We start from the raw sequence: 72089 nt of genomic DNA, 5'->3' as shown, positions 1-72089 counted from the left end.
TAAAAAATAAATTAAATTGATTTACATAAAATAAATTAATAATATATTACTTAATTAAAAAACATAAATATTTTTCATTTTGAAAATAACATTACATATAAAACAATAAAAACTAAAACTAAATAGGATTTTAAGTAAATTTGAGAAAATTAAAAAAAAAAATCAAATCGTTCTCTTTTTCTTCTTCTTCTTTTCTAGGTAGCTTGACCACTGAAATCTTCCCCAGTCCAACACTGTCATCTCAAGTACGTCGCCCCACACTGCCATCCTCACGTAGCCCAAGCCACAAGTATTGTTATCCCCATCCGTTTCAGATCAGGGTTATGAGAAATATGGCAGATCTGGGCAATCTGCCTCATCCTTGAGCCTCCATGCCCAGCTCTTGTGTCATCCATTTCCACTCAGTTGGATCCCTTTCCACCAAGCCATGCTAGTTTGATGTTCAACGCCTCATATCTGAGTGTCCTTAGTACAGTCTTATCTATAAAATTTCTCATTTTTTTCAATGTGTTTTTCAGATCTGGTGTTGTATGTTGATTTCATATCAATATATTTTTTTCATTTATCTGTTGTAGCTAACTGATTTGGATTATATATTATGTCTGCTTCTGGGTTTTTGTTCAAGCAATCACAAGTTAAATTTTATTCAAGCAATCATAAATGCATATTGTATTGATGTTGAATATGGGTTTAAATGATGAACTCAATAATATTTTTGATGAATTTATAGGGTTTGGATTGGTAAATTTCACTTTCTATGCCTAATGGTGTATCATGATTAAAAAAAATACCACCACTATTCACCTTTTCAATTTAATGCTAAAGATTCCCCAGGCAGACTGTACATACTTTCTGTAATAGCCCAGGTGACACATCACCTAACACCAGGCGATGTATGTCCTATGACTAGGCGATGTGTTGCCTGGTCCGTCTCAGCCTAGGGTTTCAAGATTTTGGCGACACGTTGCTTCCTAGGGGGAAACGCATCACCGACGCCTCTGTTTTCACACTCCAAAAATTGTCTCAAAACACCTCCCAATGCTCCCAAACTTCTTGGGTACTCTTATATAATCCAAATAAACATTTTGGACCCAAAAGTTAATTTATAAATGCCTATACTGAAAGTCAACTTTCACATGTTGACTTTTGTGAAATCATTATTGTTTTAGCACCTCTTCGTGCCTAAAAAATTTCCCCATTTATTTAACCAATATCAACATTAAGAAGATTTTCATTACAGAGCCATCTCCCACTCCCAATCCCAGTGTCAGTCCTGTTGATGTTGATATCCCAACTGGAGGCCCTGCTAGTTTCCTGAAGGACATAAACTATGAGTATAACCCCTATGTGAATGACAATCAAGTAGCCGAATTTGATGATGATAATGAGGAGGGGTTGGGGGACGATTCAAAGATATTATAGTGCGCAAGTGTCGATTGACAGGTCAGACAATTTTCAAGTTGAACAAGTACAAAATCAACCAATACCTCCTATTGCACATGCACACCTATAGTGAAGGACGTAAAACACCCGATACAAGTTCTAGTCGTCTTGCTACAAGAGAAGATAATGGTAGAGGGAAAGTTCCAATATTTTCAACAAAAGATCACATTAGATAGAGTGCTCCCATGTTTAGGAAAGACGATATTATGGCCTCTGGCCAATCACAACCTCCTCATTCGGTGCACAAGTGGGAGAAATACACCTTGGGAAGACTTTTGACGACAAGATGGATTTGAAAACAAAAGCATCTCTCTTTGCAATGAAGAATAATTTTGAGTTTGTAGTGAAGAAATATGGTAGTGATGTGTGGTATATCACCTGGAAGGATCCTGACTGTGGCTAGAGTTTAAGGGGGAAAAACTAGTGCGGTCTTCCATGTTTGAGATCATTATTTACAATAGTGTACATTCACGCTCACAAGAAGTACGACAGAAAGACACCATCAAGCAGCAGTGTGAGTCATTGGGCACCTTATCAAGAACAAATATGCTACTGATGGGACTAGCTACATGACAAACAACATAAAGGAGGATATGAAGAAATCTTATGGGATCTATATTAGTTATATGAAGGCATGGAGTTGCAGAGATAATACACTTATGTCTGTTAGGGGGACACCTGAAGACTCCTACACCAAGTTACCTTCTTACTTGTACATGTTACAACAAAATAATCTAGGTACAGTAACCAATTTTGTCACAGAGGATGATCGATTTCTTTATTGCTTCTTCTCACTTGGACTTTGTAAAAGGGGATTTAGATCATGTCTTCCTGTGATATGTGTTGAGATTGGTTAAATATAATGGTTAAGTTGTTTGCACAATGAGGTGCAAAACACGTAACGATTTTAACTTAAGTTGAAATGAAAACATGGGATTGTGTAGTAGGCATCTATAATTGAATTTTATGGGTCTAAAGTGATAAAATGAGGTATCTAAACAATCTTTAAAATTTTGGAGACATTCAGAGACATTTTGGGGTCACGCTCGGGGAATTAAAACAGAGGCATATGTGTTGTGTCGCCTATGAGAGGCGATGCAACGCCTAGAACTGCCTGGGAGACAAGACAAAACCCCCAGCAGGCGATGCATCGCCACCTAGCAGATGACGTATCGCCTGGGATTTCTGTACGATTTCGTACAATTACGTGACTTAACTCCAAATGATGTGTTTAAAAGCTCTAATCCTATTGGTTAGACTTGATGGCGATACCTACACTTCATATAAGGGCTATTAGAGTTGTAAAGCCTTGATCACACTTTTCAACTCTCTATCTAATCTCTCTCTCTCTCTCTCTAGCTCTCAAAGAACATTCATTTTCTCCAAGAAACTCATCAAGCATTGCTTGACTTGAATGAGTTTCAAGAATTGTTTAATCCCACTTCTCATTCCACTTTGGTGAAACTTCAAGCAATAAGGGAAGACATGGAATAGAGATTTTGGACAAAAATATACTTATTGTGTATAAGTCTTAGATGTTCCTCAAGTTTGAAGATTCAACTTTCTCAAAATCAAAGGTTGTTTCTCTCTAAACCCTAACTATATACTGTTAGTATTAATGATTAAATGTTTTAAAGTTCTTCTTAAAATCATTTAATCACTTAATTATTTATTATAAGATTTGCATTCATACCATGAATATGGTTCTTTGATTATCAAGATTTGCATTCATACTTTGGATAAGGTTCTTGCTTAGCATCTAGGGTTTCTAAATATTGAACTATTTCTATTACTCATTGTTGATTTAGAAAGTGCAAAGCCATAAATTCAAAACATTCAAAATCATTATTGTTATTACCAAAATTTTAGTTCGATGATGTGGAAATCAGAAGTGACAAGTGGCAATGCATGGTCAGTAAATGACACATTAATAGTCAATAAATGTATTGGCTCTTCAGAGTTGTAATAAAGTGATCTGATCAACCTGATAGAATTTCTGTCCGACCGATAAAGATTTTTGACTGACCAGTCATCTGTCTTGGCTGGCCAGTGGAGTGCTTGGTTGACCAGTGGAGTGTTTGGCCGACCAGTGAAGTGCTTGGCCGACCAGTGGAGTGCTTGGCCGACCAATGGAATGTTTGGCCAACCAGTGAAGTGTGCGCTCGACCAGTCATCTGTTTTGCCCAACCAGTAAAGTGTTTTGCAAGACCAGAGATGTGTCATGCTAGACCAGAGGTGTGCTAGAGGAGTGCTTTGCCTTTACCGACCAGATGTGTGCTTTGCCGACGAGAGGTGCTTGCCTATGTCCTCAGTAAAAACTTCAACCCGGATCATTCTCAATTGCCGTGGAAATCTCTCAGATCTCCCGAAATGATAGCCATATTATTGTAATTTAGATTTATTTATATTTTATTAATTAAAAGTCAGTTGGAAGAACCAAGGACCCGATCAAAGGGATATATTTATGTACGATCCATGAGCCTATAAATAAATGGCTCATGGCATCATTTTGGGGGCATCTGATTTTTTTAGACTGAGAAAAACTCTCTAGTTTCAAGACTTTGGGATTGTTACTTGGGGCATTATCTGAGAGAGTTTAGAGAGAGAAACTATGTACTTTTCTTCTTACACTTAAGAAACTCAGTTGGCTCAAGTTCATCTGATCTTAAGTGTAGGATATATATATCACAACTCCAAGTGGATTAGGCTATTACCAATAAATTGGGGTTGAACCACTATAAAATTATCAGTGTTGTATTTTTCTCTTGAAGGTTTATTGTAGTTTTGACGTCTACTCGTCGTTGGCCAAAATCATGGTTAACAATTATCTTCTAATTACTTTCTTTTTGTATTGTGCATAATCTACAATGAGGAAAATGTGTTCATCTTCTACAACCTTGAAATCATTGGTTCAGATTTGGTTTGTGTTGAGCACAAAACCATGGGAGATCAAAGAAAATTCTATTTGGATATGCGCAACATGAATGTGGATATAGATCCAAAGTCTTCATCAACAAAGGACGAGACAACTCAATGAGATTACATACTTAAGGAGAATGATATCATCAAATTGCTTACTTCTAAATGTGTAGATTTCAAGAATTTAAATGAAATATGTTTGCAGCCATATTTTTGTGAGTTTGAATTGATTGTTTATGTTAAGAGTACAATGGTGAATGTTAATGAACAGTTCAAGGGCTATTGTTATACTTGCCTTGTTTGTAAAATTATTTATCATCATGTCAGATATGGTAATTGTAAAATTAACCATAATGAGATTAGGGTTAAGGAAATTGATGATGAGATCATTGCTCTTCTAAATGAATTCAATTGGGTTACTCTAATTGATGATGAGATCTTTGTGACCCTAATTAAATCTAATGTATTCTATGAGGAATGCATTGTAACCCTAATAGAGAATAATGCATTCAATGAGGAATGTATGATAACTCTAAAGGATATTAACATTGTTTATGCATATTTAGTGATGTAACTAATGCAACCTTAAGAGAAAGTAAACATGTCAATGAAATTGTTGTTGAGATCATTGCAACCATAAGTGAAGTATATGTAACCCATGGGAAGGTGCAAGGATGGTGGTATGATACTTGTGCCACCATTCATGCAACCTATGATAAAATTATTTTCAAAACCTTTGAAAGTGCAAAGGTGGGACTTGAAATCCAAATGAGAAATGAAAAGAGATCCACGGTACTTGGAAGGGGCTGCATTGATTTTTCTTCACTAATGGAAAGAAAGTGACCCTAATTAATATATTCTATGTCTCCGATATGACCAGAAACATTATAAGTGAAGGTCTATTGAGTAAACCCAGTATCAAAATAGAGTTTGAATCCGGTAAACTTTTTTTTTTATCAAGAAAGGAAATTATATTGATCAAACAAACAAATACAACAGGAGGTCGGAGCGATAACTCCCCCTCAGTTACAAACTAGAGAAGAAATGAATCAATTGTTTCTCTCCGGAAGACAACTTCTTGGTTCTAAGATTAAGACTAGAACTCTAGCTTTAACAGAATATTTAATCAAAGAATCTAGCTGATATACAGTAATGCAGCTACATTCAAAACAATACTTGTTCCTATTAAACCAGAGATAACATAATGTGGCAGCAAGAGCAGCTAACACTACCCGAGCCATGCAACCTTTTCTAGCTTCAGCCAGCCAATTACACCAGTCTTCAAACTTCTCAGGCCAAATAAGCTCTCCCAACCAACCATATACAGACTAAATCACTCTCTTGGAGAATTCACAATCAAAGAAGAGGTGGGAATGACATTCAACCTCAGTTTCACAAACCGGACAAGCCAAACAAGGGATAGACAAATGGCAGGAATGTAACAGATCCCTAGTGATTAACTTCTGGTTTATAGATTGCCACACGATGAACCTATGCTTGGGCACTGAAAACTACACCAAACAGACTTCATGCTGCTAATTGGACCACCAGGAAAACTTATTTTGACTAAATTGGGCACTTTTGTTGGAAATGGTCATTTATGTGATGGGATGATCAAACTATGTACTGTTGATAATGACAACAATTATATTGCATCTAATTCTTGTAACGTGATTAATTCTAGTTCTATTATTTTGTGGCATCATAGACTTGCTCATATAGGTTATAGCACAATTAAAAGAGTTGTTAAATGTGGATTGATTAATTGTGATGTGAATGAGCATGATAAATGTGAATTATGTGTTAAATCTAAAATGGTTAAGAAACATTTTTTAAGTGTTGATAGATGTTCAAACTTGCTAGATTTAATACATAGTTATTTATGTGAACTACATGACATGTTGACTAGAGGATGAAATAGATACTTCATGACTTTTATATATAATTATGTTTAGGTATACTTATGTGTGTTTGCTTAAGAGTAAAGATGAGACATTTAATGTATTTAAAATATATAAAGGTGAAGTAGAAAATCAATTGGAAAGAAAAGTTTAAACTCTTAGAAGTGATAGAGGTGGTGAATACTTTCCAATTGATTTTAATGAGTCTTGTGAACAACATGACATCATACATGAATGCACTACACTATACACTCCACACAAAAAATAGAATAGCTGAAAGAAGGAATAGAACATATCTGGGAATGATTAACTCTATGCTTTTACATGCTAAATTGTGTTATAATTTGAGGTGTGAAGCTTTGCTTGCTGCGTGTAATATATTGAATCGAATTCCTATGAAAAAGATCAATGTATCTCCATATGAGTTATGGAGAGGATAGAAGCTTAGCCTAGGCTATCTTAAAGTGTGGGGGTGTCTTGCTTATTGCAAGAGCATGAAGCCTAACAGGACCAAGTTGGACCCAAGGGTTGTAAAGTGTGCATTTGTTGGCTATGCCTCAAATATCAAGACGTATAGGCTATTAGACTTGGACTCTAATGTGATAATTGAATTAGGATAAGTGGAGTTCTTTGAGAACATTTTATATTGTGATAAAAACTCTCAAGAACCCACAAGTGTTGGAGAATCTTGTCAAGAGAAGGATCCAAAGGTTGATGAGAAACCAATGTTTCCTCGGAGAAGCCAAAAGCTTAAAGATTTGGGAACAATTGAGAAATGTTCTCAAGTAGAAATACTCTACCTAGTAGAGGGTAACCTTGATTAAGTCAAATGGAAATTTTCTATGATTCTCCATGTGATATCCGCTAAACCCTGAATATCACTATTTTTCCCAAAATACGACTCATACTCTAGTGAGTCCCAGTAACCCACCGAATTACCGGAATACCCCTTGGCTCACCCCGAGCTGGGTATAAATCTCCGTTGTGACTAAACCGCTATTTTTCTTGAAAGGACCGACTCCTGCTGAATATCTCAAACATATCCACATAATAATGTGGTCTCAATCACATAATATCAAATAATTACAATTAGACCATCAATAGGTCAAAATTACAAATATGCCCTTTAAATAAAAGTGGACCTGTTTCGCACATTTAACACACTTAAACATGCATAATCAACTATATAATAATATAATCCATGCAATTCACATAATCACATAAATATCCAATTAATTTACATATAAGCACATAATATTCCAATATTTCCGTCCTGAGCCCCTAATCAAGGCACTAAGCCTTATTAGGCATTTTGGGACTTTACAACTATCCCTTATTGAAAATTTTCCCTCGAAATTTACCTGAACAGCTCGGGATACTGATCCCGAATGTCTAAATCTAATTCCCAGGTCTCTTCTTTGATCTTTTTGTTCCTCCATAATATCTTAACCAAAGGTATGGTTTTGTTCCTTAATACTTTTTCCTTTCTATCCAAGAGCTAAACTGGTCGCTCCTCATAGGACAAATTTGTCTGTAGTTCCAGATCTTCATAATTCAACACATGAGTCATATCTGATACATATTTCCAAAACATCAAAATATGGAATACGTTATGAACCCCTTACAGTGATGAGGGTAAGGCCAACTATAAGATACCTAACCAATCCTCTTTAGGATCTCAAAAGGTCCCACGAACCTAGGGCTCAACTTTCCCTTCTTCCCAAATCGCTTCACCCCTCTCAACGGTAAAACACGAAGGAAAACGTAGTCCCCATCCTGGAGCTCTATGTCTCTACGCTTGGAATCAGCGTAGCTCTTCTGTCTACTTTGAGAAGCGAGCATCCAAGCTCTAATCTTCTCAATAGCCTCATTGGTCATCTGAACTGCTTTGGGACTAAGATATTTCCTCTCACCCATTTCTTCCCAACGAATGGGTGATCTCCATTTCCTACTGATAACTCTTCAATAAAGAGTTATTCTATACTTTTAAGCTTATAAATATAGAATTAGGTTGAGTGATCTTTGTGTATTATTGTTATTTTTAGTCAATTCCTTTTTGTTTTGTGTTCTTTGGTGTTCTTGTGTTTGTTTTGGTGTTTTAGAGCTGAAAGTAGAAAAATAAGGAATTTATGAATTAATTTTTTAAAGAAAAATAATGAAAAGTTAATTGGCTCTAAGTTGTTTAATTTGTGCTGAAATGTCATGTTTTGCTGGAGCATTTTTAGTAGGATACAAAGAGGGGCACTTTTGTACTCAGACTACTAAATTGGGTAACCTAGAAGACAAATAAGAAAAAGGGGAAATCATCCGAATATAAAAGGGGGATCTGCCATTTTTGAAGGGAGATAGACAGAGAGAAAGAGGAAAAAGGGAATGAAGAAGAAGAAGAAGAGAATAATCCAAGGAAAAAAAGGAAGAGAAGGAAGATAAGATTATTGATTCATCATCTTTGGCTTGTTTTCTCCTCTTTAATCTCATTTAAGTTTGTAATTTCCTTAACTTTTTCTATTTAAATACCCATGGGGTGTTTTGATTTTGGATTTGTGCTTTTGAATTCAGCTATGAACTAAATCTTTTGAGGCTTGAATTATTGATGAACTCTATGTCTTAATTCTAATTTTCTAGCATTTTATTTTATCAAGTTACCCATTGTTCATTAAAGTGTGTTTAATGATGAATTCTTGTAGTTGTTTGGTCATCAATGGCAAGATATTGAGTTATATTTGTGCTGGGAAGTTCAAATATAATTGATAGATTTGAATGACACAAGTGAATAATCTTGTCAGATTATATTTTGCAAATAGATTTACCTTATGTAACCATTATGAATTGATGCTTAATTATGGGTTCTTAAATATGATTTGCATAGTAATATGTTAAATTAAGTGAAAGAATTAATACAATAGGATTTGGAAAAGTTCTATGAACTAATTTGTAATTATTGTTAACTCTGGGCAAGTTTATTGAGATTTTGTTGCAGCAAAACGTACAGGTCACTTGACATAGATGAATTTAATAATTCAAGCCCATTTCACCAAATTGAATTTCTCTTGCTTTTAGATTGTTATCTTAGTTTATTTTGAAGCATTTTTAATTTATTTTTCACCACTATTAAATTGTATGGTAATTGATTTGTGCACAATTATTTGCTAATTCAGTCCCTGTGGAGACGGTACTCAACTTATCATTATATTACTTGTTGACTCTGTACAATAGCACATAATTGATTAAAAAAATATGACAACACCTACCATACAACATCTCATAAAAGACCACTCCAATAGTCGACTGGTAACTATTGTTGTAGGAAAACTCAATCAATGACAAATATTTAATTCAGGATCCTTGAAAGTCTAGCACACATGCTCGGAGCATGTCCTCTAATATTTGTATCGTCCTCTCAGATTGTCCATCTGTATGAGGATGATAGGCAGTACTGAACTTCAGTAGTGTAACCATAGTCTTCTACAGACTTCCCCAAAACTTGGAAGTAAAGATGGGATCTCAACCTGACACAATGTACCTAGGAGTCTCGTGAAGGTGTATTATCTCTTTCACATAAAGATCAGCATACTGATCTACTGTAAAGTTCATCCTCACTGGCAAGAAATGGGCTGATTCGGTATATCGATCCACAATCACCCAAACTGAATCATGCTGACCTACGGTCTTGGGTAATCCCACTACGAAATCCATATAATGTCCTCCCATTTCCACTCAGGGATACCCAAAGGCTATAATAGCCCTGCTGGTCTCTGGTGTTCATCTTTCACCTACTGACATGTTAAGAACTTAGCCACACATTCAACTACATCTTTTTTCATCCTAGGCTACCAGTATAACGATTTAAAATACTGACACATCTTCGTGGTTCCTAGATGGAGCGAGTACAACATGGTATGAGATTCATCCAGAATCTCTCGTCTGATAGTAGAGTCCATCGGAACACAAATCCGCTCCTTATATCTCAGTAAACCCATCTCTGAGACATTATAATCCCTAGCCACTCTAGCTAGAATGTCTTCTCTATGCCTCATCAACTAAGGATCATTTATCTGCCCTTCTCTAATTCTCTCCAGAAGAGTAGACTGCAAGGTGATGTTAGCTAACTGTCCCACCACCAACTCTATACATGCTCTAGTCATCTCTTTTTCCAACTCCTTTGATATTTGGTTCAAGCTAAATAATTGTCCTGGACCTCTCCGACTCAAGGCATCTGCCACCATGTTGGCTTTCCCTAGGTGGTAAAGAATCTCACAATCATAATCTTTCACCAACTCTACCCAACACCTCTATCCCATATTAAGATCTCTCTGAGTAAAGAAATACTTTAAGCTCTTGTGGTCAGTTTATATCTCACACTTCTCCCCATAAAGGCAGTGTTGTCATACCTTCAAAGCAAAGGCCACCGTTGTTAACTCCAGATCATGTGTAGGGTATCGTTGTTCATACTCCTTTAACTGTCGTGATGCATAGGCAATCACCTTTTCAACCTGCATAAGGACACAATCGAACCCTTGCTTTGATGCATCGCAATAGACCACAAACGTATTCTGAACTGAAGGAAGACTCAAAACCAGAGCAGTGATCTATCATTGCTTCAACTCCTGGAAGTTATTCTCACACCTATCTGACAACACAAACTTCAAGTTCTTGCGTGTCAGCTCCATCAGTGGTATCACTATTTTTGAGAACCCTTCCACAAAATTTCGATAATACCCTACTAATCCAAAGAAACTTCTAATCTCTGAAGCGCTCCTTGGTCTTGGTCAAGTTCTGACTGCCTCAATCTTTGTTGGATCCACCATAATTACATCTCTACTGACTATGTGACCAAGGAACGTCATCTAAGATAACCAGAACTCACACTTTTGGAACTTTGCGTTCAATTTGTGCTCCCTCAACCTCTGTAATACCAACCGAAGGTGCTGCTCATGCTCTACCTCCGACTGGGAATAAACCAGAATGTCATCAATGAACACTATCACAAACCTGTCCAAGTAATCCTTGAACATCCTATTCATCAGATCCATAAAATTTTCCAGGGCATTAGTCAATCCAAATGACATGACTATGAACTCATAATGCTCATACCTGGTACAAAAGTTCATCTTTGGAATATCCTCATCCTTGATCCTAAACTAGTGATAACCAGATCAAATATCAATCTTTGAAAATACAGTCTTTCCTTGAAGCTGATCAAACAAGTCATTGATCCTTGGCAGTGGATACCTGTTCTTAATAGTTAACTTGTTCAGCTCTCTATAATCAATACACATCCTCAAACAACCATCCTTCTTCTTTACAAATAAGAACTGGTGCACCCCATGACAAAAAACTAAGCCTGATAAAACCCAAGTCTGATAACTCCTGTAATTAAACCTCCAGTTCCTTCAACTCTGCTGGAGCTATCCTGTATGGTGCTCTAGATACTGGCTCTGTCCCTGGTGCCAATTCAATGAAAAATTCTATCTCTCTATGGGGAGGCAACCCTGGTAACTGTTCGGGGAATACATCCAAAAACTCACAAACTAACATGGTCTCCTCCGGTCCAACTGGCACTACCCTAGTGGTGTCTACCACACTAGCTAGGAATCCTATGCAACTGCCTCGCAATAGGTCTCTAGGTCTCAATGTTGATATCATAGGAATACGAGGTTTGTGCATAGTTCCCACAAATACAAATGAACCTAACCCTCAGGTTCAAAGGTTACCATATTTTTCTTACAGTCGATGGTTGCCCCATACTTGGCTAGCCAATCCATACCCAGAACCATGTCAAAGTCCTCCATGACTAGCTCAATCAGATTTACTGATAGCTCTTGACTATCCACCTCCACCAGTAATGATATGACCCATATCCTAGAGACTACAAGACACCCAGTAAGCAATAAAGACCTAAATCCCACTACATAATACTCACATGGTCTACACAACCTATCAATCACTCTACTAGATACAAAGGAATGTGTAGCCCCAGAATCAATCAAAACGGAATAAGAAGTGTCAGCACTAGAAAGCTGACTTGTCACTACTGAGGGTCGAGCCTTAACTTCTGACTGTGTTAATGTGAACACTTGAGCTAGGGTCAAGTTGGCTAGCAATTAAGCTAGGGACAGACATGAAAACCCTGATCGGGTAAAAATCTCGGAAAATAAAATGAAAAACAATGGCAAATATATTTTGGGCATAAAATACAATCATAAAAATTAAAGTTTGGTCAAAAATAATAAACCTAAGAGAAAATGGAAATTTTAGGGAATTTTGTGTTAAATGCTTAATTTTACCGAAATGGAGGATTTTATTCCATGAATGGACCTTAGGTTAAATTTTATTGTGTGATTAATTAAATTAAATGTGAGAGACATTTAATTTAATTATTATGTGTTAAGTTTTGTTTTTAAAACTTAATAAGAGTGAAAAAGGTTATAGAAAGTCAATTTGAATTTTTATTCTTAGGAAATATCTATTCACCTTTATAAAAAAAAAATATAAATGTATATATAGGAAGAGGTGGTCGGTCATGTGGGGTTTTAAATGGTGTGAACAAAATTAATTAACTTTTAAATCATATTTTAAATATTAGGGATATCGGCAAGTGGATAAGTGTTTTAGGATATTTTAGAGTAGTCTAAACTCTTCTAACCCCCCCCCCCCCCCCAAAAAAAATAAAAAAATCCGACCCTCTCTCTCTCACACTCACTCTCATATTTTTTGAAAACTCTCTCTCAAGTTTCTCTCTCCATCTTCAACCTCAAGAACACTAAGAAGGCTTGGAAGCCTAAGCTTTGGTCTATGAAGGGTTTCCTTAAGGTAAAGTTTCAAAAAACTTGACTTTGTAAAGTTTTTAACCATAGATCTTTCAATAGCTAATTATCTATGTTGTTGGGGAGAGTTTTTTAAGGTTTTGAAAGAGTTTTGAAGGACTCAAAGCTAGTAGGAACATCAAAAACCTAGAGCAAGAACAACAAGAGGTAAAAAGTTTACTTTTTATGGTTGTTATTGTATGGTTTTTATTTTTAAGCATTATTTTGTATATTTAATGCTTAAATTTTCTTACTGGTGATGTAATAAGGCTATGGTAGTTGCTCAATAATTTTTATGATGCTTGTGTGTTGATTATTGAAAATAGGGACCAAAATCCCTAAGGGTTTTGGTGAGAACCCTAAAACAAAATACAAGTTTTGAGCTGTGACTTCCAATGGGTCAAGCATCCACTGTATATTTATTTTATAAAATTTAATTGTACTGTGATATTGTTGAGATTGAGTACATAAAATTGAGCTTTTGAAACACTCAAAAATATTTAAAATGAGTGAGTTATGCTATTTCAAAGTTTAGGTAAAAAACTTTTTTTTTCGTATTCTTAATTTCAGGACCAAGTTTGGACAGACACTGTATAGGGAAAATGAACCCAGTTTTTTCTAAAATTTGGTGGACATATTATTGGTATAACCTAGTATTCAACTGTAAAATTTTGCAAGAAAATACTAAATGGTTTGAAAGTTATTATGTGTCAAAGTTTGGAAAAATTAAGGACTTGAAAATAAGGTCATTTTTACCTCATTGTTGGAAAATAATTTCACCAATAAAAATGCTCCTTTTGACCTAAGATTTTACAAAGACCTAAAAGGCATACCAAAAATGGAATTGGGAAATTTTGGTAACAACTGAGTAAGTAAATTTTAAGTTATGAACTAACAAAGTGTGTAGTTAAAAATGTGAAAAATAGGGTTTTCGAACTTAGTGTAAAAATGTGATTTTAGAACTTAAGGTAAAAAGTAAAATTTCGCTTATTGCAAGATAAAAACTTGGTAAGTCTTGAAAACATATTTTGACCTAAAATACCACTTTGAGTTTTGTGTGAATTATTTTTATTAAAGAACTTTTTATTCTTTTTAAAAATAAAAGATTTAATTTATTAATAAGTTAATAAATTAAAAAAGGGTTTAAAACCCTATATTTTGATATAATAATTAAGTAAATTATTCTTCTAGTAAGTAAACATGATTAATTGATTTTGAAAAAATTAACTAGTCAAGATGGGAAATTTTTAACGGTTTTCCTAATTAAGATAAATTCGGCAATTTTCTTAAAAAGGTTTTTAGAGATTAAGACCTTAAGAAAAGTAAAAGGAAAATTAAGAGTTTATTTTCTTGAAAATAATTAAGGAGTTTAATTAGTATTTTTGGGATATAATACTGGCTAAAATCTTTTATATATTTTACTGACTATTGAAAGTACGGGTTAATAGCAGAACTTTTAAAGAAAAAGATTTTTAGCAGATTGTGGGAAAGTACTATTGTGATACCTGAGCCTAGGTATTGAGACCATAGGGTAGGTCTCCCCGAGACTTAGAGTCTCAAATATTTTTGTATAAATTTCCTTAATGGGTTTAAAACCAAGTAAGGATCATTTATCCTTACAAATGATTTTTATTAAAATGACCAAACTGCCCACAATGAATGAGGATGCAACCGAATTTGTGAAAAAATGTGACAAGTGCCAATGATTTTCCAAAATACCTCAAGCAATCCCAAATGAGCTGAAGCAGATGCAAAGCCCTTGGCCATTTGTAGTTTGGGGAATAAACCTGATCGAATATTTGACAATGGGAAAAAGGGGTGTAAAATACGCAGTAGTAGATGTCGACTACTTCACCAAATGGGTAGAAGCTGAGCCGCTCACAACAATCACAACCAAAAAAGTTATAGATTTCATCGTCAAAAACATAGTGTGCCGATATGGACTGCCAAATAAAATAATATCAGACAGTGGCACACAATTCGATAGCGACCTATTCACAAATTTCTGTGAACGACACGATATAACTAAAAGCTTCTCATCAGTCTCCCATCTGCAAGGAAATGGACAAGTCAAAGCTTTGAATAAAATGATAAAGGAAACCCTAAAGAAAAGACTCGAACAGGGAAAGGGAGCTTGCCCAGAAGCATTGCCAGAATTTCTCTGGTCGTATAGAACAACACACCAAGCAACTGAAGGTAAACATATGACCAGAAAACTAATCACCAGATGTTGATGGAATCATTTTATTTGATAGAAGAACGAAGAGAGAAGGCTCAACTACGAATAACAGCTCATCAACAAAAGGTCGCTCGATATTTTAATTCTAAAATACGTGAGGGAAAATTTGCTTTAGGAGACTTTATACTTAGAATAGTTTTCCTCAATACTCAAGACTAAGTTGCCAAAGTCCTTGGGCCAAACTGGGAAGGTCTATATCAAATTGAAGAAATACTACAATCAGGAACGTATAAAATTGTTCGCTTAAACAGAGATCTCCCTCCTTGTTATTAAAATGGAGAACACCTAGACAAGTTATCAATGAATATTTCTTCTTAAATAATGGCTTGTATTAATTAGGTTTTATTCTTACAATTTTTTTAACAGGGGCTAGTCAGTTATTTGGTTGGTCGCTTATAAGTGTAAGATCGTTTGATCACTCATACAGACACGAATTTGTCCATCTTTTTACGATAAATAAAAGGAATTGCGCGCAGCCAGCTATTTTTTCCAATTATTATATCTTTTACAAGTATTTTCTCATTACGCATGTTGTTTTTCTATATTTTCATAATTACTTATAAGTATGCTAGTTGTAAGGTTTGAACAGGTATTGGTTTATGGCAAGTGACCGAGCACCTTAAGCTACTCAATCACTTGGGGGAATAGAAGATACTAAGAAGCAAAGCATATGAAAATATGTAAACACACAAGCAAAATAAGGGACAACATGCAACAACACTTAGAATATTTTTCAAATTTCTTTAGATTTTGCACAAAAATATAAAGTGTTATGCTATGCGAGCAGATGTTATAGTAACAAGTATAATATCAAAAATGAAATGTTTTTATACCGTGAGCAATACTGCTCAGATGTAGTTGAAAAACTAGCATAAAAGTAACACTTCTTTGAGCAATAAATCGTTCGACACACAAAACAGGTTGATCGGGTGTTATAATTACAAAATAGAAGGAAATAAATAAATTCACTGAGCGGGAGGGTCTTGATGGGCGTGCTGGTCGGCAGTCGCTCCAGCCTCCTCTTCTCCATCAATCCCCGTGGCCAAAGAAATCTCAGGAGATGCAGTGGCATTTTTCTCCTCCTTCAGTTGAGCAGCACATCGAGCAAGCTCAAACACCCTTTTTTGTTAGGGAAGATAATCGAAGTTTCCACCTCGATTGTTCTTCTAGAACATATAAAAGTAGGTGAAGGTTGCACCATGAAATCTCTCTAAGTTGCTCGCATTAATCTCCTTGAGTTGTTTCACCTTTTCCTCCAACTCATTGGCCTCCTTCTGACTCGCTACCAGGTCATCCTAAAGCTTGACTGCCTCATCATGGTTAGCCTTGGATGCAACCTTGTATTTTTCTTTTAAAGTTGTGGCCTTGTCCAAGTCCTCCTTGGTTTTTCTTAGCTCCTCATTGAGGGCCTTAATCTGGTCCTCTGCTGCTTTTCGCTCCTCGACAAATTTGGAGCCATCTTCTTCAACACGGCGCCACCCATTATTTATGGTCAGGATGGCATGTGAGCACATAAAAGTGATGTTAGTAAAAGAAAAAATATTAACCAGAAATACAATAATTAGAAAAGACTTACGGTGAGCATTCATTGAAACTACGACCAATGACCTGGTCAGTTTTCAACAAAGGAAGAAAGGAAAAGGCCTCTTTACTGAGTCGATGTTTGGTCACTTTTTGCAACTTATATATTGTGGAGTTGGAGGCGTTGGTCAGCATCTCATTCACATAAGGATCTCCCACCTAGTCATTGGAAGATTCAAGTTGAGAAGAGGGAGGAGGAGTAGTGGACTTTGTAGGAAGATGAGTCTCCATTAATCAAGACTTCTTACTCTGACGTGCCCCGCTGGTGCCTCCAGCCTCTCTCTTGCTCGATTTCTTTGAGCCAGTGGTTCTACCTCCCAAGGCGTAGATGTTAAAAGAGTTGTTCGCCTGCATGACTGAAAAATTGGGCGAACATATTAGTTAAAGTGTCCACAAGAATTTAGAAAGATCGACAAGGAAAAATTCTAAGTATTATACCTGAACTAAAGTTACTGGTCGCTACGTTGACTAAGTTATTAATTCTACAAACATTATCCTCCTCAAAGAAATCTGAATTAAAGTTACTTGTTTGAAAAATAAAGTTTCCATTATGGTCGAACATACTACTAGGAATGGGTGACGTATTTAAAAGAGTTGAAAAATCCATACCATTTTCATCCTCGGACGAGTCATATACCCGACCAGGATAATCAGGTAGTTTTTGTTTTCCCTTCCCGTGGGAAGGAGGAATAGGTTATGGTCAAAAATTGGAGATTGGTTTCCTAATGGTGACCCCCATCGAATGACGCCTGTGGGGTTGGGAATATCCTGTGGCTGGGAGACATCATTTGTACCTTCTCTTGTGGCATCCCAGCAGTTGTTTCTTTCACATCTTGATGAGGCTCCAAAAGGTCGACCAGCCTTAAATTATTTTCGGTTACCAGTTTCTTAACACTCTTCTCTACAGAGGTCATGCTAGTCAAGGAAATGACCCTCTCTACCATGCCTTGGGTAGGCTCTGGTTGGAACCATGGGCCTATATTTAACTAAATAAACTAAGATAAAGATGAAAGAAACGACCAAAATTTTGAGTAGATTCAGGAAGAAAAATTACCTTCCCAAGTGAAGGACAAGCTGTATGCTACGAGATCGGTGGTAAGGAAATATCTTGGAAGAATTTACCCACATTGAACTTATAAGTTATATCGATCAAGAATGTACGAGAAGATTCTTGATGGCAGAAATAGAAAAACCCCGTATTATTTTGGTTGGGGTTGGATTTAAGATCGAACAAGTGGTTAATTTCATGGGGAGTGGGTACATGCCATTTCTTGTGATGGTAAAGAATATAGAGCGTCAATAACACTCTATACCCATTCGGTGTAATTTTGAATGGAGAAATGTCGAAATAGTTCACCAATCCTCGAAAAAAGTCGTGTAGAGGCAAGGTTGCCCCTGCCTCGATGTGATACCTCATCAACCAAGCACTGCAAGTGCCACCAGGCACATTTCCTCTCTGGTCAAGGATTGGCTTGAATAAAGCAATCCTAGGGAAGCCATATTTCTTAAGATGCTTGGCCACCATCCTGGTCGATATAACTCTAGGAAGGGCGATGTGCCAAGGTAGATCCTTTTTTTATGAATTATCTTGCAAGAGCATGGGAAAGGAGAAGCTCAGGAGGATACTCGGTTGTTACAAGTTGGTTGGTAGTCGAAGGACCCTCAACATTGGCCACATGATGACCAATGTGAGGATTGGGAATCTTTTTCTTTCTCTGAACAACATGCTTTACCCAGGCCATAGAAACATTTGAACAAAGATAGTTGGTTGATGGTATTAGTTGTGTTGGATTTTTTGGAATAGGCAAAGTAGGCTGCTCGGAGTCTACGAACAGAAAATTTAGAAGATTTTTGTCTATTGGCCTCTCAACTCCCGATGGATCGTGCATGAATATCTGAGAAGGAGAAGGGGAAGTGAGAATCTACAACTAGTAGGGGGAGAACTAAGAAAATAACTACTGTTCGTGGAAACTAATTTAGTTGTTAGCCAACCAGCAAGTATTTAGCAACAAACATACTTTAATATATGAGCAGGTGAACGTAGCATATCAAAAAGCAAAAATAAAAAGTTTTTTCAAAAACTTTTCGATTTTGCACAGGCGGGAAAAACCCCAGATTTTTTTTTATACCTAAAGATCAAAGTTTTACTTCGATTTTAGACCCAAAATCAGTAGTTATACCCAGATAAAGCCTTCCTAAATACCTTTACATTTCTAAATATTACCTCAACACTTATTTAAGCCCATAATAATACACATTCCTGCCTATAACCGACTATTGTCAAGAACACATCAAAAAACATCATAGTAACAATTACGAAAAGAGGAAAATCCTCACAGAAGCATAGAAAAATTGACGAAAAATGGGTGGGGTTGTTCGAAAACCTACTTGAAGAAAATATTACATAAGAAATCGATTGAAAATCTTCTCGGAATTCCTAAGATGTGTCTCAAATTTCTTGAAGAAAGTTTGAGGAAGTTTTAGTTCTTAAAGAAGGATAGTGTAAAGGTAAAAAGTGAAAAACAAGGAAGAGTTTATTTATACTGCTCAGGGTAGTTGAAAGGTCATAAGTGAAAAGAGGGTTTTGGAACATTGGAAAATGTAAAGTCATCAAATCTTTCCTTAGAAACTGTAAAATCATGATTATTTACCTTTTCGAGGAAGTAAAAGTATAGTTGGACGTGACAAATCGGTGAATGTTGGTCGAGCAAGTTTATTTATGTTGATCTCATCATAATAAACTTTGGGAGAAAATGTTTCCCAAAAATTTAGCATGATGACGTGGAACAAACATAAGGCACGTGAAGGACACATGAAGAGACATTTATAGAGGACTAGTTGACTCACGACCAGACAGAAGAACAAAACATGATATCAGGTAAATTCATAATTTATGCGGAGCAGGGGGAAAATAAATTGACAAAAGACATGCGATCAGAGTTGCTCGATTAAATGAAATTAAAGCTCAAAGTTAGTTTTGTATTAGATATTTGTGAGATGTTTGTTATTTCAAATATAAAGTGTATTATTTACATATTATTTTATATTTACTTGTTGCACAAGTTACGCAAGGCCCTTGGCCCATCTATGTACATTCTTGAGTCTATAAATAGAGTGCTCAAGAATTCATTATTTTTTACGTTGTAATTCTTTACTTTAAGATAATTATAAAAAACTAGTGTTAATATACATGTTTTTATATCTTCTCTTAGCTTGTGAAACTTGGTTGACTCTACTCATCTGATCGCAGGTTTTTGAGAATTTGCATAAATAAGAGTATTAAGTGGACGTAGGTCATTACCGACCAGCAGGGCCGAACCACTATAAATTTGTGTGTTTTTTTTTTATTCTTAAGTTCAGTTCTTATTTTATATCGTTATTTTGACTCATTTTCGCTTACCAAATCTCTAGTCAACACGGTGCATAGGTATCAAAATAATTTATGCCCTCCTCTTGTCTAAACCCATTGGACACCAATCTTGCCTTATAGGCTTGAATGGTCCCATTAGTGTTGTATTTTCTTAGAAATACACACTTGCAACCTATGTGCTTTGATCCTTGTGGTAGACATAATTGATTCCATCTCATCATTTATTGCCTCTTTCCAAAAGTTAAATTCTCTTGAGGACAAAGTTTCTTGGAAAGTTTTAGGATCATCCTCCACTTGAAGTACCATAGGATACTTCCAAGTGACTCCCTTGTGGTTTCCCTCTACTAGGTAAAGAGCCTCCACTTGAGAGGTTTCATTTTGTAATCCACTCTCTTTAAGCCTTTGGCTTCTTCTAGGAAATATTGATTGCTCTACAACCCTTGAAGGTAACTCTTCTTGAGTTTCTTCTAATGTGATCGATTCTTGAGGCTTATTGTCAATATACAACAAACTCTCAAAGAATTCAACTTTTCTTGATTCGATTACCACATTAGACTTCAAGTCTAATAACCTATAGGTCATGCTATTTGAGGCATAGCCTACAAATACACATTTGATGGCCCTTGGACCTAACTTGGTCCTTTTAGGCTTCGTGCTCTTGCAATAAGCAAGGCACCCCCACACTTTGAGATACCATAGGTTGGTCCTCTTTCCTTTCCATATCTCTTATACTGAAATTTGATTCTTCTTTAGAGGAATCCAGTTTAGAACATGACAAGCGGTAAGCAAGGCTTCTCCCCATAACTCAAAACTCAAATTTGCATGTAATAGCATAGCATTTATCATTTCAACATATTATTTGTTCTTTCTTTCCGTGATACCAATTTGTTAGGGTGTATAAGGGGATGTACATTCATGTATTATACCATGCATCTCACCAAACACATTGAATTCTTTGGAAAAGTATTCACTGCCCCTATCACTTCTAATCACTTTTATTTTCTTTTCCAATTGATTTTCAACTTCAGCTTTATAGATTTTAAACATGCTAAATGCCTCATCCTTATTCTTAAGCAAGTACATATATGTGAATCCATAACAATCATCAATAAAGGCAATAAAATACCTATCTCCACCTCTAGTAGTTATTCCATTTAATGTACATAAATCACTATATATCAAATCTAACAAGTTAGTCTTCCTTTCAACACTTGGAAAATGGTTCTTTACCATCTTAGATTTAACAAAAAATTCATATTTATCATGCTCAACATCATTGCATACCATTAAACCACATTTGATAACTCTTTTAATTGTACTATATCCTATATAAGCAAGTCTATTATGACACAAAGTAATAAAATCAAAACCAAGCACATACGAGGAAGATGAGCATGCATTATTATCATAACCATTGTCTTTGGTACACAATATAATCATCCCATCAAACACATACCCTTTCCCCACAAAGTAGTTGCCCTTGGATAGAATTATCTTGCCAAACTCAAACACCGCTTTGATGCCCAGTTCATTCAACAAATGCTCATTCACAAGATTCCAACTCATATCCAGAATATACAACACATTGGTCAATAAACCCTTCTTTCTAGATCTAAAGTAAAGATAAACATTCCCCTTGCCAAACACCTTGGACCTATGCTCATTCCTCATTTGGATCTCATGCCCATCCTTTGACTCTTCAAAAGTAATGAAGATCTCTCTATCATACGTAACATGAATGGTGGCACAAGTGCCATACCACCACTCTTGCATTTTCCCTTGGATGGCACTTAACTTACCTAAAGTTGTAACCAACTCCTTTTTTGTTGTGTTGACCTTGGATCCATGGTCATGGGGCTTTCGATACTTGCATTCTCTAGTCATGTGGCCACTCTTGCCACAAACAAAACAAGGGACTCTCACACCCTTGAATCGCCCTTCATTCTTTCTTGGAGTTATATGAATATCCTTCTTTTATTGGGGCTTCTTGTGAGTCTTCCCTTTGGATTAAAAGGGTTACTCTATGGCATTTGCCTTGGATGTCCCAACATTGGACTCTTCCATTGTAACGCCCTAATTTCTCATAGATTACCGAGAACACAGTGTTGGGTCATAATCGTAAATATTGCTCTTTTATTTAATAAAAACTTAAAAATAAATACATGGATCCATGGTTTTATAAAAATAAAATACTTGTCTTTAACATAAAAATGAGCAACATTTAAATAAAACAAACTTTAAAATAAACTTCAAAAATAAATAAATAAATAATTTGGCTCGCTTGATCTTGCTCGACTATATGGTCCCCAACGAATACATCACGAAGCTCTTAGGTCCCACTCGCCACCGGCCTTTCTATCCTTAATTTCCTGAAATAACAACATCATAAGGAGTGAGCTTCTAAGCCCAGTAAGGAAAATACAAACAAGGGTTAGTCATATAATCAAACATAACATATATTCACCAAAGTCATACTAACACAACATCTAGATCATATCATATCTTAAGTCATAATTCTAAATCATAATCTAAGCCATAAATCATAAATCATACTCTAAGTCATAAGTCATAGGTCATAAGTCATAAGTCATAGATCATAAATCATAAGTCATAGATCATAAATCATAACTATAGGTCATATATCATAATCATAACTAAAAATAACAAATCAGATAAAATAAAAAGATAAGTGCTTATACAGGGGTGGCAATTAAGCCCCAGACAAAAGTCCGTCATACACCAGACATAGGTCTGTCATAAAGTTTTGGCAACCGAGCCTACCGGACATTGTCCGTCATACATCATTGGACACCTTAGGTCCAGACACACTTACCCCTTTGTTGTACCCGAAATGTTAGGTCATACAAACATAAACTATATCATACATTACATAAACTAGATCATAATACTAAACTATCTAATTTTCCTTACCAACACCGGGATAATTGAGAACAAATGCGGAACTTGGAACACTCCTAAAACCAGCAATAAACATAGTGAGTATTTCTAAAGGACAGAGATGAAAGGAATAGAACTAAACCACCAAGAGGAAACTTACCGAAAAGACACCTTAAGTTCAAAGAACTTAAAATCCTAACCACAAAACCATAACAAAAGTTAGAACCTGAATGAAAACTAAAGAAACTAAGGAATCAAGCAGGATGAAACTTAAGAATAAGGGTACCTCAGTTGACCTTATGGATTAGTATAACTCCAATACCGAAACACTCTAACCTCACTTCCCCAAGTGTTTTATAAAGCTTAAGAATAGTAAAGCTTTTTCCCAACCCAAGTGTTTATCACTCTTATGGTCTCACTAGCACCTTGGAGTTTGATCACAGCTGAAGAGTAAGTGAAAGGGTTGGGCCCTAAGTCCTATTTATAGAGTTCTATGAATAAAAATCTTCTTTTTGGCTTGAATAAAAATAATGAATTTTATTGAAGATATTTGAATATTCGTCAGTCAAAGGCTTTGGACTTGGTCAAATTGTTCGGAGAGAGGTTTAAGGAGTCAAAGCTTGATTTTTTAAAATTAAAAACAAAAATAATAAAAACAAATAAAATCTTAACTTCTAACTCCCTAAATCTCGTAACTCTAAACTCACCTACAGTAAAATCAACATAACTTGAGTTGTAGGACTCCGATTTAGACCATCTTTATACCGTTAGAAAGATAATTCATAACATAACTGGGTAAAAAATAGGTCGAAAGTTACAGTACCCTAAAGTTACGGAAAATCTATTTAATTATCTAAATAACAACCTAATCCACAAATAAGTAAAATTGTGACAAATGTCATACTCCTAATAGATTCTGGTGAAGACTAAGTCTTATATTTCCCTTATTTAATCATTAATATATTAATTCCTTAATAATCATGCGTATGAAAAGTGTCATAATCCTATTGGCTCTATCTAAACCTTAGGAATAACCATGCTCATGACAAGTGTCATATTCTTATTGGCTCTATCTAAACCTTAGGTTATAATAATTATCATATTAATAACTAGCAATATTTTCAAACCTTATGTTATAATTAATATTCTTAAACTATAGCTTAAACTTATAAAATTCATAACTATTGCTATGAGTTTCCAACTAAGTCCCAGTTTGAACCAAAATCCACGGAATCTAAAATACTACAACTACTACTATCTAGCTAACTAAGTAAAATTTCAGGCCGCTACATCCATACACTTGTCTCTAGAACAAGACTCCTCTTCAATCCTTAGGTGATTTAAGATCTCTTGCAAATATATCTCTTCATTCTCATAGAGGATCTTCTTTCTATAACTTCTCCAAGATGGAGGTAGTTTAGCTATAATCTCTCTCACATTGAAGGGTTTTGAAAATGTTATCTTAAGAGTATATAATTTATTCACAATAACTTGAAGATCATGTACTTGGGGGAGTAAGGGTTTAGCATCAAAGAATTTAAATTCCATGTATTGAGTGATAAGGAGTTTCTTGGTACTTTCTTCTTCTATTTTGTACTTCTTCTCAAGAGCTTCCTATTGACTGCCTTTTTTGTTATCAACTAATTAAAACAAGCTCAACAAAAATGCGAGAAGAAGACACAGGTTATACATGGTTCAGGTTATTAATTAACCATAGTACACGAGTTTATTATATTAGGATTTGAGGAAGCTTGAGGGTTTCAAGCTTCAATGGAGTTTAGACAGCTCTTGGTAATGCTCTGAATATAAAAAGTTTGGATCCCCTTACAATGTGTGCCCTAGCCCTATTTCTAGAGAATAACGACAATTAATTCCCTTAATGGGGATTTATTACAAACATTCCCACTTAATTGGGGCATAAAAGCTAAAAAAAAATACACATTCCTATAATTAAGGAGGTGGTGGGCCCATGCGTATCACACGGGGCCCATTTAAGAGGTTACAACCCATAAGCTTTTGGCGTAACACACCCCTGACAGTGTTAGGGCATAGTCGCACGTTTTCCAATGTCAAGCCGCTTCATGGGACATGCCGCATGGATTCTAATTAGTCTCTAATGATTGCCATGTCTCAGATGGTGAAAATATGGACAACACTTCCCATATCTCCTTTGTCGATGTAGTGTTTGTGTAGAGATCGTACAAATGGTCCGACAAAGCATTGAGTATGTGGCATCTACAAATGAGTTCATCCTCTTCCCTTTTCTTCGTTTCTTTGATCACATCTTGAGAAGTATCATCCTTTAGGGGATCAAAAGTCTTAAAATCTTTGTCAAGGATGTAGTGCACTTTCAAAGTTGTGAGGAGGAACTTAATCTTGTCTTGTCATCTTACAAAGTTTGAGTCATCAAACCTATCTAGTCTTACTAGATCTTGAGACATGAACTTGAGGGATAAGATTGAGGAGCTTTCTTCCATAGCTTTGGTTAGTAGAAAAATCTTAGAGATAGAATAACTTTGATACAAAACAAAGGTTTTGAAATAGAGATTTTTTATTGTTGGAGGTTATGCTTAATCAACCTAGGTTTTGTGTCACAACTCAAAGCATAAAGAACAAGTAATCTAACTCTAATGGAAGATAATCACAAATTACATAAACACAAAGACAAAGAGTAGAGTGGACCTTTCTTGAAGAACAACATTCAAACACAAAAATCACAAGTCTATGATTTTATGTGAAATAGAAAAGTAATAAGGCTTGACACAAATGTAGATTTGTTGTCCAAAAATATTTAATCCTAGCCTTCTCCTGGGAATTTCTTGAAGCTACTACAATGGAATAAGATTGGGATTCACAAGCCTTGGGTCTTCATACAAGCCAAGTTTTCTTGATGAAGATCTTGGAGAAAACTAGTAATATTGAAAGCTAGAGAGAGAGAGAGAGAGGTGAGTGATCAAGTCACAAATTAACTTAAACGAACCATTTAAATAGTATAGGAACCTCATTAGACTCAACCAATGAGATTAGAGCATTTTAGTTTGAACTTTTGAGCCAAAAACACGTCGATGCGTCGCCTAGCACCGGGCGACGTGTCACCTGGTCTACCATTTTTTGGCAGGGCGACATCGTTGATGTCTCTATTACTTAGCTAGATCATAGTAGTAATAGCTTAGTAAGTTAGTTTTCGTGGGAATAGATTCAAGCCAGAATTTAGTTGGAAACTCAGAAATAGTTATGGATTTTACAAGTTTAACCTATAGTTTAGAAATATTAATTTTAACATAACGTTTGATTAATATAGCTGGTCCTAGAAATATTATTTATTATAACCTAAGGTTTAGATAGAATGATAAAGAACGTGACACTTGTCACATGCATGTTTATTAAGGACTTAAGTATTTTGGATGAATAAATTAATAAAGGATAGATCTAGAAGGTTTAAAACCTTCCAGCAGCTATTTGGATCATGTTTTACTTAGTCAAAGTTGTTTAAACAAACTTCAAGTGTGCTGAAAGTGTGCAAAAATGTGTTTAAAATATCAGCGTATGTCGATATATCGCAACTATAGGGGCCGATATTCGCCTAAGGTTGATACGAAAAATAGGTCGACTTCACACGAACGAAACCACGAAGGCTCGGGACATAGGGGTAGGCAATATATCAGCCCTTTATGGTATTTTTGAAACTTTGTGGAAACCGAATTAGAAATAGCCCTTAACAACTTAGAATTGCTCCTTAATGTTTTTGACTGACTTCTAGGAAACTGTTGAACAGAAAATTCAAATTTATTCAATTATTATTCATTTATTTATTCTTTTTAAAAGGGGCTAGTTTCACTCCTTGATCTCTATAAATAAGACCTTTCTGTGTAACGCCCTGTGTTTCAGGTACCTTTAAACGTCTCGAGTCGAGATTATTTTCCCTGAGTTAAGAATATTATTTTAAATAATATTATATTTTTTTGGAATTTATTTCTATGAGTTATTGCTATCCAAATTATGAAGTTTGTGATTAAAATTCAAGATAAGACTTTCGGTCTTGGACCGACACAAAAGCCCTAATCAAGTAAAAATCCCGAAAAAATAAAATGAAAAACTATGGCAAATATATTTTGGACATAAAATACATTCATAGAAATTAAAGTTTGGTCAAAAATAATAAACCTAAGAGGAAATATAAATTTTAGGCCATTTTGTGTTAAATGCTTAATATAATCGAATTTGGAGAATTTTATCTCATAAATGGACCTTAGGTTAAATTGTATTGTGTGATTAATTAAATTAAATGTCAGAGAAATTTAATTTAAATATTATGTTTATTTAAAAAAAAAAAAAAGCTTTATAAGTGTTAAAAAGGTTATAGAAAGTCATTTTTGGATTTTTGGAAAAAAAGACAAATTCTTAGGAAATGTTTATTAACCTTTATATAAAAAAATATTAAATAATATAAATGCATGAATAGAAACATGTGAGGATATTAATTGTATGGACCAAATTAATTAAGCTTTAAATCACATTTAAATTAGGGCTAATGCCAAAAAGTGTTTTAGATATTTTAGAGTTGTCTATGTTCTTCCAACCACCCCAAAACCGACCCCCCTTCTCTCATATCACTCTCATTATGTTCAAAAAATTCTCTCTCAAGTTTTCTCATCATTTTCAACTACCAAGAACACTAAGAAAGCTTGGAATCTTAAGCTTTGGTCTTGGAAGAGTTTTTCCCTAAGGTAAAAGTTTCAAAAACTTGACTTTTATAGAGTTTTTAACCATAGATCCTTCAATAACTAACTATATATACTGTTGGGAGAGTTGGTTTAAGGTTTTTAAAGAGTCTTGAATGATCTAAAGCTAGTAGAAACATCAAAACCTAAAGCAAGAACAACAAGAGGTAAAAAGTTTACTTTTTATGGTTGTTTTTGTATGGTTTTTATTTTAAGAATTATTTTCTGTATTTAATGATTGAAGTTTCTTATTGGTGGTGTAATAAGGCTATGGTAGTTGCTTGAAAAATGTTATGATGCTTGTATGTTGATCTTTTAAAATAGGGACCCAAAATCCCTAAGGGTTTTGTTGAAAACTCTAAAACAAAAAATACAAGTTTTGGACCGTGACTTCCAAGGTGTCAAGCACCCACTGTATACTGATTTTGTAAAAATAAATTGTGATGTGATGTTTTTGAGATGGATTACATGAATTTTAGATTTTGAAACACTCAAAAACGTTTAGAAATGAGTGAGTTATGCTATTTCAAAGTTTAGGTAAAAACTGTTTTTTTTCGTATTCTTAAATTCGAAACCAAGTTTGGACAGCCACTGTATAGGGAAAATGAATCCAGTTTTTGCTAAACTTTGGTGAAAATGTTCTTGGCATAACCTAGTATTCCAATTTACAATTTTGTAACAAAATATTGAACACTCTGAGAGTAATTAGGTGCCAAATTTTGGAAAAAAAATAAGGACTTGAAAATAAGGACATTTTTACCTCAATGTTTGGAAAATATTTTTACCAATAAAAAATGCTCCTTTTGACATAAGATTTTACAAAGACCTAAATGGCATACCAAAGATTGAATTGGGAAATTTTGGTAATAATTGGGTAAGTAAATTTCAAGTTATGACCTAACAAAGTATGTAGTTAAAAATGTGAAAAATGAGGCTTTCACACTTAGTGCAAAAAATAAGATTTTGGAACTTAAGAAAAATAAATACATTTTTGTGCATACTGAAAGATAAAGACTTGGTAAGTCTTAAAAGCAATTATTAACATTTTTTCCTAATTAAGTTAGAATTAGGCTATTTTCTTAAAACAGTTTTTGATATTAAAACCTTAAGAAAAATAAAAGGAAAATTAAGAGATTATTTTCTTGAAAAATAATTGAGGAATTTAATTAGTATTTTATGGACATAATACCAGCTAAAATATTTTATATATATTTAACCGAATTTTTGAAAGTACGGGTTAATAGTGGAATTTTTAAAGAATAAGATTTTTAGCGGATTATGGGAAAATACTATTGCGATACCTAAGCCTAGATATCGAGACCATGGGATAGGCCTCCCAGAAACTTAGGGTTTAGTCTCAAATTTTTGTGAGTATGAATTTCTTGAATTGGTTTAAAACCAAATAAGGATCTTTAATCCTTACAAATGATTTTTGAAAATAACCAAACTGCCCAAAATAATAATAATGAATTATGAGTGCCTTAATTAATCAGAGTATATTGTCTAGATAATTACAGTATTGGCTAAGCATAACTGGATTGTACGTTGGAGGGTGAAATCCTGCTGAGAGCTAAGGACTCAGAGTAAGTCAACTTCTATTGTGTGGCAACAACATGAAACGATTAGTGTATTGTAAGTTAATAGAGAGACACATGCACATATATACACTGTCATAGAAATTTTGCATAGAGACATTAGTCTAGCAGGTGTTGATTCAGAAAATATGAACGATAGATATCTTTCATATCTGAGACGACTGATCCCCATCACACTGCTTGTTTGATTTTATTATGTCTGGTTCACTACCGCGACGAGTGGCCAAGAGGTGAGGATTGCTGGTTTAAACCTATGGGCGCCAAAATGAATGGGACCTAGGGTCCTTATGCTTACTTAATCATTGAACAGTTAGAACCCGAGCAAGTGCTCTGATAAGTTATTCCCGAATAGTAGTCATGAATATTGGCCATTCGGTGAGAGTGCCTAGAGATACTAGGGGTTGCCAAGTTTGAGTGAGGCTAAACACCCTAGGGCAACTGCTCACCAGCACCACTTATTAACATAGAAGTCTCTGTAAACCCGTGTAACTTCGATTACACTCTTAAATAGTTGCAATTCCCTAGGTAACTTGATGGTTACCCTTGTGAGGGATATACTCTTTGATAAGTAGCGACGCCCTACGTAACTTGATGGTTACCCCTATGATGGATTTACTCTTGGATAAGTAGCGATGGCCTATGTAACTCGATAGTTATCCTTGATGGGGATATTTATTGGTTAGATCTTAGTGTTGAGACTCGATTCTCCCCTACTGTTTAGCAAAATTTTTGGAAGGTGTGATACGGCCAAATTGTGAGAAATTTTCGAGCGTTGTTCTCGATTTATATTGTGATATATTATATCTACTTGCTTTGGGATTTTCTGAGTGCAGGGATTTATCTGTTTATATGAAATAGTTTGCCATTGGTTATCAAGCATAACCATAAGTTTTCCAGGACGCTTTTACATTCTTGAAATTGATTGCGTAGGGTCTGGATGGATCCAGAACCCTAATTTTGTGAGCTATTATTATCAGTGGACAGTAACTTGGTCAGTGACCATCTATCTTCTCTGCATGCTTTTGTTTTAAAGTTGAACTTACTAAGCGTTTCCGCTTACCTTGTTGTTTCCTGTTGTAGGTAAGAGATAGGGCAAAGGAGAGTAGTGAACGTTGGAGTGTACTTTGTGGATGTACATGTGGACCGACCTTTTGGGAAGATTTTCGTTTTTGGAAATGTTGTTTTATTTTCTTAAACTAGGCTCAGTTTACTCTTCACAAACTATGTTTGTATTAAATAATAAGTATGGCCATAGGACTTTTAAAAAGTTTTTTTATACGGGTTTTTGAGACATTTTGTTACATGAAAATGTTTACATTTCTGCATTATCGAGTCTTAAAAATCTAGGACGTTACAATTTGCATCATCATTCAAGCATTGTTAAGAGCCTTCAAGCTGCTATGTTCATTATAAAGAGAAACACTAGGGTTTTGTGGTTAAAAGCTTTCCAATCTAAGCTTTTATAAACACTTGGGAAGTATGATAGAGTGACAATTTTGTATTGAGGTGTAGATCGAAGTTCTAATCTATCCAAGGTATTCTTATCCTCAAGTTTAGTTCATTATAGTTCTTTTTATTCTTTCATTTTCTTTCAGATCCTAACTTGTTATTATGGCTTTTGGTTAGGTGTTTGAGTTTCTTGAAACTTAAGGTTTTTGGTAAGTTACTATCTTGATAGTTTAGATCTTTTTTTTTTCATCTCCATTTCTTTAGAAAACTTATGGATCATATTGTTTGATTTTAGGAGTTTTCCATCCCGTTCTTGTCTCCAATATTCCAGTTTTTTGTAAGGAAAATAGGTTAGATTGTATGTGTTATGATATGTTTATATGTTATGTTATGTTTATGTGCTATGTATATATGTATGTATATGTTTTATGTTGTAGTCACTTGAGAAATATAGTTGCTTAGATAACAAATAAATCCCAAGATTTTTATCATTATTGTAAATTAGAATTATGATTTAACCTACCTCGAATAGTAGCAAGAGGACCTAGATGATTTCTATCACATACTACGGTAATGAGTTAATAGCCATTAATATTGTAGTCCTATGTTTTTTATGATTTACGTTTTTACGACATATGTTTTATGATATATGTTTTTAGTCTTATGATTTATGATATGTTTTAGTAGATTTTCCTTGCTGGGCATTAGGTTCATTCTTTTTTATTTTAGATGGTGTAGGAAAATAAGCTTGGAAGGTGGGATGGATTCATGTCAGTTTTGGCATGTGTATTGGGAGAGGACTAAGTGAATGGACTGATGGGAAAGATCGAGAATGACGTTTTGTTTCAAGTCTTTTAATTTATGTATTTATGTTTTCCGCATTTAGTATTTGAACAATTTACTGAAGGTTTAAGTTTTCTTTATGTTTTTATGTAATAACAATGGGATCCCCTATTTTGGATTTTCTAATAAAGTTCTATTATTTTATGTATGTATTCAAAAATAATAGTTATGTCTTAGTAGTTTAATTGTCTGAGGTCTTTAAGTTAGTCGGGTCATTACACTCATATACTCCAAAGAAACACTTTAGACCAAAAACGATGATTTATAAATGAGTCAACTCTCACATGTTGACTTTTGTGAAATCATTACAGATTATGCACCTCTTCGTGCCTAACCAATTTCACCATGTATTTAACCAATCATAACAAACCCAACTATATACTTGTATACATCAAGGGCAAGAGTTCAATGGGTAAGAACAAGTCATTGAGTGAATAGTTTCAACGGTACATAATCGTGAGTTCCATCCAAGGATGATTAGTGTTGGTTGAGGCAACAGAGTGAGGGTTAAGCCTAGGGATTTTAATGAAGTTCAGTTGTGTGCAACAAGCATCTCTAAAGGTGGCAGAGATGTTGTAAGAACTTCACCTATATGAACTTAGAGGTGGTGCCCCCTCTCTAGGAGTTGGAGTTTCTCACTCTTCATTCCACTTTGGTAAAGCTTCAAGCAATAAGGGAAGGCCTGGAATATATATTTTGGACAACAATATACTTATTGTGTATAAGCCTTAGATGTTCCTCAAGGTTGAAGATTCAAGTTGCTCAAAATAAAATGTTGTGTCTCTCTAATCCCTAACTTTGTATTTGTGTTATTCTATTATTTTAATATTGTTAGTATTGATGATTAAATATTTCTAAGTTCATCTTATAATCATTTAATCACTTAATTCTTTATTATCAAGATTTGCATTTATAGCATGAATATGGTTATTTTATTATCAAGATTTGCGTTCATACTTTGAATAAGGTTCTTGATTAGCATCTAGGGTTTATAAATATTGAAATATTATTATTACTCATTGTTGATTTAGAAAGTGTAAAGCCATAAATTCCCAACAATATGTGTGGATGGCACATTCTTGAAGACGAAGTATGGTGGCCACATTCTATGTGCTATTACATTGGATGTGAATAGTCATTTGTATCCAATTATGTTCTGGTTGGTGGACAGTGCGAATCACAACTCTTGGAAGTATTTCATGATGAAATTGAAGGAAGCCATTGGAGACATCGATAATCTGGCTTTTGTATTCAACAGGCATGCTAGCATTACTCATGCTCTTGAGGTCATCTTCCATGATGCCTACCATGGTGCATGCTACCATCTAACAAGTGTGAATGTAGTCGCTAAGTTCAAGATTGATCACTGTTATGCTAAATGTGGTATGCAACCTATGCATTTCGAAAGACGCATTTTTACAAGTACTTTAAAAATACAAAGCAAATGGATCCTTCCATAGGTGAATATCTCAAGGGTATTAGTTTCGATAAGTGGTCTAGTGCTTACTTTCTTGGGAATCGATATAATATAATGAAAAGCAACTACACTGAAAGCTTCAAAAACAAAATACTTTTGTGGAATTCATTCGTTTCACACTTCAGTCATGGTTTTGTGAACATCGTGATGATGCCGATAAGAGCACAACCAAATTATCACCACTAATGGAGAAGGATTTGTTAGGAATTGTAGCCAAAGCAAGGTTCTTGTATGTCCACGCTCTTGGACAGTTCAAATTTCATGTGGTGGACCCAGATGGTGAAGGTAAGGTGAATTTGATGACCAAATCATGCTCCCGTGCCAAGTTTAAAATTATAGGGATACCTTGTGTTCATGCAGTGGTTGCAGCTCTCAATCGTAGTGTCAAAATTTACTCACTGTGTTTCCCATTCTACACTATTGAGTCATGGAGGGAGTTGTATAAAGAAACAATTTACCCATGTGGCAATGAGGACGAGTGGACAGTTCCTGATGACATAAACAATATGCAATTTGGGGTACCTGTTGAGAAACAACCAGTGGGTCATCCAAAGAAGAAAAAATTAGGAAGACCGAAGAGAAAACGTTTTTCATCGAATGGCAAAATTCTAGTGATATATCGTAAGTATAGTAGGTGTGGTGGTCTTGGCCACAACAAAACATCGTGTAAAGCTAGATAATAAATTCAATCTATCAATTTGGACTCCAATGTATTTTATTCACTCTATTTTTTATTCATTTTCTAGCTGGGTTTTCCTTGTTTTTTTTTTATTCTTTTCAATTTTCCAAGATGTTTATTGCTCGATGCATGCTCGATATGTGCTTGATAATAGATCTACTAAATATAAAAAAAAAATTGAATCGGTCATAGCTCGATAATAGTCCAATAATAGCTCAATACATGCTCGTTGCATGATATTGATATATGCTCGATATGTGTTCGACAATAGATCTATTAAATATAAAAAAAAATTAAATCAGTAATAGCTCAATAATAGTCTGATAATAGTTTAATACATGCTCGATGCATGCTTGATACATGCTCAATGCGTCTTTTCCTATATTGTTGGGGATGTCTCCGAGCAGCTACTTGCAAAGTGTCCTATATTGTTTGCTTGTTGGCTTCTTGAGAGAGTCAGGGACTAATGGCTCCTTTGTAGCAGCATCACCATGAGACCTCTCTCTCGTTGGATCATTGTAGTCTTTGTACCAATCAGGGTGACATCTTTTCCTCTTAAATTCAATCCCAACCACCTCCTCATGGTTGACAATAGCTACGCTGGGAGTTTTAGGATCTTGTGTGACAATAATAGTCGAAGGAGTGGATGACTCATCAAGATCTAAATCATTAGGTATATCTAGTGACTTAGAGTCTGAATCTTATTCATCGCCCCCAGGGCCTCTCGGTCGATCTTATATAAATTTCATAATCTTACTGACTATGTCCATGATCATAGACTGATTCTTCAGGATGGTCTCTTGCCAACCTTCAACTCTCTCTAGCCTCTGTACAAACTCACTGATATCAGCTACGAGCCCGGCAGGGACTGAGGCTGGGCCTGGAACAAAGGCTGCAACAGGGGCTGAGGCAGAGGTGGGGCCTACAACCTGATAACTCTATGATATAGAATTATTTATTCTACTTTTAAACATGATTTGTTAAGAAAAGAGTGATGAATTGAGTGATTAGTTGTTTAATTTTTAGTTTATTTCATCTTTGTGCCTTGTGTAGCCTAACTTTAGAGTTGAATGTTGTATATAGCTAATTTGAAATTAAATAATTAAGTTTCTTTTATTTTTTGTGAAAAGGAGATCAAACTAGCAATGAAAGAAAATATAATTAAAAGATGGCAAGAAGAAGTTGGGAAAAACTGAAATATGCAGATTTGCTAAAAAAAAACTTACTGCAACATTCTGGAGCTGCGTGGACTATTACAGCCCAGCTGAAAAATAGTCATTTTAAGGTAACTTTGACAGCTAGTGTGGGCAGAGAAAAGTGCCACATGTGTGTACGTTTGTCAGGGAAGTAGTGGAACAAAAATGAGTGGACCTAAAAAGTGGAAGAAAGGATTTGGGCCTTCTAATTTTAAAAAAGTTGTACCCTAGAGTGAGTAAAAAGATGGACCAACTATGTATTGTGGAGGGAGCAGTCATTTTTAGAGAGAATCATTATCCAAGAGTTGCCATTTTAGAGAGAGAAATACCCAAAAATAGAATGAAGAAGAAGAAAAGAAGGACAACGTGGAGAAATTCAACATCACTTCTAGAATTTGCTCTTATTCTTTTTTCTCTCCAACTCTTGTATTTTCTATTTTTCAATAGTTATTTAGTAGCCCATGGATTATAGATTTGAATTTGGGTTTGTGTTTACTAAATTAGTTATGAGCTAAACTATTTAAGACTTGGATTACTAATGAACCCTAAATCATAGTTATGAAAGTTTAATGAATTATTAAGTGAAATCTCTCTTTGTTCATCCAAGTGTGTTTAATGCCTATATCTTGTTGTTGTTTGGCCATCAATGGCAAGATGATTAACTAGATTTAATGTTGGAAAGATTAAATTTAGTGGAAATTACTTGGATGATGCAAGATATTAGCCTTTGTTAGGTTGTATTTAGTGAATAATATAGGGATATATTATTTGTCTTGCATAACTCATGAGAATTGGTGCTTATAATTGTGTTCTTAAATGAGAATTGGCATGGGAATACGTTTAATTAGGTGGAGGAACTTTTATCATATGATTTGGAAAAATCCTATGAATAAATTGGGAATTTTTCGTACTATGGGAAGTTTTGCTAAAATTGATGCTCTAGCATATCATCCAGTATATTGATTTAGGGGAATTGAGTAATTCAAGTCTGATTTTCATTATTCAATCTACTTTGCTGTTATTTTTTGCTTATTGATGGTTATTCTAAGCATTTTTAAATTTCATTTATTTAGTTTTATCATTCCAATTAATTTTTTTTTAAATTGCTAAGTATTAATTTACACAATCAAATACTAATTCAATCCTTGTGGAGACGATACTTAGTTAACACTGTATTACTTGTGTTTGTGACTGTGTACACTTGCGCAATAACATTTGTTTTTCACAACAAGTTTTTGGCATTGTTGCTGGGGATTGAATTTAGGGAAATTTTGTGTGTTTAAAATCAATTGTTTTTAATTTGGTCTTTTATTTTTTTTACTTGTTCTATTTAACGCTTTTGTTTGTTTGGTCCTTTTGCGAGGTACTTGAGATGTCACATCAACAAGTACTCTTAAATTTTGTTCAACATGACTTGGAGCCTTTACATAAAGCATGGTGGAGATGCAAAAATCTGTTCATGAAGTTCCCTTACCATGGTTTGTCTAGAGAGTGTTTACTTGAAGTCTTTCTCAATGGATTGCATGCTACCACAAGAGAATGGGTAGAAAGAGGAGAAGGTACAACTAATTTCTAGCAAATATCTGTTGATGAAGTCTATTGAATGTTGGAAGACATGGTGGAATACTATTAGTGGTATTGTTTGAATTCTTCAATAACCAACCAAGTTTGGGAGAACAATTTTAGCCATATGGAGCCTACTTTTGAAGATTGCACTCAAGAACCATGGGGGGGGGGGGGGGGGGGGAGACATTGGAAGATTTTCAAGACTTCATCATAGAAGAACCTCAATGAGTGGATCAATCGAATTCATTGGAGGAGTTGGTGATGGAGTATATGGCATAAAAACGATGCCTTGATTCAAAGCCAATCTGCATCCTTGAAGATTTTAGAGAATCAAACTGGACTATTGGCCAATGAGCTGTGTAATAGACCCCATGGTGTAATGCTCAGCGATATGGAAAATTAAAGGGGGAAAGAACAAAGTGAGGGGGTCATTTTGAGAAGTGCTAAAGAGTTGGAGGTGCTTTGGGAAAATTTTGATTGGAAAAATGAGCCCACTTCATTCCAAAGTAGCAAAGAAAAGGGAGAGAAAATAGTAAATTCAAGTTTGTTAAATTCTCTCTCTGTCCAGAATCCTGCAACATCATTTCAGCAAAATGATGTAGAAAAGTTAAATGTCAATCCTCCATCACCCTTGTTGCAACACCACCAAGATCAACAAGAAGAAGACTTTGTTTTTCAACATAAAGAGTCATTGGTCATGGAAAGGGTACATATATGAAGATCTTTATTGGCCACCACCCTCTCCACCACCATTAGCATTGTTCATTGGCATCCATCATGCACATTCTTCATAAAAACAAGTCAAGTTGATCATTTAGGCTCACTAATTCTAGATCTCGCCAAGCTTGAGGGCGTCCACAATGAAGAACCATATGTGAGGGCATATGCCACTCTCTATAGGCGAAAGGCGCTCTTTGACAAGTGCATTTCCGAAAGTCAAGTCGATGACTTTCATTCAAGCGCTTCTTGGGAGGCAACCCAAGTTTCTGAACTTTGCCCTTATTTTTTTTATTATTCTACTCAATTGCATTTTATTTATTTTCTTGGATATTTTTATGTGTGGCTGGTGGATTTCGGGTAAAAAAAAGGAAGAAGCAATAAAAATTGGGCATAGGCGTGATATGTTTGTAAAAGTTTCCCAGTATGCTACAACATAGATTTTAGCAAACTGGGTGGAAAAAAAAATGAAATGGTGATTCTTATCACAATGTTCCCATGGGGTTGATTTGGAATCAAGGAGAGTCATCTTGAAGAAGCTTCAAAGTAGTCAAAAGAGGAGTTTTCTTCACTTAGTTTCTTGTTTTCATTTTGTTTTGTTACTTTATTAATTATGTTTTTGTCTTTGTTAATTTTTTTTGTGTTTGTTATATTTTGTTGTTGTTGTTGTCTTTGAGAGGATTATGTTTTCTTTTAGTGGTGCTTAACTTGGGGCTCGATGATGAACTCCATTAATAATAATAATAGTAATAATAATAATAATAATAATAATAATAATAAAATTATCACTTTGCCTTTTATTGATGTTCTTGACTAATATTACTCAAATGTTAATGGAGTTTGAAAAAATCTTGATGATAGTGTTGACCCACATTTTGTGTGCATAACTTAGCCAATAATTTCTTGAACCCTTAAAGCTAGCTAGATTTTTGGGAGAGCTTAAGTGTATAGAATTGCTTAGTGGTTTCCTTGAGGCGAAATCCTAAACAATGCTATGGTGGTAACTGGTTTACCATATGTGAAGCGGAAAGCACAGGGTGGTGGGCATAGAGATTTCAAGATTTTATTATTTAAACAATCTTTACATAACAGATCCATTAATCATAGTGAAAGAAAAAAGAAATGAGTTATAGAACAATCAAGAATCCTCGCTATCTTTTAATACCTCCAACGAACATCTAATCTAAAGCAGCATCTTGAGAACTTAGACCAAGATCATCCAAGATGTATCTCTACACCTCAAGACGTGTGTGGGCACATAGAGTAATTCTGAGAAAATTTCTGATTCATAAGATGTACTCAACTAATGAGATCTCTGAATATTAGGTATGAGATAGGCTTTAGGGATAGAGAAAAATGATAAGATATATTTTTCTCTCTACGAAAAAGGCTTAGAATTCTTTAGAATCTTGTAGAAACTAATTTCTATCAGATAGATTTATAAAAGAATTAATTAAATTCAAAATTCAAAATTATAAATCAATAATTAAATAAATAAAATAAATATCGAAGACCTAGTATTTGACCTAGTCACACGCCAATCACATTGCTTGCACTGTGATTGGCGTGTAGCATATCCCAATTTCAAGGATATGTTTCTTAACTACTTTTATTTAATTATTATTTAATAATCATTTATTCAAAAATATCTAACTTTTCTTATAAGATTAAATAACAAATAAATATCATTTCAAATTCAATTCTAATTTGAATTATGAGAATTATCTTTTCACATTATTAAATAAATAAAACTAAGCAATTCAAAATTAATTATCTTAATTATTTTAATGCTATTTTCGAAAATGCCATTTTATTTAAAATAAATAAATTTTGAAAATTATATTAATTAATTTATTAATTTCAAAAATTAATATATTAATTAATTAATTTGTCTCAATTAAATATTTGATCCTGAATAACAAATTTCTTCCAAATATGTAATTTTCGTGATTTTTTCCAATTTCAACTCTTACCTTGAATAGTGTTGATAGAGCCATCTCGGAGACCTATAGACCTATAATTTTAAGCTCCAATAAATTTAGATTATTATTAAAACTCTTTAATATAATAGGCTTAATTTATTATTCCACTAAAAATATAAGACTGTACTCTTGTAATTATAAACATTTATTTATTGAGTAATTTTAAGTATAAAAAGTATCTATCAATTTAATCATCTATTAATGGTTCATGATTAAAGTATGAATTAATTATCATTTAACCTCTTTAATTATGTCTAGTTGCCATAAGTACCATTAACTTTACTTGTGAAGGTTAATTCGTAAACTGATTTATGAATTTGAGCTCAATAACCTTTCAGTTTCAAAAGTCAACCCTTAAGAGAAACATTATTCAATTCCTCTTGGAAAGGTATAGATTCCATATCTGCATATTATGTCCCCAACCACTTACATCAATGAGTTCCTAAAATAAAAGTTTTCAGCCTGATTATTTTGACAAACCATAACGAGTGAATCAATGAACTCATATGACATAAACAAGAGTCTATAATAACTTCAAGATTACGATCAATTTGTATATGATCATCTTATTGATATGCTTAATTAATACTTATAAAGTAAAAAGTATTATTAAGTATTAATATCATATTGGGTCTCGTTCATGTATAACCATTTTATACAAAGTACATCCACTAAGATGTCCTACTACATCAGTAATCCAGATCTAGATTACATTTATTCATAATACTAGTGAACCGTACTTACAGTATTTAATCCAAAGATTTCATATAACTTTATTTTACTGCGAACTATTTAAATTTGTTCCCTGCAATCTTAATCCTCTTGTACCAATACATGATTGTAGTCACAATAATAAATTTGGGAATTTTCTGATATTCATATAATATTATTCTATCAATAATAATAAAAATCAATATATGCTAAAAATTCATTTATATTATTTATTTCATAAAATATTGTTTAGCACATACACTTGAAAGGGCACTAATCCCAACATGCTAAAACAAGGACATGATTTAGGCCATCTTAGGACAGTTTGAGCCTTTCAAGCCAACCGTTATATACTCTTTATCCTTAGTCACCCCCATTGATCCTAATAGACGCCATTTCTTTCTTTTCCACACATGCTAGCCTAGCTATATACACATCCTTTCACCATCCATATGAGCACCTTGGTCTGTCTAGGATATATATTGATTGTTGTATCATTAGGGAGGATGAGAGGAGAGTATTCTTTTTAGTGGCATTTTGGTGAGTGCTTGCTTTTTTTTTTTTTTTTTTTGTCTTTTCTTGTTTTCACCATTGAGGAAAATGTTGATTTTAAGTTTGGGGGAGAGTGTGCCTTATCTTGTGTCGCTTGCCATTGTTATATTTTCATTTATATTTATATTTATATAAAAAAATGAAGAAAAAAAAAAGTGTATGTGCAAAGGAAAGAATGCATCCCTAGAAATGAGAAAAAAAAAACAAAATAAATGCAAGGAGTTTGCAAATTATATACATATAGTTAAAAGCAAGTTTGGGGGTGTAGCATCTTATAAAAAAATATATGTCTCATTTTCTTTGTTTCATTGTTTCTTTCTTACTTTCTTTCTTTCTATGTTAGCAATAAAAGATAATGGCAAGAGTAACATTGATTTTTGTGAGGTAATCTTTTGGGGAAGTGTTGGTGAGCGCTTACTTGGTCTTAGGAAAATTAAGGTGCTTTTAGGGTGACTTGAGCAAAAAAAATTACTTATTTTAACCACCCTCACCTAAGTCTTACATTACAAGCTTGATAAAATCATTTTGATCTTTTGTTTAGTGTTTGTCTACATTAGTGGAGAATGAATAATTAAGTCAACCTATGGAGAAAATTATTAGGCTTTAGAATTGAGGTCTAGTTTGCTTTGGGGAAGAATTGAGAATGTTTGGGAAGAGCTATGTCCACACTTTAGGGAGAAACACTTGATTCTTGGTTTGATAGCATCATTAACATTTTAAGAATTTTGTTGAAAGCACTTACAAGAGGCATCATCATCATCATCATCATTATCACCATCATCATCATCATCATCATCATCATTTTCAATAAAATTCTGAGAGAATTTCCCTTGTTAGGCCAAATACTAAGTAAGCATCTCCTCTTTGTAGTGGTGTCTTTTGTTTTGTTTTGTTTGTGTGTGGTGTCTTGTAGTGAGTTAGTTTTTCTTGTGTTTCTTTTTTTCATTTTAGATTCATCACTCGAGGACGAGCAGTGACATATGTTTGGGGGTGTGATAACTCTATGATATAGAGTTATTTATTCTACTTTTAAACATGATTTTATAAGAAAAAAGTGATGAATTGAATATTTAGTTGTTGAATTTTTAGTTAATTTCATCTTTGTGTCTTATGAAGTCTATCTTTAGAGTTGAATGTTGTATATAGCTATTTTCAAATAAAATAATTAATTTCCTTCTATTTTCTGTGAAAAAGGAGCTTAAGCTAGCAATGAAAGCAATGGAATTAAAAGATGGCAACAAGAAGTTGGGAAAAGCTAAAATATGCAGATTTGCTAAAAAACTTGCCGCAACATTTTGGAGTTGCGTGGACTATTACAGCCCAGCTGGAAAAAGTATTTTAAGGTGACTTTGATAGCTGCCGTGGGTAGAGAAAAGTTCCACATGTGCATACTTTTGTCAAGGAAGTAGTGGAACAAATAGGAGTGGACTTACAAAGTGGAAGAAAAGATTTGGGCCTTCCAATTTGGAAAAGTTGTACCCTAGATGCAGTAAAAGGAAGGACCAGTCGTGTATTGTGGAGGGGGCAGCCATTTTTAGAGAGAATCATTATCCAAGAGCTGTCATTGTAGAGAGAGAAATACCCAAAAAGAGAATGAAGAAGAAGAAAAGAAGGACAATGTGTCGAAATTCAACATCACTTCTAGAATTTGTTCTTATTCTTTTCTCTCTCTCTCTCTCTCTCTAATTCTTTTATTTTCTATTTTTGAATAGCTATTTTAGTAACCCATAGATTATAGATTTGAATTTGGGCTTGTGTTTACTAAATTAGTTATGAGCTAAACTATTTGAGACTTGGATTACTAATGAACCCTAAATCATAGTTATGAAAGTTTAATGCATTATTAAGTGAAATCTCTCTTTGTTCATCAAAGTGTGTTTAATGCCTATTTCTTGTTGTTGTTTGGCCATCAATGGAAAATTGATTAACTAGATTTAATGCTGGAAATATTAGATTTAGTGGAGATGATGCAAGATATTAGCCTTTGTTAGGTTGTATTTAGTGAATAATAATGGAATATATTATTTACCTTGCATAACTCATGAGAATTGATGCTTATAATTGTGTTCTTAAATCTGAATTGGCATAGGAATACGTTTAATTAGGTGGAGAAATTTCATCTTAAGATTTGGAAAAATCCTATGAATAAATTGGGAATTTTCATTAATCTGAGAGGTTTTGCTAAAATTGATGTTGTAGCATATCGTCCAGTATATTGATTTAGGGGAATTTAGTAATTCAAGGGTGATTTTAATTATTGAATCTACCTTGTTGTTATTTATTGCTTATTGGTGGTTATTCTAAGAATTTTTAAATTTCTTTTATTTAGTTTTATCATCCAAAAATTAATTATTCCAATTAATTTTGTTTTAAATTGCTAAGTATTGATTTACACAATCTAATATTAATTCAATCCATGTGGAGACGATACTCACTTATCATGGTATTACTTGTTTTGTGACTATGTACACTTGTGCAGTAACATTTAATTTTCACAACACAACCTCCTCCACCTCAAGGCCAGCATCATCAATGATATGTGCTGCCTTGGCTACCTCAGCCACCTTCTTGACCACTTTCTCAAAATCAGGGTTGTCTCGTCGTCCCCATCAGTCTTTTCAGGGTCCTCACCCAACCCGGGATAAAGTGGAGCATCACCCTCTTTTAGGGAATTGTAATAATCCATCTCTACAGGTCGGGGTTTGAACAAGGGTAACACGATCAACTATAACTAACAAAAAACATTGATTAAAGTCAAATTATTATAAAATATTTTCATTCAAGTGAGCATAACTGCTTATTGTGAATAAAAAATAACTTACAACGCTCTTCGAAAACATTTGGACTATGTTAGCCTTGGTGTTTCCTTATTCTTCTGATGCAACCAACTAAGCTTCCTCAGAACCATATTTCTAGAGCTCAAAGCATACTCTTGCGCAACCTATTGAATGGCCTCGTACACCCAATACTATAATGTTGGAGCAAAATCGTACAAACTGTACTTCGACTCTTGTTGTTGCCTCTCACTTTCCTTCTTCTTATCATACAATGCCTTTTGGTGATGCATGTCCATCTTACAAGCATTAATGAGCTTCTTGAAAGATAACTTCCCTCATGGATAACTGAAGAAGTATTCAATGTCCTAAACCAAATTCATCATATCTAACCATATATTTAACTTGCCCTCCGGGGCATATTGAACCTTCTCAACCAAGAAATAGAGGCCCAACCAATAAAACATCTTCAAAAACTTGGCAAGTTTCGAAAGCATTCTCCAGCTGAGAAAGCTTTAATTTCTGAGTATCATTAAAATACTCATTTATCAAACGTCGACTAGTCAGACGCTCCTCCAACTCTACCTTTGACGGTCTAGAACTGAAATTCAACCCTGTCACCAGAGCAAACTCACCTCTACTGAATCTACAGGTATTTGAGCCCAAAAAGAAATGCATCTCATCTTATTTTTTACTTGCTATCTTGCTCAATAATAGCTGATGCAACGAAACTCCAAAGAATTACAATTCTGGAACCAAGAAGAATTGTTTGAAAGGGGATTCATTCGCCCTTTCTATCAACCCAAGTTTCACAAACTTTTTTTAGTTGTACTCAAATGATTACTACCTCTATATATCACTCGGCTGGGAAAGTGATATTGAAACGGAATAAGCAACGTCGGCATATGCATTGACAGATGAAAATAGTTAGAGAGAAAATAGAAAATTAAACAAAATCGGGAAAAAAATGTCAAAAATTTCATAGAAAAACTGAGTTAGACAATGTTATTGAGCCACCATCGAGCTCTATCGAGCAGCCATCGAATTATCGTAGAAAACTATTGAGCCACCATTGAGCTTATATCGAGCTACCATCGAGTAAAAACTAATATGCCTTAATAAAGAACCATTGAGCATGCATTCAGCTCCTATCGAGCCCAATTATATCTACACTATCGAGAAGCTATTGAGCCTATCAAGTCTATTATTTTGAAAAAAAATGAGAAATATTTTATTCATCTTATCGAGCTCATATCGAGCTTCTATCAAACCCTATCGATCTCATCTTACCGAGCTAACATCGAGCTTACATCAAGCCCTATCAAGTTCTAATGCATCAATCCTATCAAGCTTCTATCGAAGTCAATGTATTCATCTTATCGAGCTTATATCAAGCTTCCATCGAACCTATTTAGCAACTTCAGCAAACCTAGAAAAAAAAAAACCTAGAAGCTTGTTTCGACATACCCATTCCACAAATCACAGATCACTTACACAAATATCACTCAAACATGCATTTAGGTTAAAAAAATGACTTGGGTTCAAGATCTTACCTTTCCTCCGTCGTGAAGTGGTTCTCAAAGGTCCTTGGTTTCGATTCACCAGAGTGGGTCTCAATTTCGATTCAAATCCGTTGCGAAGGAGCACTCTTAGGTCCTGTTGGAAGAAGATATTCACCGAGAGAGAGGGAAACAATAGAGATATGGGTGAGAATGAGATGGATTTGGGGTGGTTTTGGGTTTTCCCTTTCTGGGCTAGGTAAGAGAGAGAGAGAGAGGAAGCGACAGAGACAAATAGGGTTCAATTTTTTTTTTGGGGGGGGGGGGGGGGGAGGGGTATTTTTGGTAGATGGGGAATCTTTAGCATCAAATTGAAAAGGTAAATAGTGGTGGCAATTTTTTTAATTATGAAATACACTTTATGCATAGAAAGTGAAATTTCCCTCTGAATATGAGTTTCTTTTTTAAATTTCATGTTAATTTTTTATTTATTAATTTATAAACTAGGGTTATTTTAATCATATTAAAAACTATTTGACTAGAATCGAACTCAGGATATTATTTTGATCCATTTTTCAAAACACATGATCTGAAATTGTAACGCCCTACTACCCTAGAGTCGTTACCATGTGGTTTTAAAATGTGTATTTGACTCGCTAATCGAGGTGTTAGACCCAAGAGTGTGATTAAATTAAAGTAAAGACTCATTTAATAAAATTTCCATAAAAAGGTTTAAGCATTCATTAAGAGCATATAAATGTTACAGTGGGATCCCAAAACATTGTTTAAGACATATTCACAACTCAAAATTCATTATGGAGTCAACCTAGGCAACGAAATAACACATTTACATTGCGTTTCTCAAAACTACCCAAGTCGTGGCAAACAGGTGGGCCAAACATGTACGCACCACTCCATTCCCCCCAACTCATGCTTGGTCGGCCTTTCCCCTACCCTTACATGCACCATAGAGCACCCATGAGCCAAGGCCCAGCAAGAAAACTTCACCAACATAGCATATAACAATTTATTTCAATAAGTGCATAACTAAACAAACACAACAGACTGTACAGATGCATTCACAACAGCGGCCTAAGTCGGTTACCCGATCAACCCTGAATACGCACTACGTTCCCAAAATAACCCTAGGCTCACCCCGAGCCGAATATTTGACCTCATTGTGACTATTCCGCTGATTCACTCACTAGAATCGTCTCGAGCCCAATATCGCAAATACATCCACATAATAATGTGATCTTAGTCATAACACACATAATTACATTTATGCCATTAACTGGCCAAAATTACAAATATGTCATTATTAACCAGAACGAGCCCACATGCATATTTAATATACATAAACATGCATATTTAGTCATATTATAATATAACTCAAGCAAACAAATAATGATAAACATATATCATAATTAAATCACACAATAATGCAAGTAAATCATTTATTGCCCTCCCGGCACACTAATCAAGATATCAACTCTTATTAACAAATTTGGGACATTACAAAAATGTTATTTAGCAAAAGAGGAACCAAGGCACCAAGCTTTATTAGCAAATTTTAACCGACATTTACTCTTTAACAAAATACGAGAGTCGATTGCATATAACGAAAAAACACAGGCCAAACTAGTATTTTCCCTTTTAAAAATTATTTCTAAATATTGTATCAAATGAGCCAATTAATTTTTGCAACGTGTCACTAACAATGGTAGAAAAAACTAGGACTTAAGTGCAACAATAATAGTTCCCCAAATAATAATAATTAAAGCTCATATGCAAGTCATCACAAGTATTTTGACCAAAAAGTTTGTGAAGAAAAACTAATAACGCAAATCGTTGACACACGCCATGTTTAGACAAGTCAAACCTAAACTACATTTTTCAACTTAAAAACAACAAAAGTCCATAACATCGAACTAAACTAAAAGTTTAGTTTTTATTTCAAGCTCATTCTAAAGAACCAAAAGCTATGATCATCAAGTGCAAAGTAAAGACAAAAAAAGTAGTGCAGAAAAAGCTCCACATGATTTTATATAACTAAAAAAAATTCTTCTTCTTCTTCATTTTTCTTTGATCTAAATATTTAAAATGAAGAAACACGTGGCGTTAACTTGTTCACTTCTTGCAACCCAGAACGGGGAGCAAGCATATATACATATATATATAAAAAAAAAAACTAAAAAGAATTACAAAACAGACAAGTGATTAACATCCAGCAGTAAGGTTTCTGATGCTGCAGGTGCAGCCACTTCTTCTAACCCTAAAAATTTCAAGAAAAAAAAACACTATTTAAAACAATTCCAATAATCTCTGTTGGTTGATTCTTTCCTGCATCATCTACCTATGCCGTCTTCGATTTGGGAGACTTCTTCTTGATTTGCCTCTTTGGAAGTGAGTTCTTGATCCCAAGGAAGAACAGCAGTGCACCGAAAAGTGCCACATTCTTTCAAAGCATACCAAAAAATAGCACACTCAATACGATATATAGATCCCAAGGCGCAATCATATACGTATGTATTTACACAGACCTGAAGGAAGTCACTCAGAAGTACACCATGTAATATCCGTTTTCTCAACAGGGTCATTTTGTAATTTTGCCACTGAGAGTATTTTGTCATTTTACATATTTGTGAGTTTAAATATGGATAAATTCCAATAATAACAAATATTCTCGATTTCTTATATTTGAGAACTGGAATGAGATTTAAATCTCGACATGTGCATAATGCCTAATAAATAATTAATTACGTAGGTTAATTTAATTATTTATTTATGTTGTGAATGTTATTATTATAATGAGCATAATAATATTAATAACATGATATGAATTTATTTTATTTTATTATACGGTTTATTGCATTATTATTTAAATGGATTAAATAATGGTAATAGCATGTAATTATGAAATGACCCTAATGTCCCTATGTTTGAATTTAGTTGAGGGGCATTTAAATGACATTAGAATATGATTTCAAATGCAATTAACTGATTAAATTCGAAATTTAAATCAGTTATAATAATATCACAATTTTTTTTTAGAAGAAATACAAGAAACTCCTTAACTATAGGCTTAAAATTGGTCAACAATAACTAAGAGGTTAAGCATTCGTTTCTTTTTGTTTAAGCATGATTTAGAGGGCCTCTCAACAATTCAAAACCGTGGGAAGAGAGGGAGAGTCGCAATAATGGAAGAAAAGAGATGTTCTTGAATTTTCTAGAGAGAGAAAGAGAGATTTCGGGTTTGAGAGCTCTAGGAAATTTCTAGGTGGTTTTGAATGTTTGAAATATATTTCCTATGATCTAAGGAACGTTTTTGACGTGACAAAAAGGGGCTAGAAAGGTCGTTTTCAAATATCACAAAATTTCACCATTAAAGTGGGTGTTCTTGAATAATTTCGGATCTAAGAGAACATGGGAGGTTCCAGGTTTGTTTGAAGTATTTAGAAAGCTTAGAGAGACCCTAAGAAGTGTTTTGGACGTGAAGAAACAGATCAAAAAGCTCTAAAACAAAATTTTGTATTTTGACCACCATTTTTTGGCGGTACACCGGCGACGAAGAAGACAACCATGATCCGGCCATTATGGATCGATTTTCTTGAGCTTCAAGGGTTATTTGAGGTGCTGAGATATTTGGGAACAAATTCCAACCGGTTGGGAGTGTAAAAAACAAGTGGAAAGAGGAGTTAGAATCTCGTCGGCGACGGAGAAGAAGAAGATTTCGGCGAGGCTCCGGCGAACCCGATCTGGGTATTTATGGAGGTTTTTTCTTTTATTTTTTAATCCTATAAATTATTACATTAAGTTTAGAGCATTTTCCAACTGGTTTGGTATTTTTCTGATTTTTCTTTGAATTACTATGATTTATTTAAGTTTAGATAGAGATTAATTATGTAAAATATTTTTATTGCTCAGAAAAATATGATTTTATGTTTGAATGATTTCTGTATGACTTAGAATTGTTTTTATGTTTAGGTTTAAGTTTTTATCGTATTTGATAATTTTCTTCAATTATTTTCTTTTAAATATGTGATTTAAGAAAATAAATGTGGAAAAATTATTTAAATTATTCTAAAAATTCTGAGAATTTTTATATATGTTTAAAATGAGATTCTAAGACTCTGTGTATTTTTATTTCTAATTTTTATCGTTTATGTAATTTTCATGATTTATTTGGCTTATTCTATATTTTAAATATGAAAAATATTAATGTTATTGTTTTGAACCCTAGATAATTTGTGTGTGTTACTGTAGGGTATAGAAACCAATTTTTACAGTTATATTTTATTTTTAAATCTTTTATCTATTTTTTGTTGAATTAATTGGTTTTTCTATTAAATCAATTAATAAAAATAGTTAGTTTGCCCAGAAAATTATAAAATAATTTTTATAAGTTAATTTTAGCTTTTTGAACAGTTATGTATGATTAGTTTAAATTTTGGGTTGGCTGTATAATTATTTTGAATTATTTAAATTATTTGGGAAATTGAGGAAAAATAATTTATAAATGTTAAAAATTATTTTTCTGGTCTTATATGAGCATTTGCTGATTATTTAGGGTTTTGGAAAAGTTTTTTATTAAATTTTGTTGTCATATGATAATTTTTATAAAAATTATTGAGTCTTTAATGTAATTACGATATTAAAGGGTATTTTGGTAATTTTCACATAAAAAGTATTTATATGAATTCATGCGATACGTTAGAAACAACATTGTTTGTGCATGTGACATGATAGTTTGACCTTTGTGGAAAATGATTTTAATTTACGTATCATGCATGTTAAAATGGCATAGTTAAATTATTTCGATAATTAGGGTTTCGAAATAAAACCCTAATGCCTATTTTTATTTTCCCTGAATTTTCGCTGTGTAATTGGACGTCTAGGAGCCAATGGTCGTCGATGTGACACAGCAAGTGGTTCGGGGCACATCAGCGGACAATTCACTGCTTAAGGTAAGAAGAGTGGACATCTGCGCACAAGGTGTATGTTATGTGTACAACCTTGTTTTCTTATTTGTTAGTTATGTAATTATATTTGTGACCTGAATTATTGCATTAGGTTGACTAGCATTAGGATAGTGCTAGGAATTTTAGTTAGTAGACGTGCTTAGATGATAGAGTAGGCGTGCTACTAGATTCTAGCTGCTTGTGTGAGTATAGCACTTGCAGGAATTATCTTGGGTGTGTATAACTCAGGATAATAGGATGTCACCACGGAACTGTCGAGTGTGAGTACAACCTAGGCAGGGCAACGATGTCTCGAGGGAACGGCCAAGTGTGAGTACAACGCATGCTAGACTAGGTGTCACCGTGGGAATGCCGAGTGTGAGTACAACGCAGGCAAGGCAGATTACATTTCATGTCCGATCAACATGACTTGTTAGTATTCATGTGTGTGAGTGTAACACACATTATGTTAGTGTGATATGGTGTTTATTATCGCATGATGATTATTATGCTTATGATGTTTATTTATATTTAGTTGAAGGTTTATGTTTTCTGGTTTGGGGAATTATGTCCTACATAGCTCTTCTTGCTGGGCATTAGCTCACGAGTACTCTGTGTGTAGGTAAAGGCAAAGCAAAGCAGTGAGTGGTGGGGGCTCGAGGCATGGATAGGACATGTTAGAGGCTGGGCTCCAGTTATTTTATATTTTTATTATAAATGAATGTCATGTTTTAAATTTTTAGACTTGAACGATTATTTTCTTTATGTTGTTGTTGTTAAACCTAGCGTCCAACATTTTTATTTTTAAATAATGAGATCTCATTGTCTATTTAAATTTTAAATAAATATTTTTTTTTAGTGTCTTAAAGTATTTATTGTTTATTATTTTTAAACGGACTCCCTAAGTACCGTCTCAGGAAATCGAGGCGTTACACACCAAACTGGAGATTCTCAGGGCTGTAGTTGTAGAAATTGTAAAGAATTGGAGTGACCAAGGCTAAGTAGAAAAGCTACAGCAGAAAACAATGATATCAGAACATAAGATTCACTAGTTGTGACACCTTTATATTCAAAAGTAATCGATAGAAATTCTAACCAAAATGTAAGCTCCAAAGGAACTTCCAACTACGAATAGGATGCCTCCAATAGCTTTTGAGGTTATGATAATTGCCACTAAATGCCTAGCCTGCAAATAATATCAAGAGTCACAAGCAAATTCAGAATTGAATGTTGAGACCATAACAGAAAGAGAGGAAAGCAAAAGGGTTTTACATCAATATTTGGTAGTGCAACACCAAGCTTGGCCGAGAGATTTTCTTTGAAGGTGGTGAATTTAGGAACCAACTCCTTGGCCGTAGGCCCACCATCATCACCAAATTCATTGAACCTAAGCAAATAGAGATAACATGTCAAAACAAAGGTACATATTTTTTCACATGTTGGAATAGACACCAAAATATGTAGTGTATTATAATAATTGCATCTCTTTCATCATATCACATTGTAGCTGCAAAATCCAAAGTTTTCTTCTTTATAAAAAAAATATAAAAACCCCTAAATAACATATTGATAAACTATGATAAAGTCAGAGAAAGTATGCAGATCTAAAGTGTTCCAAAATAAGGTACAACTTCCACATCTTCTTCTAACTAATATCTTTTAATTTAAGTGACTTAGGATTTGATTTAAGTTGGTAACACAAACATTTTTCTTTTGGGAGTGGTTAAAAAACAGAAATTTAAGGTTGAAATCTTCTCCATTCTTAATACTTTAATGTTTGTTGGAACTTTTTTTTGTTAAAAGTTAAAAGTGAATTGTTAAAATTGAAAAAGTACATTTGTGTGTGAAATGTAAAAAGTCACACATGGATTTGGAACACTCCTCCAAGAGTGTATATAAGATGCAAGTGTCATGCATTGAGATGTGCCCCAAGGGGTACCTAGTTTTGTGCGCATGGGTGATGACTCACACACTTGACAACCACACGTGTGTTGCCATCCGAACTGAGCTAGCGGGTGGTGTCGTGTCATACTTTATTTTTGTTGAAAAATTATTTAATAAAATAAATATTTTTATTTATTAATTAATTTTAAAACGAATTATTAGAAGCAGTAAACGTGATCCGTTTTAACTGCATATGACCACAAATTAATATACGCGACAACTCCTCTCACGATTTAATATATGTTCCTTACTGTTTTATTGGTGATCGACTTCTCTACATAAGTTGGATCATAATAACAGGAGAATACATCTTTTTTACATAAAACATTCTCTTCTGAAAAAATAAAATTTTCTCTGAGCTTTTGAGGGTGTACGAGAGCGAATCCTTTCGGTGCAGAAAGGTATCGTATACAGTGGCTGTTTTATCCTGGGGATGGCGTGGTTGCTAGACTTTCATGCACACTTAGGGAAGAGTCGCGAAATGACTTAAAGAGCGACATTGTCCGTGACTCAGCCAGAAATTTTCTATCAGTAATCCGTTCCAATTATTATTTCTTTTTAGATTAACAATTTTAAGACGTTTTCTGTTATGCTATGGCTACTACCGATGATTTTTCTGGTTCCGCTGTTACTGATATTAACAAGCCCTTTCGTTTTGAGGGTTTTCACTTTAAGCTTTGGAAACAAAAGATGCTTTTTTATCTGACCATGAAGACTGTTGTGTTTGTCCTCACTACTCTGAAGTCGGTTGTCTCTGAACCTTCGACCGACAAGGACAAAGAGACTGAACGCGAGAAGCAATAAAAGGAATTGGACTTCTGGGTTGAAAATGACTTCCTCTGTAAGAATTTTATTCTTAACGGTTTATATGACGACCTCTATGATTATTATAATTCAGATAAATCTGCAAGTGAAATTTGGGAGGCGTTGCAAATGAAATATGATACAGAGGAGGCAGGAACCAAAAAATATGTTGTCAGCCGCTACCTGAAATATCAAATGGTGGACGATAAATCTGTGGAAGCCAAATCTCACGAACTTCAGAAAATCGCGCATGAGATTATCTCAGAAGGTATGACTCTTGACGAACAATTTCTAGTTGATGTTTTAATTGACAAATTACCTCCTTAGAAGGATTTCAAAAGTGTACTCAGGCATAAGACTAAGAAATTTTCCTTAGAGAGTTTGATCACCCGCCTTCATATCGAGGAGGAAGCAAGGAAACGAGACCAGAAAAGAGATGTGCTTGTTGTCTCTAACAACAACCCCAAGAAGTCCACACCTACAGTTCTGAAGCCTAATGGCAAAAAATTTAAGAATCAGAACCGCAACTCCAATTCAAATTCCAACCGCAACAACCAGAACACTCCTCGAAACAACAATCAGAGTCAGAACCATAAAAGGAACCAACCTGGAAGGCAGCAGCCTCCACCTAAACAGAATGACTCTGGACAATTCCTTTGTTACAATTGTAACAAGCCAGGTCATATGGCACGCAAGTGTAGGAACAAGCCAAGCACTGCTCCGCAGGCTAACTTGACTGATGAAGCTTTTACAGATATGATTTATGAGATAAACCTAATTGATGGATCAGATGGGTGGTGGGTAGACACTGGCACTTCTCACCATGTCTGCTATGATCATGTTATGTTTAAGACATACACTGTTGATGATGATAAGAAAGTGTTGTTGGGAGATTCCCACACCACTATTGTTGCTAGGATTGGGAATGTGGAGCTTAAGTTTACCTCGGGAAAGACTTTATTACTGAAAGATGTAATGCAAACTCCTGAGATGAGAAAGAATCTAGTTTTTGGTTTTCTTCTTAATAAGGCTGGGTTTACTCAAACTATTGGGGCTGATTTATACACCATCACTAAGAATGGTATTTTTGTTGGGAAGGGTTATGCTACTGATGGCATGTTTAAGTTAAATGTTGAATTTAATAAAGTTTCTCCTTCTGCTTATATGTTGTGTGATTTTAATGTGTTGTCATGCTAGACTTTGTCATGTTAATAAGTGAATTATTAAGAACATGAGTAACATTGGTTTAATTCCTAAAATGTCAGATAATGATTTTGAAAAATGTGATTTTTGTAGTCAAGCAAAAATAACTAAGACACCACATAAATTAGTTACTAGAGAATCTGAGCCTTTAGATTTAATTCATTCAGATATTTGTGAACTTGATGGAACGTTAACTAGGAATGGTAAACATTATTTCATTACTTTTATTGATGATTGTTCTGACTATACTTATGTGTACTTAATGAAAAATAATAGTGATGCGCTTGACATGTTCAAATTATTTGTGACTGAAATTGAGAATCAATTCAATAAGAAAATTAAAAGTTTCATAGTGATAGAGGAATTGAATATGATTCAAGCGTGTTTATTGAGTTTTATAATTTACATGGTATTGTACACGAAACCACTGCACCATATTCACCTGAAATGAACGGTAAAGCTGAAAGAAAGAATCGAACTTTTACTGAATCTGTTGTGGCTATTTTATTGAATTCTGGTGCTGCATCTCATTTGTGGGGTGAAATTCTTTCGACTGTTTGTTATGTGTTGAATAGAGTTCCTATGTCTAAGAGCAAAGTTTCACCATATGAGATGTTGAAAAATAGGCAACCTAACCTGTCTTATTTTAGATCGTGGGGTTGTTTGGCTTATGTTCGTATTCCTGATCTTAAGAGAATTAAGCTAGCAAGTAGAGCCTATGAATGTGTATTTATCAGATATGCAATTAATAGGAAAGCATATAGGTTCTATGATTTAAATGTGCATGTTATTGTGGAATCAAATGATGCTGGTTTTTTATGAACATAGATTCCCTTTTAAATTGAGAAATAATGGAGGCACATCTACTAGCAACATTCCTACGATTAGGAGTAATGAGCATATTGAGGATAGAGAATCATAACCTAGGAGAAGTAAGAGAGCTAGAGTTGCTAAAGATTATGGTTCTGATTTCCGTGTCTATACATTAGAGGAGGATCCTGCTAACCTCCATGAAGCTTTGTCTTCTTTAGATGCTGACCTCTGGCAAGAAGCCATAAATGATGAAATGGACTCTCTTGAGTCTAACAATACGTGGCACTTAGTTGATTTATCTCCTGGTTGTAAGCCTATAGGTTGTAAGTGGATTTTGAAAAAGAAATTGAAACCCAACGATGTTGTTGATAAGTACAAGGCTCATCTTGTAGCCAAGGGTTTTAGGGAAAGAGAGAATGTAGATTTCTTTGACACTTATTCACTTGTTACTAGAATTACATCCATTAGAGTATTGATTTCTTTAGTTTCTATTCATAACTTAGTTGTGCACCAAATGGATGTTAAGACTGCTTTTTTGAATGGTGAATTAGAAGAGGAGATTTACATGGACCAACCTTAAGGGTTTGTAATTCCTGGTCAGGAACAAAAGGTTTGTGTTGACTGTGTTTTTAGCCAACGACGTGAGAACGTCAAAAACGATAAACCTTCAAGAGAATTTAAAACGACACAGACAGTTTTATCAAGAAAAGTAAATAACACACAAGATTTTTATAGTGGTTCAGCCCCGATCAGTCGGTAATAGCCTAATCCACTTAGAGTTGTGATTATAGATCTGTACTCAAGATCAAATGGACAGAGCCAACTGAGTTTCTTCAGTACAGATTGCAAAAATACAAGAATCCTTTCAAATACCAGCACTTTCTCTCTCTAGAATACTCAGACCCAAATTTTCCCAAAAGTCTAGAAAAAAGGAGAAGAAGCCCCTTTCTAATCCCATAAGCCCTCTATTTATAGGCTTAGGGTCATACATACGGTATCCCCTAGAATCGAGATATTTTATTATATTTATTACATTTAAATTACAAAAAACATTCAAAATGTAACAAAACCCCCCATTTGTGGGAAGAATGAGAGATTCCCGCGTATCTTGTTGAAGCTGTTTCTGGGAATCTTGACTTAGTCCTCACCTCACCTCCACTCTGGTCGATCATACACATGCTGGTCCGACATACATTTGCTGGTAGGACATGCAAGTGCTGGTAGGACATGCAAGTGCTGGTCGGACATGTGCATGGTGGTAGGACATGCACTCCTCTCCTCTAGCATGCCATTTCTTTATTTGGACAACCATGCACTGGTTGGACATATGCATAAAGACCAAATTCTTGGGCTCTCCTCGGACCACATCCTTGGGGTCTCCTAGGACCATTCTCTTGGGGTCTCCTAGGACCACTCTCTTGGGTTCTCCTCGGACCAAAGTCCCTTGGGCTCTCCTCAAACCACATCCTTGGGATCTCCTAGGATGCACTCTCCTTAGTTCTCCTAGGATGCACTCTCCTTAGCTCTCCTAGGACCACCCCCTTGGGGTCTCCTCGGACCACACCCTTGGGATCTCCTAGGATGCACTTGGCTTGGTTATGACATCTTTCAAGCAGTCCAAACTCTTCACCAGTCTACCGGGTCACTTTATCACAACTCTGAGGAGTCAATGTATTTATTGAATATTAATATGTCTTTTACAGACCATGCACTGCAACTTGTCACATTTATTGCCACGTCATTGATTTCCATTTGGGGATAACAGTTTGTAAACTGGATAAGTCTCTATATGGTCTTAAGCAAACACCTAAGCAATGGCATGTGAAATTTGACAATTGAGTCATCTCACATGGTTTCAAAGTGAATGAAAATGACAAATGCATTTACTATAAATCTGAGAATGACATTTGCACTATTGTATGTTTATATGTGGATGACTTGCTCATATTTGGTTCGAATATCCATGATGTGAATGCTGTGAAATCTCTGTTATGTGTTAACTTTGATATGAAATACCTTCGAGACGCGAATGTAATCCTTGGTATTGATATTACTAGGTCTGAAAAGGAAATTTCTTTGGATCAATCTCACTATATTGATAAGATTCTAAAGAAATACAATTACTTTGACTGTAAACCTGCTTGCACACCATATGATCCAAGTGTTAAGTTATTTAAGAACACTGGTGATGGTGTGAGACAATCTGACTATGCGAGCATCATTGGTAATCTTCGATATGCCACTGATTGTACGAGACCCGACATTGCTTATGTTGTGGGATTATTGTGCAGGTTTACTAGTAGACCTAGTATAGAGCATTGGCATGCTATTGAAAGGGTCATGAGATACCTAAAGAGAACCATGAACCTTCGAATACATTATAAGAAGTTTCCAGCTGTTATTGAAGGATATAGTTATGCAGACTGGAACACTCTGTCTAATAACTCCAAAGCTACAAGTGGCTACATTTTTAGTATAGCTGGTGGAGTTGTTTCTTGTAAGTCTAAGAAACAAACTATTTTGGCTCACTCCACCAAGGAGTCTGAAATTATAGCACTAGCTACAGCTAGTGAAGAAGCAGGTTGGCTGAGAAACCTGCTAGCTGAGATCCTTTTTATGGGAAAAACCGATACCAACTGTGTTGATCCACTGCGATAGTACCGTGGCTATTGCAAAAACTCATAACCGTTATTACAACGGTAAGAGACGACAGATACGTCGTAAGCATAGTACTGTTAGAGAGTTTCTCTCAACAGGAGCTATTAGAGTGGACCATGTACGCACTGATGATAACTTAGCAGATCCTTTGACGAAAGGATTAGCTAGAGAGAAAGTTCATAAAACATCGAAAGGAATGAGACTATTGCCCTTAGAATGATGAATCACTTATGATGGTAACCCAACCTAAAGACTGGAAATCCCAAGAACTAGGTTCAATGGGTAATAACAAGTTGTGACGTGATATGAGTTGGATCATGCTATTTCCATTAAAGCATATAAAAGCATGAATTCCTGAAGCGATGAGAGGATGAGTTAATAGAAACTCTTAATGAGATCTATACTCTACATGGAGTGGAGTACCGAGCTACAAGAGTACTCTTGATAGACTCACCTATATGAATGTGGAAGTGGGGTCGTTTCCTATGGAATTTTGGGCAAAATTTCTAGAGCATTCTCTATATTGGGATAGATGTGCATGGACATTAACACACATGCTTTTTGACTACACCCTTGAAAGGTTGGTGCGTGACGCGATGTTAAAAATAGAGTTCAAAATTACGTGTCACTCCAGTATAATCTAAATCATATTCACTACGCAAATGTTCAAATCGAAAGATACATTTGTTTATGCACAATCTTATTGATTCTGATATTGCTCGAGAAATTTTTTCAAAAATTCAAGTAGGGGATTGTTGAAACTTTTTTTGTTAAAAGTTAAAAGCCAATTATTAAAATTGAAAAAGTAGATTTTTGTGTGAAATGGGAAAAGTCCCACATGGATTTGGAACACTCCTTCAAGAGTGTATATAAGATGCAAGTGCCATGCATTGAGGTGTGCCCCAAGGTGTACCCAGTTTTGTGTGCATGGGAGAGGACTCACACATTTGACCAACACACACGCGCGCCGCCGCATCCGACCGAGCTGAGCTGGCGGGTGGTGTGGTGTCATACTTTATTTTTTGATGAAAAATTATTTAGTAAAATAAATATTTTTATTTATTAATTAATTTTAAAACGACTTATTAGAAGCAGTAAACGTGATCCGTTTTAACTGCATATGACCACGAATTAATTTACGTGACAATTCCTCCCACGATTTAATAAACGTTTCTTACCGTTTTATTGGTGATCAACTTCTCTACATAAGTTGGATCAGAATAACGGGATAATACATCTTTTTTACAGATAACATTCTCTTCTAAAAAAATCGAATTTTCTCTGAGCTTTTGAGGGTGTACGAGAGTGATTCCTTTCGGTGCAGAGATGTATCATATACAATGATTGTTTTATCTTGGGGACGGCGTGGTTACTAGATTGTCGTGCACACTTAGGGCAGAGCCGCGAAACTGCTTAAAGAGAGCGACATTGTCCACGACTTAGCTAGAAATCTTCTATTGGTACTCCATTCTAATCATTATTTTATTTAGAATAACAATGTAAAAACAAAATATACCAAGGATAACCTTCAATGAAAATGACTAAACAAGAAGTTATCAACCAACCATTCATGGCACATATTACCTTGCCATACGCCACTCAATCAAGACCTTGTTAATATCACATCATTAAGAGTCCATCCCCACAACAAACGCAAAATCTTTTTATTTATTTCTCCTCGAAGTCCCAACAAACCAAATTTAAAACGACCAAAAAGAACCGAAGTTGGAATATTCTATATTTTAAGATATATTACTGATCCAATTCATTAAAACGACACAGATTTCCATAGGCAGCCAAATAACTTGACATATAACCAGATCCATTAACACTATAGATCCAAAATCCAAGATAGTAACGTAAATTTGACCAAACCTTAAGTCAACATTTCAAATAACTACAGCATAGTCAATATTATTTTGCACAGAAAACAACAAATAAAATTCCTAGAAAAATAAACTTTTAAACAACGAAAACAAACCCCAGTGTCATTGCATAAAATCATAACGAGAAACTTATACACATAATTTGAATACACAAATCACATTCAGACAACCCCAAGAATGAACAGATCTTAGAGAACTTACGCTTGCAAGGCAGAGAGGATGAAAAGGGAGGCGAACAGAACCCTTCCGAGAAAAGAGAAGAATCCCATTATTCTTCTTTCTTGTTGCGGAAAAGCTTTTCTTTGTATGGCCAAACTGGAAGCTCCTCGCTCCCTTTAATGGCTTATTAGAGAGAGAGAGAGTTGTTAAGAGATTTATGGGTTGAATTTATAAGAGCAGAGACGAAGCAATTAGAGAGAGAGAAGAAGTACTAAGAGAGATTAGAAAATAATTAAAAACATGCAAATGGAAAATCAGAAAAGGGTTGGGAGATTTCAAAATTTTCTTAATTTCCAGCAGAAAATTAATATAAACATTCCTCAAAGACTTAATAATAAATCTTGTCAAAAATAAATAAGTCAATCTTCTAAAAACAACAGTAAATAAACAATAGAAAACGTCTTAACCACTCATATGGTAAATTCCTTGCGTGTGATACGGTGAAAACGTCTTTCTCATCCCTAAATAATCACCATTTTTTTAGCAACTAAATAATCATCATTTATTATTTATTTTTCAATTTTTAAAAATTAATTTGTATATTTAAATATAACTTTTATACATATAAACACCAAAACTAATACAAGTATCTACGTCTCCCAAATCGATTTTTTTTTATATAAAATTAAAAAATATAATCATAAAAATAAATTATATATGTATTCAAAATGTTAAAAATTCTTTATAAAAAATAAATTATATATAATATATCTTTTGTGTAAGGGTTCACATCATTTTAAATCTTCTATTTTAGCCGATCACCAATTTTGACCATTTATTTTTAAAAACTTAACTTTTGGACATCATGTTTTGTCGAAATGTTAAAAATTGGTATATATAAATAGATTATTTGAATCATGTGTATTTGATTACGTGCTTAGACCATTTTTTTATTAATTTTAAATTTTTTTACATCGTGTGTTTATGTATTTGATTACATGTTTAGACCTTTAGTTTTAAAAAATTAATTTTTGAATCTCGTGTCTACTTATTTAGACCTTTTATTTTTAAAATGGTATAATAAATTATTAAAAATTTGTCAAACAAAGAGCTAGTATTGAATTTTCAAAAATAATATTTTACTTAAATAAAATGGATCAAAATATATTTTATTTTATATAATTGTTATGTACTTTTATTTTTAAGTAAATTTAAATATATATTTATATATGACTTTTTTTATATATAGATAGATATTTAGAAACTAAAATAAAATAGAATAGAAAAGTAGAATAAAAATATTTTTTTTAGAAATGTTGAATAAAAAATGAGAAAAAAATAAGAAAATAGATAGAGTGATTTAGAAAAAATTTAGAGTGACACATCATTTCCTTGATGCTCTCTTTTATATAAATATATAGTTTTATTTTATATAATTGTGTTGTACTTTTATTTTTAAGTAAATTAAAATATATATATATATTTATTTATATATGTCTATTATTATATATAGATAGATATTTAGAAAGTTGTTACATCCAGATTTCGAGACCTGAGGGTGTGACCTCGAAAGCTGGACTCTTCAGGTGTGAGCTCGTGATGTCTAAAGTGCATGATCGTAATCCAGGTGTCAAACCCTCGAAGCAAGGTGGCAACCTCAAAGATATGTAACCTTGGAATGATATCTAAGCTCGAAAGACGTAGCGTCGGAGTATATCCGTTGTCATGTGTCTTCGGATCAAGTAGCCCGAGCTCGGCAAGGGTATAAGCTCGGAGTATAATGGTCTCAGTGGTATTCACCCGCTCCGAGCTGGTCTTGGGGTAAAGTGACTAGCTCATAATTTACCTAAAGACCCAGTTTGACAAGATACTGATTACCAATCTCGAACAACGTAATGGGTCATCTGATGAGACGCGGTCCATGCGTTTAAAAGATATTTATTGTTGTAACTCCCCTACATTAAAGGGATATTAACTAGTCTGTTATATGCCCCTGGTTTTCAGGGGACGTTTCCTTGTATATGGGAGTTACAAACTTTAAAGTAATTAAATTTATTAATTTACCGAATAACTTCCCGAAACGTGTGGGATTGGATTCTGAGATCTCCTCTATAAATAGAGATGTCATGTACCTTTGTAAAGGACCGAATTTTTGTAATCTGGAGAGAAATTCTGGAGAATTCATCCCTGAAGGATTTCTAGAAAATCCCAAAGTCTTAATAAAATTGACTCGTGGACTAGGCAGAGTTAACTGCTGAACCACGTAAAAAACTCTCATTTTTCTACTATATTATTCTTCTTTGCCATAGTTATTACTGTTTACGTGCTCTACATTTTAAGTTGACGAAAAACGGCGTCAACAGTTTGGTGCTTTCATTGAGAGCCTTAAGCGGTACAATTCCTGAACAGCTATGGCCGCGAATGATCAGAATATTCCTAAAGAAAACTATCCACGACGCCCTGGGAAGCAGCCAATGGTAAATCCAGAAACTGAAGAGAGAAGCGAGTCCTCCGATTCTCGGGGACCTCCAGCACCTCCGGCCCCAAGGGATGATGAGGACATGTACTATAATCCTGAATGGTACGTCCCCACTGTGGAACTCGAAAACCGACAGTTGAGAAAACAGTTGGCTGACGCTAATAAGAGGAATGAGGAATTGGCTAGGTTAGCCGCGGAGGCCCAGGCGGCTCAGCCCCCACCTCCGCGTGAGAACCAAGCCCCACTTCCGTGGGACGTGCATGTTCCTCCCCGCAGGCCTCATGGGCGACCTCGGAAAAACACTGCCACAAGGAGACCGGAGCAACCTCCGCCACCGGCGAAGCAACCTGCTCCCTCGATACCCTAGAGAAGTACTCGAGCTAGGGCTTCGGTTAACTCAACTGCAGAGGTACCAGTGGAAACTGGGAATAACCGAACCCCTGCAGAGGCTCGGACTCAAATTCCGGGTAACACACAGAATGTTACCGAGCCAACACGGGCGATTTCAGGACCGTCCAGACCCCGAAATGGGTGGCAGCCACAATCACCCATACGATTCCCTTCGTCACCTATACGATACCCTTCACTGCCTCGCAGAAACGCTCAACCAGCGCGAGATGGTGAGGAAAGGCGTGCAGGAAGGAAACAAGGAAATAGAGAAGCCTTCAGGGAGCGGAGAGGCGCCCAACCTACAAGAAGTCAAATGTCTCGGTCTCGCACTGCAGAGATGAGGCAGCATGAAAGAGATCCATCTCGGAATAATCATGCCACAAGCCTCGCCAGTGACGACTCAGGAGACACTAGATCAGTCAGCATGTATGATCGAGGTCAAAGAAATACTGGAAACCATAGGAACCGCTCCGACCTGCGGGAACACCTGAATCAGAATCGAGGTAGTGGTAATCCACCGAACCCGGACCTGAGAGATCACCTAAATGGGCGCAAAGATCCCCTGCGAAGGCGCGAGCCTAGAATTGTGATCAATGATAGCTAATTTCAGGCAAGACCCCCTGCGGACCCAGTTCAGGAAAGAATTGATCAACTGGAAAGGGCCTTTAGGCTCTTGCAAAATGAGCGAGGTCGGAGTCGGGATGAGGATTCTGATGAGGAGCTCGAACCATTCGCTCCCCATATTTCCAACACTCCATTTCCTCAAGGGTTTCAGATTCCTCATGTCCCGCATTTTGAAGGGAAGTTCGACCCGTACGGTCATCTGAGTACATTTAACACCATAATGAGAGCAAGTAATGTGGGTTACGAGCTCAGATGCATGTTATTTCCAGCATCGCTTACAGGACCAAGAAAAATTTGGTTCGAGAAATATAAAAGACATTCAATCACTTCTTGGGATTATCTATCAAAGGATTTCAAGAAACAGTTTAGAGCCATGATCGGGGTAAGACCCGAGGCATCAACTCTGACCAACGTTCGGCAACAGCCAGGCGAAACGTTGAAAAGCTACCTTACGAGGTTTAATCTGGAGGTTGCCCGAGCTCGAAATGTGGATGACAGCGGTCATCTAATGGCTGTCCAAGCTGGGGTAATGCCAGGAAGTCCTCTCTGGGATGATATGCAGAGAAAACTTGTGAGGTCCTTAACCGAGTTTAATAGGCGAGCTCAGAGGTTTGTCAATGTAGAGGAGGCGAGGTCAACACTGAATATGACTTCTCAGCCCGTAACTACAATGATAAACGTAAACTCTGCCTCGACCTCGGCGGACCCACCAGCTGCAAAACCTCCTGTGGAAAACCCTTCCAAAAGGAAGAAGAACGAAGGAAGTAACCCCAAGGCAGAAGGGGGAAAGAAGAAGAAGGGGGAAAGGTATTTCTCCGTGTACAAAGTGTACACCGAGCTCAAAGAGTCTCGGGAGAATATATACCTGGCTAATGAAAACTAGGTCCCTTTCAGGCGTCCAGATCCCATGAGAAATCAGAAGTCCAAGAGGGACTCCAGCAAGTACTGTCGATTTCACAGAGACACTGGGCACACTACTGATGAATGCAGGCAGTTGAAGGACGAGATCGAAGGACTGATCTCGAGAGGATATTTCAGACAGTATGTCAAAAACCAGAGTAACAATCAGGCTTCTACTAGCCAGAGGGCAACTGTGCCATAACTTGCTCAAAACAATAATTCCCGAGCAAGAGAAGAAGATAGGCCCCCTCCAATTGATGGAGAAGACGTGATAACCATCTCGGGCTGGCCTCATCTCACAGGGACGGGCAGGAATGCCCAAAATCGGTATGTGAACGAGCTAAAAACTGGGGACGAGCCCCCCTATGAACCCAAACCTAGAGCTCCAAAGTGCCAAAAAATTGAATCTCAGTCGATAACCTTTACCGAGGACGATGCGTCCCATGTTCAGTTTCCCCACAATGACCTACTGGTCATCACTCTCCAGCTCATGAATAAGAGAGTTCACCGAGTTCTCATAGACAATGGGAGCTCAGTGAACATTCTCTATAAGGCCACCTTAGAAAAGATGGGACTCGCGCTTCGAGACCTAAAAGCCTGTGCAACGACCTTGTACGATTTTTCAGGAGAGGGGATTGCACGTATGGGGTCCATTGAACTCCCGGTAACCTTGGGAGACTACCCAGTCTTAGCAACCAAGATGATGGAGTTTGTAGTAGTGGACCTGCCATCGGCCTACAACGTGCTGCTCGGGAGACCCGCCCTAGGGCTGGGGGAAGTCTCGTCTGTAAGGCATTTGGCCATCAAGTTCCCAACTTCTAGTGGCATCGGGACGCTGAAGGGAGACCAGTTAGCCGAAAGAGAATGCTATAGCATTTCCGTAAGAGGAAAGAGGCAGGCGAGAGCACAAGCACTCGTCGTTATTCAGACTAAGGACGGGACGGTCTTAGAGATAGATGAAGAGATCGATCCAAGAGTGGAGGAAAAAGCTTATCTCGAACCATTGGAAGAGCTCGAAGAAATCAAGCTCGAAGAGTCAGATCCCTCGAAAACGGTAAAGGTCCGGAAAAATCTCCATGAAGAAACTAAATAGCAATTAATTTGCTTTTTGAAGGAAAACTAGGATGTCTTCGCGTGGTCACATTCGAACATGGTAGGAATAAGTCCAAATATAGTGAGCCACGTGCTGAATATCGATAATAGCTTTTCGCCGAAGCAACAAAAGCGAAGACAACTGGACGACGATAGGAAAAAGGTCTTAAAAGAGGAAGTCGACAGGTTAAAGGAAAACCGATTCATTAGGGATGCTTTTTACCTCGATTGGGTAGCCAATCCGGTACTGGTCCCGAAACCCAATGGGACATGGCGATCCTGCATTGACTACTTGGACCTCAACAAGGCCTGTCCTAAGGACTGCTTTCCTTTACCACGAATTGATCAGCTCGTGGATGCCACGACAAGGCATGGACTATTGTCATTCATGGATGCCTATTCTGGATATAACCAGATTACCACGCATGCCCCCGACCAGGAACATACGGGCTTCATAACAGATAAAGGGTTATATTGTTATAACGTCATGCCATTCGGGCTCAAAAATGTTGGGGCCACATACCAGCGGCTTGTGAACATGATGTTCTCTGAGCAAATAGGGAGCAACATGGAAGTTTATGTTGACAATATGTTTGTCAAGTCTCAACTTAACGATAACCATGTTGATGATCTCGAAGAATGCTTTGCCGTGCTCCAGAAATATAACATGAAGCTTAACCCTCAGAAATGCTCCTTTGGAGAATCTTCAGGAAAATTCCTGGGTTTCATTGTAAATGCTAGAGGAATAGAAGCTAATCCAGACAAGATCCAGGCCCTAATCGATATGCCCTCACCTTGAAAACACAAAGATGTCCAGAGTTTGACTGGCAGGATGGCAGCACTAAGTAGGTTTATCTCGAAATCTACAGACTGTTGTCTTCCGTTTTTCAACCTGTTGAGGGGAGGCAAGAAATTTGAATGGACAGAGGAGTGTGAGTTGGCTTTTTAGGAACTCAAGAAACATCTTGCAGAACCCCCTATACTGTCAAAACCTATTACGGGAGAAGTTCTGTACTTATATCTTGCCACGACCGAGCACGCCATAAGTGCAGTACTCGTACGAGAGGAAGAAAAGGTGCAAAGGCCCGTATATTATGTCAGTAAAAGGTTACTGGGGGCAAAATCGAGATATCCCTTGATGGAAAAGCTAGCTCTCAGCTTAATTCACTCATCTCAGAAACTTCGAACCTACTTTCAAGCGCATCCCATCCATGTACTAACTGATCAATCACTAAGACAAGTCTTGTCCAAGCCAGAAGCTTCAGGTCGACTTCTTAAATGGGCAGTTGAACTCGGGCAATTTGAGATCACCTATCATCCAAGGACTACCATTAGGGCGCAAGCCTTGGCAGACTTCATAGTGGAATGTACTGGTATGACCAACGATGAAGTTAAAACCCTGGCCCACGAGCTATGGAAACTTTACGTTGATGGGTCATCTAATGAAAATGGATCGGGGGCAGGAGTAATTTTGATCACTCCTGCAGGAAGGAGATTTCATTTTGCCTTGAGATTTGACTTCAACGCATCAAATAATGAGGTCGAATACGAGGCATTACTGGCGGGACTTCGTATAGCCAAGGAGCTCAATGCTAAAGCAATACATTGCTACAACGACTCCCAGCTAGTGCTTAACCAAATTTTGGGAGAGTATCAGGCTCGTGGTACAAAAATGGCAGCTTACTTAGAAAAGGAAAAATCAGCATTGGAACACTTTGAGTTCTATGCGATAGAACAGGTCCCCCAAGAACAAAACTCGAATGCGGACGCCTTAGCTCGGCTCGCTACCTCTACCAAGAATGACGAGCTAAATGTCGTACCAGTTGAACATCTCTCGGCACCTAGTATTAACGAGCCAGAGCAGGAAGACGTGTGTATGATCGATTCTGAGCCTACCTATATGACCCTGATAATTGAATATCTCGAGACCGGCGTCCTTCCGAAAGATCGGAACCAGGCTCGAAAGTTGATGTATCAAATCCCTCGTTATACCATTATGGATGGAAGGCTGTATAGAAGAGGATATTCCATGTCATTACTTCGGTGTGTGACTCCACCCGAAGCCAAGAAAATCATTGAAGAAATTCACGAAGGGTTCTGTGGAGACCATACTGGGGGGCATAGCCTGTCCAAGAAAATCATACGCCAAGGTTATTTCTGGCCTACCATCAAGTCAGATTCTTTTGATTACGTAAGAAAGTGTGATAAGTGCCAACGATTCGCCACAATTCCTCGAGCTCCACCGTCTAAGCTAACTATGATGACCTCCCCATGGCTATTTGTGGTATGGGGAATCGACCTCATAGGCTCTCTTCCGACGAGCAAGGGCGGAGTAAAATACGCGGTAGTCGCCGTAGATTACTTCACAAAATGGACAGAAGCTGAACCATTAGCAACTATAACCTCCAAAAAAGTCCTTGACTTTGTGGTGAAGAACATCATATGTCGATATGGGATGCCGAGGAAGATTGTGTCCGATAACGGAACCCAGTTCGAAAGCGATCTGTTTACCAACTTTTGCGAAAAAAAATGGAATAATAAAGAGTTTTTCGTCAGTGGCCCATCCCCAGGAAAATGGCCAGGTCGAAGCTGTGAACAAGACTCTAAAAAGCTCACTGAAGAAAAATTTGGAAGAAGCAAAAGGAAGATGGCCCGAAGAATTGTCCCTAGTCCTATGGGGATATAGGACTACGGCCCGTACATCGACAGGACATATCCTGTTCTATCTGGCGTATGGTTGCGAGGCTATGTTGCCAGTCGAGGTCAAAATTCCCACAATTCGAGCCCTCGCTTACGATCAAGCCTCGAACCACTCTCAGCTTGAAGAAACTCTTGACCTGATCGAAGAAACAAGGAATGAAACTCAACTAAAAAATGCTGCATACCAACAGCGAGCTACCCGGTACTTCAACAAAAGAGTTCGGGATCAAAAATTTGGTGTGAGAGATTTAGTGCTAAGGCGTGTATTCTTGGCAATGCAGGATCCAGCAGCTGGCGTGCTCGGGCCAAATTGGGAAGGACCCTACCAGATAGAATCAGTCATCCAACCTGGTGTTTACAAGTTGGCTAGATTGGATGGAAATCTAGTACCGCGAGCATGGAATGACGAACACCTACGACCGTACTATCAATAGTATAGGAAGGATGTTGCCTGTAACCATGCTTGTGTTATTTGTATTGTTTTTCTATTTTTGGATTCTGTCAAATAAAGGTTGATTTCGTTTAATATGCTATATTTTTTGCAATCTCTCTTAATTTAATAACCTATGGTCACACTCATAGGATATTAAGGGGGCATTAGTGGTATATATACCATCAGCTTAAAAAATAAAATAACATATACGAAATACATACAAGTGTTTGGATATAACCAAATGCGCGAGCTAAGATAGTTTGGATTTAACCAAGCTATCAAACCAAAAAAATAATAATAAAAAAAAAAATCAAACGTACAAGTGTTTGGACGTAACCAAATGCGCGAGATGAGATAAGTTTGGATATAACCAAGCTAGCAAAAAGATAAAATGTTTGGATGTAACCAAATATGCAAACTAGATCAAAATGTAAGTGTATGGATTACAAACCTAACACGACCTTAATAGGTTTGGAACAAACCAGCTAAAACTAATCGGAAGTAAGTTGGAGCATAACCCACTTCATGTTAAGCCGAGATCGAGGCTGGAGTATCTTGCAAAACAATAGTTTCGACCTCATAACTTCGGAGAACTAACCGAGGACAAGAAAAAGTAACTAAAAAGCAAGATATAACTAAATTGTTTGCATTACACACCATACAAGTACTTTCGGGTGCATGGTTAAAGTAATATCCGACCTTGATAAATAACGAGACCGGAAGCAGATAATTCGAGCAAACTGTGCATGAATGTGTATTTAACCTCGAGCTTAAATCCAAACTATGTTTGTGTGATTAAACAAGCATATATGACTCTTTAATATAAAATGTGCAAAATATTTCAAACCGAGAAATGTAAAGCATATATATTAAAAGGAAGTCAAAAAGAAAGAAAAATTGTACCAGCCCTATGGGCATAAATTAAAAGAAAACAATTACAAAAAATAAAGGGACGCAGCCCCGAGGTAAGATTTATGAAGGAGCAGTCTCCTTAGTCTTCTCAGCATCAGCAACACTAGACTCACCAGGACGAATAACATGACTACCCTTCTGAGCCTCCCGAGCAGCCTCCTCCGCTTCAAGCCGAGCATGCCATTTGGCCATGAATCCTGCCTCGAAAGAGCCTAGGAAGCTGGTGTCGAGGTTGGCGTTGCTGGCCCAGATCCTATACATGGCTAGATCAACCGCCTTGTCCTTCTTCTCTTTAAACTCGGTAAGAAGATGAGCCTTTTCATTCTCTATTATCTCGAAAGTGACAGCCTTCTCCTCCTCAAGCTTGGCATTGGCCTTCTTCAGCTCCACAAGCCGAGCATTCACCTTTTCAAGCTCGACTGTCTTAGCCTCGACCTTTGTCTTCGCAGCCTTGAGCTCATCAGCCATCTTAAGCTGAAGATTCTTCGACTCTTGGGCAAAAGACATGCTCGAATGCACCTCGTTGGTCAGCTTATAATTAAGCTGAGCTGAGACAACAAGAGCCTGACACACAAAGAGATTGAATTAGAACATATGCTAAGGCACATAAACAATTAAAAGTAAGTTGTGAAAAGTTACCGCGGCAGTAAGCTCAATACTCTTATCATAAATTGTATTGCAGTCCCGAGCTTTATTCAAAAACTCCCAATGCTCAGCGTCGAAAGCACCAAGGCTCTGACCCACCCGAGACAAGATATCCGAGCCGAGTATGGCTCCGTGGGCCCCAGCAGCATTGTCAATCACGAACTCATCAACATGAGTACGGATCGACAACATGTGTGACTTGGAAGTTGAGGGCTTCTTCGGGGGTGGGCTGAGTGCTGGGTGGACGGTGACGGAGGGAGGCATGGAAGAAGTGGGTGAGATGGATGCTTTGACCTGGGCGGTCGGGTCCTCGGCGGTCGGGTCCTTGGTTGTGCTCACAATAGTCGGAGCTGGTGGAGGAGTCTTCTCAGTGCGCTTGAGGACTTTGGAGGGTCAGTCCGACCTCCGCGAGCCTCTCGGGCGCTTACTTTTTTGAGCCCCCTCGCCACTAGCGAGCACAGCATCAAGATCGAAATCCATGGCACCTGCACAATTGCAATGAAGATTTAGCATGGTGCTAGTAGACAAAGAATAAAAGAATAAGTGAAGAAAAACCTAACTGGAACTCTCCCCCGAGCTCGTGCTCGGCGACCAAGAAATCCCTCTATCTTCAGAGGAGGCTGGGGGAGTACCTTCCCTATAGGTGGAAATCAATCTCGAAAGGTCCCTATAGTCATTAGTTCCGTACTGAATGGCTACTCCGTCCCACACCTCGTTTGGGCTATACATGGTGTCGTATTTTCCGAGCCAGCTATCAAACCTATGTACCCTATCATCTACCCAAGACCACACATAGAAATGGTCCATATCATCCTTGCATAATACTAACCTATTAGGTTTATGTTTTAGCAATGAGGGAGACCGCATATTCGAGCTAAGGATGACTGTACCTTGCTCATCGGAGCCCGAGCTCGAGGCCTCATTGTTGGCCTCATTCCCTGATTGTGGACTCCTATGGAGAGCTAGAGAAGGGGGCCTCGCATCTCTTCTCGAGGGGAGGTTGCTGGTTGGCAGAGGAATGAGCTCCCATTGGTCGTATTTCTTATTGGACCAGTCCGATGTAGACTGGTCCTCCCCTAAGATCCCACATGCCCGAAGCTTGTCTTCATGCAGGAGATAGGAGAGGGATCTCCTGCCGTAAGGAAGTTGGAGCAGATTCTCTCTATGCTCCTTCATCTCATCAGTGGGAGCAGGGCGATGATAGTTGGCTGGAAAATCAAACGCATTTCAACTAAGTACGGGCCTAAAAGCAAAGTTTGAGCATAGAAAAGAAGGAGGTTGAGACACTTACGAATCTGTCTGAACGAGTAGTATAGAGATGGGACTAGGCCATCTGTCTAGAAGAAGGCCTTCTTGAAGTCAGGAGGATGATTGGGAAGATCCTCGAACATCTTCTTCTCCTTGGGATAGCTCGAGAGATAGTAGAAGCCATCTCCTCCCCGAGCTCAGGAGGGATTGCTTTTCAAACAAAAGAGATATAAGATCTCTTCAGGCGAAGGCCCTTCCCACTTCAGCTCGTGGTAAAGCGACCTTAGAGCAGGCATAACCCTATAGGAATTGGTATTGAGTTGGAAGGGAGCCAGCCCAACATAGTCCAAGAAGCCTTTAAAGAAGGACTTCAAGGGAAGGACAGCTCCCGCCTTCATGTGCTCCTGGATCAAAGTTGCATACCTCAGCCTGCTGTCACGGTTTCCATCCCCCGGAGAATGGAAGCTCCGCTAGTGGGCAGTTGGGGCTCGGCACCTAAGCGAGCCCGACAGCCCTAAGTCGTGCAGGGCCAGAATATCTGATATCTGTCCCAGCGACGTGACCGAACTCCAGTAGTGTTCGGCCTCGAAGAATTCCCTCCTCGGCTGCGAAGTGGAGGGTTCCCCCATCAGTGAGAATCGAAGATCTCCCGGCTTGTACGCGACTGTCACTTTCAGCCTGGGATCAAGGGGGATCGGTCTAGGCTCAGAGTCAAAATCTGGATAAAGAGCCTCTTGGAGGATTTTTCTCTTCTTCTCTATGACCTCGATGATTTGACGTCGGTAATGAGCTCGGGTTTCTTCTTGTTCACGAGCTAGCTCGTGTTCGCGAATCAGACGCTGGTTCCGGGTAAACAACGACTCCGGGCTCAGAGTTTTTGGCGAATACGGGATGGCAAGCAACGACCCCCACCGTCTTTCCAGATTCTGTGACATCTAGCAAGAAAGAAAAAATGGTGAGGGCCATGCACGCAAGGCATCAAGAATAACAATCTCGATGGTTCAAGATCGAAAATGCTTGAATACGAAATGAGCTCGTTCATGGGGACCCGATTAGTGTCATGACGTGTATTTCACGAAAAAGGGAGGAAAGTGGATTTAATTTTTGAAAATCCCAAAATATCAGGGAAAAAATGTGGCGGTTATTCAAAAGTGGTATTTTTGGGAATCGTGCATTCGTTAAAATCCATATTTTGTACCCAATATCTTGGTATACAAGATATGTCCTTCAAAAATTGGGAAACCCAGAAAAAAGAGCATATTTGTGTCTTCCTACACATAAACTAAGTGTAGAAACCTAAATCTAATACCAATTAATCGA

At 36.1% G+C, this 72089-nt stretch overlaps 2 protein-coding genes across 2 annotated transcripts; one reads left to right on the top strand and one right to left on the bottom strand.

Annotated features, from left to right (window-relative positions):
• The first annotated feature begins 32916 nt into the window (after nucleotides 1–32916).
• Nucleotides 32917–33922, top strand: LOC133815220 (uncharacterized). The gene is made up of 2 exons (XM_062248077.1): nucleotides 32917–33051; nucleotides 33368–33922. The coding sequence occupies exons 1-2, from the start codon at nucleotides 32917–32919 to the stop codon at nucleotides 33920–33922; spliced, it is 690 nt and encodes a 229-aa protein (XP_062104061.1).
• A 13027-nt stretch (nucleotides 33923–46949) lies between these two features.
• Nucleotides 46950–59747, bottom strand: LOC133816551 (uncharacterized). Its single transcript, XM_062248982.1, has 6 exons — nucleotides 59389–59747; nucleotides 51152–51266; nucleotides 50976–51065; nucleotides 50813–50889; nucleotides 47462–47504; nucleotides 46950–47376 (listed from the first exon to the last, which is right to left on the bottom strand). The coding sequence occupies exons 1-6, from the start codon at nucleotides 59454–59456 to the stop codon at nucleotides 47275–47277; spliced, it is 495 nt and encodes a 164-aa protein (XP_062104966.1). The 5' UTR covers nucleotides 59457–59747; the 3' UTR covers nucleotides 46950–47274.
• Nucleotides 59748–72089: the final 12342 nt, after the last annotated feature.

This window comes from Humulus lupulus, chromosome 2 (genome assembly GCF_963169125.1).
Source record: "Humulus lupulus chromosome 2, drHumLupu1.1, whole genome shotgun sequence".
Taxonomy (NCBI): Eukaryota; Viridiplantae; Streptophyta; class Magnoliopsida; order Rosales; family Cannabaceae; genus Humulus; species Humulus lupulus.
Note: the sequence above shows the minus strand (reverse complement) of the source record. Positions and strands in the feature narration are given on the sequence as shown.

Excerpts from the sequence above, each read along its gene's own strand:
- LOC133815220 (XM_062248077.1), top strand. The coding sequence starts at position 32,917 with ATGTTCTGGTTGGTGGACAGTGCGAATCACAACTCTTGGAAGTATTTC. Across the intron at positions 33,052-33,367 it reads GCATTACTCATGCTCTTGAG|TCATGGTTTTGTGAACATCG; the intron begins GTCATCTTCCAT and ends TTCACACTTCAG.
- LOC133816551 (XM_062248982.1), bottom strand. The coding sequence starts at position 59,456 with ATGGGATTCTTCTCTTTTCTCGGAAGGGTTCTGTTCGCCTCCCTTTTC. Across the intron at positions 47,505-50,812 it reads GAGAATCTCCAGTTTGGTGT|AAAACGGATATTACATGGTG; the intron begins GTAACGCCTCGA and ends GACCCTGTTGAG. Across the intron at positions 47,377-47,461 it reads TTCTGAGTGACTTCCTTCAG|AATGTGGCACTTTTCGGTGC; the intron begins GTCTGTGTAAAT and ends ATGCTTTGAAAG.